Source organism: Varanus komodoensis, unplaced genomic scaffold, assembly GCF_004798865.1.
Source record: "Varanus komodoensis strain SLA01 unplaced genomic scaffold, ASM479886v1 scaffold34_1, whole genome shotgun sequence".
Taxonomy (NCBI): domain Eukaryota; kingdom Metazoa; phylum Chordata; class Lepidosauria; order Squamata; family Varanidae; genus Varanus; species Varanus komodoensis.
Genome location: NW_025335854.1, coordinates 5,975,296 through 6,035,047, shown reverse-complemented (window position 1 = coordinate 6,035,047; position 59,752 = coordinate 5,975,296). Strand labels below are relative to the sequence as shown.

At 48.2% G+C, this 59,752-nt stretch overlaps 4 protein-coding genes across 6 annotated transcripts in view; 1 reads left to right on the top strand and 3 right to left on the bottom strand.

Annotated features, from left to right (window-relative positions):
• The first annotated feature begins 1,784 nt into the window (after positions 1 to 1,784).
• RGSL1 (regulator of G protein signaling like 1) lies at positions 1,785 to 25,556 on the top strand. Its single transcript, XM_044439134.1, has 20 exons — positions 1,785 to 1,889; positions 2,511 to 2,585; positions 3,501 to 3,630; positions 5,015 to 5,119; positions 5,966 to 6,127; positions 6,262 to 7,244; positions 9,031 to 9,093; positions 11,253 to 11,478; positions 13,043 to 13,150; positions 13,463 to 13,571; positions 15,342 to 15,535; positions 16,180 to 16,297; positions 17,303 to 17,402; positions 18,528 to 18,657; positions 19,058 to 19,241; positions 19,860 to 19,998; positions 20,304 to 20,428; positions 21,715 to 21,830; positions 24,497 to 24,592; positions 25,486 to 25,556. The coding sequence occupies exons 1-20, from the start codon at positions 1,785 to 1,787 to the stop codon at positions 25,554 to 25,556; spliced, it is 3,339 nt and encodes a 1,112-aa protein (XP_044295069.1).
• On the bottom strand, positions 23,190 to 39,152 carry LOC123027845 (2-5A-dependent ribonuclease-like). Of its 2 annotated transcripts, XM_044439114.1 has the most exons (7): positions 39,029 to 39,152; positions 34,380 to 36,110; positions 33,588 to 33,685; positions 31,982 to 32,184; positions 30,948 to 31,083; positions 30,133 to 30,287; positions 23,190 to 28,418 (listed from the first exon to the last, which is right to left on the bottom strand). In XM_044439114.1, the coding sequence occupies exons 2-7, from the start codon at positions 35,833 to 35,835 to the stop codon at positions 28,280 to 28,282; spliced, it is 2,187 nt and encodes a 728-aa protein (XP_044295049.1). In that variant the 5' UTR covers positions 35,836 to 36,110; positions 39,029 to 39,152; the 3' UTR covers positions 23,190 to 28,279. The 2 variants fall into 2 exon arrangements, with proteins under 2 accessions (XP_044295049.1, XP_044295050.1); XM_044439115.1 differs by lacking the exon at positions 39,029 to 39,152 and having other exon boundaries at positions 34,380 to 36,235.
• A 2,066-nt stretch (positions 39,153 to 41,218) lies between these two features.
• RNASEL (ribonuclease L) lies at positions 41,219 to 51,513 on the bottom strand. Of its 2 annotated transcripts, XM_044439113.1 has the most exons (7): positions 51,439 to 51,512; positions 48,931 to 50,865; positions 48,239 to 48,330; positions 47,337 to 47,536; positions 44,465 to 44,594; positions 43,654 to 43,820; positions 41,219 to 42,010 (listed from the first exon to the last, which is right to left on the bottom strand). In XM_044439113.1, exons 2-7 carry the CDS (start codon positions 50,444 to 50,446, stop codon positions 41,890 to 41,892), a joined length of 2,226 nt encoding a protein of 741 aa, XP_044295048.1. In that variant the 5' UTR covers positions 50,447 to 50,865; positions 51,439 to 51,512; the 3' UTR covers positions 41,219 to 41,889. The 2 variants fall into 2 exon arrangements, 1 of the variants encoding a protein (XP_044295048.1); XR_006415578.1 differs by lacking the exons at positions 41,219 to 42,010; positions 43,654 to 43,820 and adding an exon at positions 46,778 to 46,860 and having other exon boundaries at positions 44,527 to 44,594; positions 51,439 to 51,513.
• Positions 51,514 to 58,378: 6,865 nt separating this feature from the next.
• Positions 58,379 to 59,752, bottom strand: part of RGS16 (regulator of G protein signaling 16) — a 5,178-nt gene continuing 3,804 nt past the window's right edge. The window contains exons 4-5 of the mRNA XM_044439116.1: positions 59,494 to 59,660; positions 58,379 to 58,719 (exon numbers count right to left, since the gene is read on the bottom strand). Coding sequence (XP_044295051.1) covers positions 58,519 to 58,719; positions 59,494 to 59,660 — 368 coding nt within the window. The 3' untranslated portion in view covers positions 58,379 to 58,518. The remainder of the gene's footprint in view (positions 58,720 to 59,493; positions 59,661 to 59,752) is intronic.

The window sequence follows — 59,752 nt, the reverse complement described above, 5'->3', positions numbered from 1 at the left end:
ATGCCTGGAGAGTGGGGAGGGGGGGTTGGGGGGAGAGCCTGCAAGCATGTGGTGCCCCTCTGCTGATGTTCAGCTTGAAGCCATCCCATTCAGGGAAAGCAGCGTTCCTTCACTCTGCTGCTCCCGGGAACCCCTTGGGAGAATTCCTAAGCCAGGTAGGAAGGGGGAAGTGTGCCTGGCAGGTCTATAGTATGCAAAACATGGCGGGGGCAGCAGCCTGCGCTTTCCAGAAGGCCCCGATTTGAGAAGGGCTGATTGGGTAGAATGTGGAACTCCGGCGCATCACAACAGGGCAGAGAACTCTGGGTAGAACTGTCATCTTGCCAAGGCTGCAATATTCGATACTGCCGAAAAGCAGGCTGGACATGAATAGAACCAGTGAGTAGACCCATTATTTGCCAATCATCGTTTGATCCTGCCCTTCTGCTAGGGTACAGGGCCCGCTTGTCCTTGTGATGATTCTGTGAGGTCCACAAGGTGACGGACCGCCATGGTATTCCCACAGCTGCATGGAGAAGGGACAGAGTTCAAACGTGGGTCTCCACTCCACTGCCCAGATGACACACACCTCTCAGCCACTGCCCTTCAGTTATGGGCCTTCTTCCTTGCCGGTTCCAAAAGACCTGCAGTGTCCATGCCCCAGTATTTTCAAAAGCAAACCCAAGACCTGCCTCTTTATGGCTTGCCTTTGGGACTCAGGGGACAAAGGGTCACGAGGTTATTCATATTGTGCTGTGCAAGGTAGAGATTTGCTTTTGGTTTCTGTCCCAAAAATTCAGAATTGCGGAAAGCTGTTTATCTAACTAAAGAAAGACGAGCTTACAGCATCTTATCCTTTGGGCTTATGTTCAACATCTTGTGAAGTGAAGGGGAGAATGATAAACTGAATCAGGAAAAACCTATGTATGTGTGTCGACCCTGCAAGCATTTCTGCCAGTATGGTGCAGAATCTGGAAACACTGTGCTCATTCCCCCAGAGAATTCTTGATGCCCATGATGGGCCTTAACCTTCCCACTTCAAAATAAACAAATATACGTATTTTCTTAGTGGCTGCTAGGATTGGGTTTTTGGTTGGTGTTGTCATTTCATGCACTGGGGATCTGATTCACCTTGTACTCAATCTTTTGGGCAGGTTCCATGTGTGTTGCCACAAATTCCATGGCAGCCATTTTGTAGTATAGCCCAGCACAGTTTCCCATGTTGTCAAATGTACCAGCAGCCCAAAACAGTTGCCTGCCCTCCATTTGGCCAAACTTGTGTTCATGGTGTTGTGTAAATTTATGTCATCGCTGTGGCATAGAAGACCTTCAATCCATGGAGGTCACCATGTTGATGGTGGCCACTCCTGGACAGAGAAGGCCTTGCTACAGTTCTCCATTTTCAGATAACTTCTAGGCCGCCATTGAAAATAGTTTAGAAATGACAGCTAGTCCAGAGAATGGTAACTAATGGACCAGATAAAGAGCTCATATCCATGAATTCTACACTGCTTCTACTGAGGTCAGGAGGTGATAGAACCAGACTTAAAGATGAGGATCTCTAGCAAGTCCAAGATGACAAGGAAGTCTTCTGCTGTGCCCACGTTCCAGTATGTAGCCGTCTCTGTCGGTCAAACGACAGCAGCAATACATTGAGTTGGGACTTTGCATGTGCTATACCTGGAAAGGAAGCAAATATGTATCACAATGCATCCAAATCGATAGGGGATGGGGCAGAGAAGGATAGAAGAGTGGACATCTTACACCAGAGCAGGACTTCCATTTTGAGCTTGATAACTGCAACTATGGTTTCCCTCTCCTCCGCAGAGTTGATGGCCAAAAAGCACTTAACGGTGCTCCTGCAAGATGAAATCTTTGCCGATTTCTTCAACACATTCCTGAATCTTCCTGTAAGTATCCCTCACCAGCCTAGCATCTCATGCTGCCTATAAGCCGCTTCTGATAATCTGTCATGCTTGTGACTAGGAAACAAACAAAGGACAAGCTTCCGCCGGCAATAGTTGATTTTATTGTTCATGGGTGGAAGTCAGGGGGAATGGGAGTCTACTCAGCCCCACTTGCTAGAGGACTGGTTATCTGGACTAGCTGTCATTTCCTCCAATTCGCCCAGGTATTCTCTCCCATTGGGCTCACAGATGGGGGACTACCAACCCTTGGGGTCCTCATCCAGTCTGCAGAGGTCATCTCCCAAGCCCCACCATGAAAGTGGAATATAGAAAGGAACTGTCCCCCCCCCCCACCCCGTTATCTGTGATTCCAGATAACAACAGGGGTCCCCTCGTGTGTTGCTAAAAACCTATGGAACTTGTTTGACCAGAGGTTGCAGTGGGATCAAAGAAATACACATGTTCCCCATCAGTAGTGAAACCTCACTTCCAGCTCTCTTAAACACAATAGCTTGTCTGAGCCATAATTGGTTCCTCTTGTGCGTTGTTGTTTAATGGCATCTCAGCAGAACTACGAATCCCAAATGCTCTCATCTCCACCCAGGCCTTTCTCTCTCTCTCTAGGTATTTGGCCAGACGCCCATTTTCATGGGAAACACCCGCAAGTGGTACCTTTGGCCAGAGCTACCCTGCAACCTGGTAAATGTCCAAATTTTCCAGAGCTAATAATCTTCAGCACAGGGTGAGGGAAGGCACCGAAAGTGCCAGGAGTTTGGCACAGCGAAATCCGCATGAAACCAGGCTTGCAATCTGGTGGCCTTCGCTAGGAGTAGATTGCTCCGCCATATGGCTAAAGGATCTAAGGACCTCAGCGATTCCCTTGCCTTCCCTGCTCGTGTCTCACAGTCAGCTCTTGGCTTCTCGGTCAGTTCTGGAACGTGGGCCGCCTTCTGGGGAAGCAGGGGACAGTCCTTGGTGAGCGCAATCATCGGCCAAGCGCACCATGGGATGATCCAAGGCCAACCTGCCCTGCATAACGTTTTCATTGGGCAGGTTGCCATGTCACATGATGCAACCAGTGGAAGGAAGCCAGTGGGTCACCCAGCTCTTTCACGGATCATTGCTAAGATCGCGCCTTACGTCTCCTCACCCTTCCGGGGACAATACAGGCAGGGATGCTGCTGGGGACTGAAAAGATTCACGATTCAGGCCCACAGGACCAAAATGCACAAATGCACATGCCTTCATTTATATACGCTCTAACGTCTGTGTGTGTGTGTGCGTGCGTGCATGGATCTTTAAAGAACCCCGTCTCTTAAGGACACCCCCAATTTGTAGAAACAAATGTATGGACAAGGGAGAGAAGGACATTTGATTTAAAAATAAAAAACCTGCAGGCACAAAGATTTGGGTGTGGGGAGCAGCAAAGGGCGAAATACCTGTGAGCAAAAAGCCAGGTAACGCAGGGTGATCGGAAGCATCTGGATCACCGGATCTTTCTTTCAGCAAATACCCTGGATCGTTAGGAAGTAACAAAACTGGCTTTTCAGAGATTCGGGGCACCACATGAAGGAATCAGGGCTTCAAGCTCACTAACCCTGACTCTGGATATAGGCATCAAAGCACAAGGGGCTGATGAACTGGATGGAAAAGCACCGCCTGCCTTTCTTCTACAAAACCAACCTGTGCCTTCATTATCTTCTCTGCGAGGAGCTCATCAGCTTCATCCGGTCTCCAGAGGCAGGTGAGAGATGACCAGAAACACCCAGGTGCAAAGCCATGGGCCTGACCTTTTCTTGACTGCTTTCCAAAAGGGGAGGCATGATTGGGATTCTGGAAATAATAATAGGACCCACGAAAACAGAGCACACGACAAGAAGCGAAGAATAAGCCTGTTGACTGAATGTGTGTTACTTCTGCCAAGGTTGCTGGCAAGCCACCTTTTGAGTGGCTGAGATCTTAAGTTGATATTTCATTACGGGAAGCAAATGATTTCCCGACTGCTGAGAAACCGTATTTGGAATGCGATCTCCTTCCAAGCAGGAGGTGTAGCTCCTCCAGAGACAGGCAGGGGGCAGCAGGAGACCAAAAAAGGCATTTTTGCAGTTTTAATTGCGGCAGAAAGAGTGAGGCAGAGAGAAAATGGAGTGTTTCTATAGCTGGTAGGTGGGGGACTCGCACCAGCTACTTCCATCAATGAACTATCAGTTTATTTCAAATACATCTGTGCTTATCTTTCTTAAGAACACAAATATTACAAAGATACTATTAAAAAGACACTTCCAAAGGGAACTAAATTTCTAATACCACACATGGCACCTATTTCTTAAGGCTCAGGTGAGAGAGAGAGAGAGAGAGAGAGAGAGAGAGAGAGAGAGAGAGAGAGTGAGTTGAGGGAGATGAAATATTGCTAGGAGACTAAAGGATGCTTGTGCCTTCTGTATCACCAGTTCAATAAGTTTACTGGGAAATAAGCAGACTATTGCAACATTACTTAGAAGTTTCCATTGGGCCTGCATAAATAAATCAATAAAAAGCTCCAAGTAAGAACAAAGCCAGTTCCTGCATTTAAGAACACTTGTGGTCCTTCTCACCACAAATAACACAGAAAGAAAAGCACATACTGGCAGAGGAGTATGGACATGCAATCAAGGCAGGGTGCACTGGCCACATGCCGAAAAAAGAAAATACATTTATTTAGAGTTAGTGTTTATACCCCATCCTGTTTGCCAAAAACACTTCAAGGACAGTGCACAGTGGTTAGAACAACGGAACCTGAGAACAATAAAAAGGAGATTGAAAAAAGGTAAAACTTGATAGCAGTCAAACAACTATATTTCTTGAAAGGCTTCATTTTGGCCAGGCCTGTGCACAGCCTTTCCACTGCCAAAGCTTCCACATGGTCTGAAGTGCCTGAACCTGCCTAGTTTTAGAAGCTCAGCAGGGTCGGGCCAGGTTAAAATCTGGATGGGGGACTTCCCAGAATGCTTCAGCTATGGGCTGTTTAGAAACATAATGTGAGGGGGAGGAGGAGGAGGAGGAGGAATCATTTCCAGGCACAGGGCAGATTCCCCAAGCCAGCCCCACATGCCTCCTCAAATGATGCCCTCTCCACTCATGCTTTACAGCGGAGATGCTGAGATGGAAGAAGGCGGACCAGTGGCTTCTCGAGAAATGCGTTGCCGGCACTCGGGGAATGTGGCGCTTCCGTTCCTTCCTGCAAGGAATGGCAGGTAACCAGAAGAGACCCAATGTGCGGAGCACAGACAACACCCTGCGGAAACAAATGGCCAGCTGGGGCCCCAGAGCTCATCCCCTCGACTGGTAGGGCCACCTGCAATGGATGGCGTCTGCACTTTGACCGTGGAAGGTGGCCGGTTCCGTCCCAGGTAAAGAGTCTCAGGTAACTCTGGAAAAGATGGCGTCCTGCAAGCTGGGAGGACCACTTCTAAGCAGGACAGGTAGTGCCAAGCGAGTCAACCCATTGCTTTGATTCAATAAAAGTGGATTTTTAGGTTTTATACCTTTATCTTCCCAACTTTCTTTCTTTCATTCATTATATTTATACCCTGCCTGTTTTCCTTCCAAGGAATGCAAGGCGACTTACATCATTCTCCCCCTCCTCTCAATCTTACCCTCACAACAACAACCCTGTGAGGTAGGTCTGGCTGAGAGTCTGTGACTGGCCCAAAGTCACCCAGCTGGCTCCATGGCTGAGCGGGGACTCGAACCCAGATCGCCTGAGTCCCAGTCCTGTGATCTCAACCATACACCACATGACTCTTCCTCTTAATAAACTGGATAAAAATGTTCTTTTTACTTGTTTTTACTCTAAAGGTGAAGAATAGAGACGCTTGTTTTAGGTGGCACAGCTGGTTTATACAGGGACTCATGGAATAAAAATAACAATGCATTTCAAACAAGAATCACAATCCCTACTATTTTACATCAATGCAGCAATTTAAGTTTAATCTTTAAAAAATGAGAGGAGATACTCCGGGGTCCTCAGGTTTTCTGGGGAATTACGCAGGCCGTATTCCCTGCGGTGAACTCCCCGCCCCCTTCTGTCCGATCTTCAGGAGAAGAACTGGCCAAGTTTTGGCTAGCGGTGGAGCGGATACTCAGCATCGATGAAACAGAGGAATCCGAGCGGGATCTCTACGTGTCGCTGATCCAGGTGCTGATGGCCACCCATCTGCAGGAGGGGTCCACCGTTGTCACCCTGTGCAACAACACCATCGGTAAGGTGCACGCCCGTCATTCCCAGCCACGTGCCGGGGGGCAGGGGGCTCCTGGGCGGCGGGAAGCCCGTCCTCCCGCTGTTGATCTCCGAGTCCCACGAGGCCGCTCCGTCTAATCTGCCCGATCTTTCCAGAGTCGCTCCTGAAAACCCCCACCTATCATCCTCCGCACTTCGGCACTCGGAGGGAGGTGCTCGGCGAGATGCAGAAAGTGGCCCTGTTCAAGATCGAGAGTTACTGGCTGCCCAACTTCTACATCCACTGCCGGCTGAGTGCAGAGCACGAGCCCAAGTGCCGGCACCTGCTGGAAGAGTACGAGGAGCGGCTGCGTCGGGCCGGCTTGCCCAAGACCTCCCCGTCTCCTCTGCCCCCAATGAGCATTCGGGCCAGCAGCCTTTCCTGCACCGCCTACTCCAGCCTGGAAAGCAAGAGGAAGGTCTGGGATCAGGTCCGGGGCCGAAGCCTTTCTCCCAGAGGGAAACGCAAAGGAGGGAGGAAGCGGAAGCCATGCAGGAGGAGTCCAGCGGACAAGGGACAGGGTCCGGCCGAAAGGCGCCCTCCGGGCCCAAGCCCCTGTCAAGCGGAAGACAACCCGGAAGCGAGCGCTAGGGGGCTTTCCGACGAGTCGCCGCCCCACCGGAGCAGCCCAAGCGAGTCGCTGCCCTCTCCCGTGGCAGACGAGGCGGTGGACAAGTGCAGCCTCAGCAAGCTGCGCTCCGCCACCCCGGTGGTCCAAGTCCCCTCCATGCTTGGCCTCAAGACCCTCGTGAAGTCCCCCTCGTGCTTGGATTTCCTTCCATGGGTGCTCACCGCCGACAAATGCGCCGGACGCCCCTTCCGGGAGTTCTTGCTGAGCAGGAGTTACTCCACGGAGGTGCATCTGCTTGACCTCTGGCACGACCTGGAGGACTTTTTGCGCATGATGCTCTGCTCCCTGGGCGAAGGGAACATCCTCCTGCGCCACGTGATGGGAGAACGGATCTGCGAGCTGTACCTGACCCAGAGCAGCAACTGGCACCTCCCGCTGAAGCTCAGCACTCTGAAGAGCTTGCAGAATCTCCTGCCTTCCGGGCACGTGATTCCCTGGGTGCTCAAGGCCCAGAAGGAAATCTGCAAGGTGGGGAATGATGCTTTCTCCATGAAATTATCCACAGGAAGCGCACTGTACGTGGCGCCCCGTGTGGCCCAGGCTCCCACGTCCAGGGCCTTCGGTCTGCTCCAGCAGGGCTGCGTTCACGTGCCGGATTCCATCCTTGTTCTGGGCCCCATAGCCTGCCTTTCCGGCAGCAGGGGGTGAGCACCAAAGCTGTCCCCCAGCCGTGTTGCTCCAGCCACTGTGGCGCACACAGACTGCGTGGAGGTGGGCCGCCAGTGCTCTCAAGTCTGTGCAGGAGCTAAACCTTTCGATGGCCACCAACCCAGGATGTTCAGTCAAGTGGGATGGCGAGACTTGGTGCAGCTTCCACTTGGTGTCCTGCAGCAGCAGGGGGGTGGATCCGGTGGCCTTCACGGCCCCTTCCAGCTCTACTATTCCATGGTTCGACCGGGTTTACCTGCAAATAAGACCAGATCTTTTTCAGTCCTGTCATCTTCTGGAACAACGTCATACCTCTCCAAACCCCGAATTGTGTTGCAACGGACGAACTAAACGCGTCCATCTGGCAGATGTTCTTAACTGGGGCTTATTTTTGGGGTAGGGCTTATTTTCGGGGAAACAGGCTATGATTCTATGATTCCATGATGCCATGCCTGCCACCCCTATTGCATAGCCTGCCGTGGGGGAAAGGAGAAATCCATGCTGTCCAACCTTTTTAATGGCATGGCAACATATTTCTTCCTATACGTTCTTCCCAAAGAACCGGGCATAGTTCTGCTGGCAGAGTTTTATAGAGCACGGCCATCACTTGCGGAGCAGCGGGTACACAAATCTTGTCCTCCTGAGGGCAGGATTCCGTCTGGGGGCGGCACTCAGTCTGGACTGGCCCCCAGGCAAATGTGGATTGGACTATGGGCAGAAATGGGTGGGGTTGAAAATACTCTATCCCCCTCCCATTTCATTCATGGCAATATGTATGTATGCATGTGTCTGTCTGTCTGTCTGTCTGTCTGTCTGTCTGTCTAAGCTTTTATATAACGTCCTTCACCAAAAGTCTCAGGATGGTAATACAATGAAATGAAGTATTTGTTTATCAATTTATTTATTAATTAAAAACTTTTCTATCCCGTCCCCTACAGAATGTCTCAGGATGGCTTACAATAAATAAGTAGAATAAAGCAAACGCCGCAGCATCTGACCAATAATATACTAAAACCCCAGTTAAAATCAAATAAACATTAAAATAACAGGAAAATAAAAAGGGTTTTGCCTGTCACCAAAAAAAATATAACGTCGGCACCAGGCGAACCTCTCTGGGGAGCGTATTGCATCAGGCAACAAATTACATCAGATTAAACCCTATCTTAAAACACGTTAACTCTTAACAAAAACCTGGAAAATAAAAAGGGCTTGGCCTGGTGCTGAAATGAAAAAAGTGTCATCGCCAGGCACACCTTTCTGGGGAGCGTGTTCCACAATGGGGGCGCCACTGCAAAGCCTGACTACTCAGAAGTAAGCATGGGCTGTGCGCAGAAGCTGGCAGGGCAACCCCGGGCTCAGATGGGAGGCCCCCAGGGTTGCATCTGCAGAGATGCAGAGCCATTCCCCCCCTGGCAGGGATGGTGGGCAGGGCAAGGGAGAAGGAACTTGCATGTAGCTTTATCAGGCCCCTGGGCAAGCTTGAGAACAAAAGATGCTTTTTTGTGTTAAAGCAGTGAATCAGGTTCAATGGCTTTTCTGGCTGGAAAGTCAGTTCCTCTTGCCTGAATTGGACAAAATCTCTTTGATGTTCTCCTGTTCTTTCCAGATACTCAGTTTCCTCTATGAGGAGTTCCTTCAGCAGGATGACAAGATGTTCCTATATTATGTGGTAAGGCAGAGTTACAGAAATATCCCTGAATTACTCAGAGCTTGACTAAGGGGCCGTGTCAGACCACCCTTCTGGGGCTTAGAAAAGCCTCTTCTCAGCTGACCATCCCTAGCCTAGAATTGGACGAAGGAGGAGATCTCCAAGATACCTGATTTCCCCACAAGTCAGAGTGTGGTTGGTGTTTCCCTTTTCAGGTGTTTTGGGCAGCAACTATGGTTGGCAACACCAGCATCCAGATTCTAAAAAGTCTTAAAGTCCAACACACACATTGTAAACGCAATAGCAGAAATGAACAGCACCAACCGATTAAACCCCCTTTCAGACCAGCTAATATCGCAAAGGCCTGCCTGAATAAAAGCAACTTTGCCTATTATTGTCCTGTGCTGTGGTTTTCCTGTGATTGCATAATTTACCCACCCATCCCAGGGCAAACATTAAGAGCGAGAATCAACATTTTATCGTCTGTTCATTTTCTGGACTGTAAGACGATGCTGCTTTTGTTTGTTTATTTAATAAGCCTCACCTTTTTGCTGGGTGGCACAGGTGCATTGTGACCTCAGTGGAATTCCTGCTTTTCTTGTTCTCCCTGCATTGATGCCATTTCTTCTGACCAAGGAGCTGAAAAGGCTTGCATGCTTGCTAGGGGAGTCGGATATTTAAAACCAGGAAGTGGCAAAATTGGAATTTGGTGTCCCAGAATGGCCTCTCCCCAGTGCTGCTTCAGAGTCCAGTTGCTCTTAAACTCAGCAGGTGGTCACTCCTAATGGTTTGTTGATATTTCTGGGTGAGGTCTAACCCAGTGGTAAAGCTGAAAGAATCCTGCCTAATCCTGGAAGCTAAGCAGGGTCAGGCCTGGTAGGCACGTCATGAGCGGAGCAGGCTGGAGCTGGGGGTCAGACTAGGTGGCCCGGGAGGCCCCTTCTGACTCGCTCTGTTTCTATGTTTCTAAAACTGGATGGGTGTTGTGAACTGCCCAGAGAGCTTCAGTTATGGGCGGCATAGAAATGTAATATATAACAACAACAACAACAACATAATTGACATGCCAATATAATTAGATTTTCCAAGTGATCTCTTAGGGTACAATTGGACAGACCAGTGTCTTCCAGAGACAGCTTCCATATCTTTGACCATTGCTCATGATGGCTGGGACTGATGGGCATTGTAGTCCAAAATGACCTGAGGGTACTAGGTAGCTCCTCCAGCCCCAGGGAGCCAGAGAGGGGAGCTCTCAGGGCAAGGTGAGAGGAAGCTGGGATCAGGGATTACACTTCTGCTATGCTTGTTGGGAGAAACCAATGGCATCTATATCAACTTGCCCACAGCACTGGTAGGATGGGATACAGGGTTCAGTTGTACGCTGGGAGCCCGGAGACTCTTGCCGCTCCTTGGCCTGGCTATTTTGCTTTGCAGGGATGGCCACATACGCACTGTCAAAAAGGATGCCTTCAAACAGAGGACTGTTCTCCGCAGGCTCTCCAGAACAGAGGACTGTCTTCTGTAAAATAGGTCACCCGGCCACAGTACTCTTTGCTTTTTTCATTCATTTATTTAAAACTTTTCTAGGCCATCCCTTAGCATGATCTCGGGACAGTTTAACAGCAAGACGATATAAAATAAAACACAGCGTCCTAATAAAATTTCCAGCCAACAATAAAACCCCAGTTAAAACAAATGAATCTTCACATAGTGGGAGAATGAAATGGTTTTAGCCTGGTGCCGAAGAGGATAAAGGATGGCACCAGGTGAACCTCTCTGGGGAGCAAATTCCACAACTGGGGCACCACCGCAGAGAAGGCCCTTCTCTGGGTAGCCACCTTCAGGGAGGGCTCCCGGAGAAGGGCCTCTGCCCCAGGTCTTAAGGGGCAGGGGGCACATGCGGAAGGAGACGCGCCTTCAGGTAACCAGGCAGGTGGGGCAGTTGGATGCAAAGGCCAGGAATGCAGGCTCCAAGGAGGAAACCAAGTCAAGGAAGCATGGCTTGGTCCCCAGGCTATGAACCGGTATCAGATCCTCACTGTCTAGCACCCATTCCTTTAAAGCTGCCATTCTGGCTGAGGGTGCTGGACACTGTAGTCCAGTGCATCTGCAGGGCTTGGGGAAAGCAGCTTCCAGTCTTCACATGGAGCCTACAGAGTTCACACTCCCTGTCCTTGCAGAGCGGTAAGGAGAAGAAACCGGAAGAAGACGAGCTGCTGAACGAACGGGAAGAGGTCTTCCGGCTGGTCCAAAGAATCATTGAATCTGTGCATCTGAGCCAGGCCTTGGCTGGAATGAAAGACTTCGATCCACTTACTGGAGAGCACTGGGAGATGCTGGGCACGCAGGACCTGCGTACGGGGGGCTCCATCTACATGGAGCTGAGACCTGTTACCTGGCGGCTGGGTAATTACAAGTGCTGCCCTCATGGTTTGGGGTGGAATTTCAGGCTTTGCAAGACTGGCTACTTAGAGTAAATGTATCCTACATCCTTACAGCACTTTTATAATCTAGCAGTCTTGTTTTCCATCCTAAAAGAATCCTGGGAGTTGTCATTAAACTCAAGAAAGTATTCCAGCTTTTCAGTTCTCCAGAATTCCTTGTACACAATGTAGGAAGTGGAGGGACAAAACAAGAAGGTCAGCTCACCAAGAAGCAATGGCTGAGCAGTATTGCTGAAAAAAGCAAATGCCACGTATAACTCAGATTAGTTTTGTACTGGGTGAAACACACAGAAAACAAAAAAAATATGACAATCATCAGATTAGAAATTACATTTTCAGCTGGAGCCAAATTGAGTGACGTATTAGCTAATGGCTGGAAGAAATAAAACTGTCAAATAACAAATAGACTCTTCCAGTGTTAGAAAATAAATTTTCAGTAGTGGCATATTCTTCCTGAATGGTTGAAGGCAGTGTTTTTCAGGGTGCTTAAAGGGTAAAGTTGGAAGCCCCCTGCCTGTGAGGGAGAAAGTCCCAGGTCCATAGTTAGACAATACCTTAATTAGGACCAACCAAAGTGTCACAAAAGAGTGTACAGACATCTAAATTTTTCAGAACTCTTCTCCAAAAGTTGTGGCCATAAACTTTGAAGATTAGACAGCTCAGTCTCAAGTTGTAGATTACGGACTAATGAACTTGTCACTGGTAATTCATACAGGTGTCCACATACACCTAGCATTCCAGGAGAAAGATAATTCTCTTACAGATTAGTTGCCCAAATTTATAAAATTAAGGGTCCTTTATAAAAGGAGAGCCAGTGTGGTGTAGTGGTTAAGAGCACGGGACTGGGACTCAGAGGATCCAGGTTCGAGTCCCCGCTCAGCCATGGAGCCAACTGGGTGACTTTGGGCCAGTCACAGACTCTCAGCCCAGCCTACCTCACAGGGTTGTTGTTGTGAGGATAAGATGGAGGAGGAGAGATGATGCAAGCTGCCTTGAGCCCTTTGTAGGAAAAAGGCAGGATATAAATCGCAATACAAATAAATAAAAATATAAAAAAGGAAAATACGTGGCTGTGAAAGCGAAGAAATCACAAAGTGCAAGAGAAGAGAGATATCAGGAGTGCTTCCAAATGAGAATTTATTGTACAATCCCCCATGATCATTCACAGAATTTTCCAGTATGCATGCATTGTCTTCCCTTCCTACCACTTATTCTGTATGTTTTTATCGCACCACATACGTTGAGGAGGGAACTCTGCCTGCCTCCAGAGTGTCTTTTGATGAGCTGCGTCATCTGGGAGAGCTCCTCATGGCGCATCTCTAGCTGCATGGCTGTTCTGGAGTTGCTCCAGATGTTGTCCCCTGGATGCTCCCAAGAGAGACTTGTCCTGTGAGCGGGACTGCAGCCTCCAGGGGTGTCCCACATGCATGTTTGTGCGAAGACTCGTGATGGTCAAGCGCTCCGACTTGGCCTCAAGGACCAACAGTGCTAGTAGCTTTCCTGCCGCTTCTCTCCCACGACAACAGATTACAGCAGCATGGCGTTCGAGGAGCTGGTCCAGCTGAACCCGAAGATGGCCGTGGAGCTTCTCAGTAAGAACTTCCGGACATACTGCAAGAAATGTCCATCAGGTGGTGAGTCCCTGCCGTGCTGGAATCAGGGCAACTGTCTCTGGAATGAAGAGGGAGCAGAAGGAAAGGTGGAGGTTGGAGTTCAGGAGAGGTTGCAGGTGGCAGCATGTTTTTGTAAGGTCCACTCGGCTCTGAGAAGGGACAAGGAAGTGGCTGAAGGAAGCAAATGTTCTGGAGTCAGCCTCAGTTCGTTGTCCTCAGAAATCAGTTCTTGAGAAATTTGTAAGGTTCTGCCAACTTTGTTGCTTGAGAACTTAATCTTGGGCTTCAACTCTCTTGCCAAGACACCTGTGGACGGCTGTATTTCTCCTGCAGGAGTGTTCTACCGACCGTTAGCACCCAGGAGAAGCCTCCACTGGACCCGATCGAGCCTGTCCTTCATGAGGAAGGGGGCCGCCTCAAAAAAGTCCCTGATGAAGCCCAGGTATTGCTCCACAGGATCGGTCCCACCCTTCACTTCCCAGGGGGAGGCTGAAATCAGCTGGGATGTGAATTTTGCAAATGCAGCTGACATGTACCTCTTTAAAGCCTGATTAGCCACAGCACAATGGAAAGGGTTCCTCACGTATTCAGGCAAGCCCTGGAGAAGAATCTGGTCTCTTCCTTCAAGGTGCAGCTTTTGTCCTGCAGGAGAAGTCACTCTGGAGACCATTGGGAGCCATTCCTTAAAATGGAGACAGCCACTTAAAAGAGGCCTGGTTGAGCTTTTTGTTAAGGCAGATGCTATTGACATAACAAAAATGTGCATGTTAATTACATTATAATTGATGTAATTATAATGTTAATTATGTGCCACTCAAACAATGGCATATCTAGTTTGGTCCTTGGTCATTGCCCACCCTATCTGATCAAGACCATCCTCCCAGGTGATCTTGTGTTCAGCATCAAAGAACTGAATGCCTCTCTCTCTCTCTCTCTCTCTCTCTCTCTCTCTCTCTCTCTCTCTCTCTCTGTGTGTGTGTGTGTGTGTGTGTGTGTGTGTGTGTTGGAGATGCACTTCAGGTATTGTTGCTCCTGGTCTTCACAATAATCTTCCTTCCTAGACATTTTAGTAACTGAATAGTATTTTTCACTTTTATATGCATCTATTGACGACTTTAGTTTACTATACCTGTTAATATTTAGTTGATCTATGTAGCTGTCTAAATTGGGCTATTTTTGTATTTTATCGGTTTTAATTGTTCTCCACCCAGAGAGTCCTATTTAGGATTTTTGGTGCAGTTTACAAATGCAAAATAAATAAACGATCCCCTACGTCCTGCATGAGAGCCAATACCCCTGAACCCAGTAGAATTTCCTCCATAGCAGACATGGAAAAGGATGGGTCTGTACAAGCTGAAGGAAGGCGCCCTGCCTCATGCGGTACCCAGACACACTGAAGCATCCTTCGACGCAGCCTGTGTCCGTCCTCCCCTTCCTCCAGGTGGCTCAGGGGAGGAAGGGGCCGTGGAACATGGAGACCCTCTCAGCCCTGCTGCAAGGCCAGCAAGGCTGAAGATTGGTCACCAACTCAAGCTCACCCAGCAAGCATCCCAGCTCACTGGGGATCTGCACATCACACACTCTGTGAACATCATTGCACTGTCTCTCATGAGACCTAGAAACTAGATTTTAAAAGGAACAGGAGCTTTTCAACACTGTGTGGAGAACATGGGTGATTCTTTGGATTTCCTGTCTTGGGATGGGATGGGATGGGATGGGAAAAGCCCCATTCTGTTGGTCTCTACATTCCACTGAGCATCATAATTTGCAACCTGGGACCTAGATTTACATGCATCACCACCACCACCACCTGAATGGAGGAGATGATGATGATGATGATGATGATGATGATGATGATTAGAACATTTCTATGCCGCCCCTTGCCGAAGCCTCGGGGCAGCTTACAAACACAATAAAATACAATAAAATACAAAAATAACAATATAAAATTAAAATTAACAATATAAAATAAATAAAAATATAAAATATAAAAGAAGTCGCCCTGGCCAGATAAATAAGCAAATATTGTTAACAATTAAAGTGACGTTTAAATAAAAAGGTCTTCACCTGGCGCCGAACGACGGCGCCAGGCGGACCTCTCTGGGGAGCGCATTCCATAGATTGGGCGCCACTGCAGAGAAAGCCCTCCTCCCACTGCAGCATGGAGGAGATGGTGCCCTCCGCTGCCCGGTCTCCCCTCCTTGCCTTCCAGAACTCTCTCGGAGGTGCTGCAGACTCCTCTGCACCTGGATTACTTCCGGCACTTCCTCAAGATGCACTACGCGGAGGCAGCGCTGCTCTTCTGGATGGCGGTGGAGGAACTGAAAAACGAGCCCAGCAGCAGGGTGCAGCGTGCGCAGATCAACGACTGCGTCAGAACCTTCTTCTTCAACGCCATCCCACCCGGTGTGCATGCCCGGCTCCAGGAGCCAAGCAGCCACAGTGCCCTGGGGCCCATGAGGCACGGCAGCCAGCCCCCGGCTCCGTTAGCCACGGGAGCTCCCACCTGCCCTGCGAGTCCGGATGGAAAGGCAGAGCTTCCTGGGCGTTCCCTGGACCCTTGGTGGGGATCCTTGAGTGCAGCGTCTTTTCCAGCCAGGGGTGGCCTCCAGATGTTTTGCAGTGTGGCTCTCAGGATGCCCCAGCCAGGTTCTGGCAGCTGTGGCCCAGCACATCTGGAAGGCACCAGGATGCAGCAGGCTGAAAGAGGAGGCGGAAAGGACAGCTCTGCTCTCCCAGGCCCAGAGAGATGCCTCCTCTCAGGAGGCCTGTTAGTTGCTCCTGACCTGGCCTGCTTAGACATCTCTCCGGGTCGGTCCTGGGAGTAGCTCGGATGGAGCCTGTGCTTGCGTGGACCCCCGTCTCCAAGGGAGAGGTTCTGCCTCTCCTCTCGCCCACCCATGCACCGTTTCGCTCCCTGCTCCCTTTCCGTCAAAGGCTGTTAATGGTCATCTGTCCACCCAGTGTTGCCCAGTCCTGCAGCATCACCCAGGGGCACAAATAAGCTAAGAAATACTGGAAAGGATGTTGTATTTTCCCCTCCAATCCAGAAAAGCTGCTGCAGTGCAATGCGGACATCATCAAAGAGATTCCAAGGGCATATCTCGTCACAGTTCCCATGCTGGTCACAGCCCAAATGGAAGTCATGAAGATCCTGGAAGAGAAATGGTGTGTACACTGAAAATGCAAAATATATCACAGGGTTTGTAAAGACCAGCAATACAATGATAAAATATAGATGTAAAATGTAAAGATGCAAAAGAAAGGTTACAGCCCCTTTATCTGTGATTAGATTGGTTCCCTGAATAGCCCAGGAGATGCATTGTGAGTTTCCAAAGTAGTTTGTGGTAGTAACATTTCAGTCCCTCTCTCCAGACTGAGACCAAATGAGAACTCCTCTTGCCACAGTTATAAAGTTCTTCTCTCCCCTGTTGCAAAAACTGCCAGTGCACACCTTTCCCGGGAAACAGGTTGTGGGGCAAAGTTGCTTTAGTAAGGCAAACCGTTTTTGTCTCACAGCAAAAGCAGCTCTTAACTGCAGAATCACTGGGGAAGGCAGCTCCAAGACAGTTATTTCGGGTGCCATTTCTAACAGCTGAAGTCCTTCAAGAAATCCTCTTGCTTTTGGACACTGAGAAAGTTCACTACACTCCCTGTTGAACTTCCATAACTTCCTCCCCACTCTTCCAAAGGAACTCATCCAATACAGCACTGGAGCATCTAATGAGTTGTTGTATTCCAAGATCCCAGAAGCAGAATGCTTCTAGTACAGAGTTTCAAGAGAATGTTAGTTTAAGTTCCTGTGGCCCAAGCGCCATCTTTTTCCAACACGCTTTCCTGTGAATTGCCATCTACCTTTATATGTTCCAGTTCTTAATTTACATTTATATCTTTGCAATTCCACAAAATTGAGTCTGATTTATATAAGACATGTAAATTACTAAATGTCGCAATACATTAAGCGGGAACAGGGGGAGAATTTATTTAAGGAGTACGGGATGATGTGCTCACCCAGTCCTGAGACAGACTGGGTGAGCACATCATATCCAAGTTTTCCATTGAGAAAGATCTGGGCAAGGGCAGGATGACTGAAAGAAGATGATGTCAAAATCGTGCAGATGACAAACTAATTTCTTCCTGTTATTCGCTGTCCTTTCTACTGGACTCTGGCAGGTTTAAAATGTATCAAGGCTTATATCCTGAGAACGATCTTACATTAGTTCCACCTGGTGGGGGAAGGTCAAGGAGGACTTCCATGATCAAAGAAAAGATGGTAAGTGGAAGAGGAATTTGCATTAATGACCTTCTGCTTTAGATTTATACTATATTTGAAATTAGAAAGGCCCATGACCTACTGACTTAGCTGCCCAGAAACTAATCCTCCAAGAGCATATAAGCTCATTAAGTTTCCAGGAAGTCAAAGATGCTGGGCATTCCATGAGGGAAGCAAAACCAGTTGTCTGCAATCATCAAAATAAGGATTATGCCGGAGACAGTGTTGGCTCAAAGTAGGTTCCTATCACTTCCAGCTCCAGGAACAGACTCATCCCAGTAAAATTAGGGAGGTGTGGGCTTTCCCACCCCGGAGGCATCCAAGAGGCAGCTTGGCAGCCCTCCGTTAGAGTTGCCTTAATTTGCAGCCCTCCGTTGAGCAGGGGCTTGGACACAAAGGTCTTCTTGGTCCCTTCCAGCTCTGATGTTCTATCATGCTATGATTCTGTGAACTGCTGGTTGGGAAGTTTGAGGACAAGATCCAGTCAGAGGTCACAAGGGAAGCACTCCACCCTGAAAGCAGTGATTCCTTGAATTTTACATGTATCTCATCATTTTTGCAGGTTGGGAAGGGCAGCACTAAGAGATACTCATTAGGCCTTATGAAGGCAGAGCTGTCCCATTTTTATAACCATGGTTAGGAGAATGAGAGCAGCCGAAAGGATTCCTTCCCCTCTTTTTCTACTCACTTGCACTTTCCCTTCCTTGGGAGAACTAACCATGATTCGATTCTATATCTGCACAAATTAAAGCTATCTATGGTTGGCTATGTGTGCATCCATGGTTAGAAGTAGATTTGCAAGCCATGGTTTGGGGTAACCATGGTTAGTTTTAACCCCACTGTAATCATAATGCTGCCTAGAGGTGGGGGTGGGAGAGAAAAGAAGAAAGTTCATGAGGGTTTCTATTCTCCATGGCTGAGAAATGGAGACGGTTACAACTCTACTGGGTTCTAGAGGGGAAACTGAGCTTAATATGAATAACCGGGAGCTTCGAATGTCAAAACCCTTCACATTTCAAGCTTTAACTCGAAGGCTTTCGCTGGGGGAAAAAGGTGTGGCTTCTTGTCTCATGGATGAGCCAGCTGCATGGGGTTGCGCACAGCTAACGAGGTGCTCTTCTCCAGAAAAGGTGCTGGTACGCTCTCGCCGCCTTCGTCAGGACTGTCTGCAGGTTCCGAAAGGCGATGAGTTACGTGACACATCGCAAGCTCTTTGAAGAATTCCTCCACCGGGAAATAAAAAATGACAAGGAAAGTGCGTCCACGGTTGCTTCCCTCCTCCCACATTGTACCCGGGAATGCCATAGCGGGCGTCTCCCTGGGTTTCCTTCCTGCTCTGTCTTATTTAAGCCCCCACGGCATGCCGGCCCCCTTTTCAGAAGTGCCCCGGTTAATTCTGCTCCCTAGTGAGATGATGCATCTCAAGCAAGCGCTACTTGGCATGACCGAGTGGGGTGTGCCGGGCGGAATTGCGCCACATTTTTCTCTCCAGATCGGCTTAGGCTTGCCCTCACGTTGCCGGAGCCCTCAAGCATCCGAGCACGTCCATCGTGCTGGATGTGTGCATCGCCTCGTTTCTGTACCGCCTCGATTGGCCAACAGCCAGAGGGGTAGGAAAGGGGCTAGGACGGGCGCATCTCCTTTTCACTTTCCAGACCTGCCAAGCCCAGGAACTCAGGCCCGCCTGAGCATCAGTGGACCTAGTGGGCGTCCCGGGTTATATTCCGGCATGTCCGAGGACGTTGAGGTCATGCAAGCAAAACGCAAGATTTTTGGGAGCCGCATCATCTCGGTGAACTTCCTGGTCAACGACCTCTATTTTTATCTGGAGATGGAGAAGTGAGTGGGTCAGAGTCTCGCCCTTGCTGCACTGGATGCACCCTTCTTCCCCAGCGTGGAGTCCCCGGAGGTGTTGGACTTCAGCTCCCGGCTCACCCCACCCAGGCTGCTTCCTCCTTGTAATGCGGAAGCAGGACCGACATCTGCCTGTCCCCAGCGCACCATCATGACCCTCGGACGTCGCGATCTGCGCTGGTGCTGCAGATGACAGAAGTCCACCTCACACAAATGCCACTTGGGATCGGAGACTCCGTTAAATAGGGCTTTTTTCTTGCCTTACATAGGCACCTCCTAGGGCTTAACAACAGCAACCTGGAGAAGCTTCTCCCCGGAATGCTTTCCCAGCAGGCCATACAAGCTAGGAACCCAAACGGGGCCAGTGCTGAGTTTATATGGCTATTGCCCTATACTGGAGTGGAAGGAACCCAGAGGAAGATGCTGCTTGTGGCCCCCAAACTGGCGGAGGCTCCCTGGCCCAATCTGAGGCTAGTCCGGTTTGCAGCCAGTGGCTGTGAGCTGGGCCTTCATCCTTCCTGGGTTGCAGAGAGGGCTGCTGCTCTGTTGCTCGCTTACCTCCCACCTTCTGTTCCTACCTTGGCATGCCCGCTCTTTCCACAGGTTTTTCCATCTGGCTGACTCAGTGGTCGTGCTGGCCTCTCTCGGACTGTACACCGAAAAAGACATCGCCTTCCTGAAGAGCAAAGTGGCCACCATCAACAAACTCTTCTTGAATTCAGATATTCCACCTAAACTAAGGGTGAGACACCTGGAAGCACGCTTTCCAAAGCAGCGAGACTACTTCTCCTCCATCGGCCCACAAAGGGGAGACACTGGGGCTTCTGAGAAATGACAAAAAGCCATGCCGGATCAGGCCAGGAGCCCATCTCCCCTGGCGTTCTGCCCGCACGGTGGACTTGAGTGCAGTCTCAAAAGAGCTGCGGCGGGGGCACCTCAGCGGCTGGGGAGAGGCCACCCCGCTGTCCTGCGAAAGGTTCCTCCTCTCTACCTGAGGATCGTTGCGCTTGCCGCCTGCTTTCTGACGTGGCCTCTCCTCTGTGGCAGGTCAACCTCACAGATGCCCAGTGTGTCCAGATCCGGGCTTTAATTGCTGAAGGGGTGCTGAACAGAACGCTTTATCATGGTGCTATCGTCTCCATATTCCCAGTTTTGTTGTATTTCTGGAAGAGGTAGGTGTCTCCTCCTTGGGTTTATGGATGCATCTATCCTGCTGTGGTTACAGATGAAGCCAGTGTGCCTGAATCAGGATTATAAGTGGATTCAAAAATCCCAGCCCAAAGTTGTGCTTGGAGCACAGAGGCAGAATCATAACCTGATCAAGAAGGGACTGGTTTCTAGGGGCATGGGATTAAAATAATGGCTGTGGCTGACCGTGGCTAAACTCGTCCTGGCCCTTTGGCAAACACTTAAATCGCTATTTGATTTTCGGCGCCAGGCCAAGACCTTTTTCTTTAAAACTTATTTTAATTGTTAACTTATTATGGTATTTATAGGATTTTAAATGTTTAAGCCAAGGTGCAACCAGGCATTTTAGTCTCTAATTGTATTCATTGTTATTTATATGTTTTAATTATGCTGTGAGCCGCCCCGAGGCTTTGTTGCGATGGGGGCGGCATAGAAATGTTTTAAATAAATAAAATAAATCATGCGATCAATCAACATGCTGGAAGAAGAGCTGCCCAAGCAAAGGGACAAGAGAGAAGCTGCGTGAATCCGTGCGGCGTCGGTTCAGGCCTGTCCGTGCCACTGTGGTAACTCTCCGAACCAAGCGCAGTCCACCGGCCAGGTGGGGCACCGGGGCAGGTTGGCCTGGGCAGCTTGTGGGGCGATTCTCCCCTCCTTTGGCTTTCTCCCAGTCAGCGATGGAGGTCTGTCCCGCATGCTCCACGAGAGACGTGTGGGGATTTCATTTCGGGTTGCACATCAAAGGTGTCCTATGCACAATCTCCAATGCAGGAATGAGCAGGCATGCATGTAATCCCTCAGCAAGAAGTGTTTACAAATTCCCAAATTTATGATCCCACTCAGAAAATGAGCAAGGTTCTTTTCCTTTTCTTGGAATGTGCACTTTGGAATGTGCGTTTAAAAAAATGTGCACTTTTTCGCCTCAGCTAATGGGGCACGCCTGGACCCATCTGCGCAGCGGTATCGCCATCTGCGTGGGATGGGGTAACGTGGTGTCCTGCAACAGCAGGGCTGGGACTTGATGGCCTTCATGGCCCCTTCCAGTTCTGTGATTCCACGAAATGCCAACTTTCCCATCTGAAATGCAATTTCTCTCTGTTTGAATGAACTGGAACACAAAGGCAGAACAAAACTGAGAGCGAGCCGAAATGAGCCTCGAAGTGCTTCTTGGAGAAGTGGTGCGAGCCGCAAAACCATGGGTCCCCCCGCCACCCCAGGCAAGCTATAGTTGTGCCAAGAAAAGGTGCCCCTGCCAATGTTTTCCTTGCAGGTATTGCCACTGGAAGGTAATGAAGGGCTTCAAAAAAGCGAAGGTAGAGAAAGCCGTCCTTTCTCCTCCAGTGCCTCCTGCGAGACTCGCTCGGAAGATCAGTTGCTTCAGTGGAGGTAAGCGAAGCACCGGGCTCCCCTCTTGCATCCGCTGGGAGTTACGAGATCTGCGCTAGACCAGCCTCTGGCCAGGTGGGGCAGGTGGCAAGGAACGTCCTCAGGTTGGGACGTCATCACAGGGCAGAAGAAATCGTGTCTCTTCTGCAAGGAAACACTTTAAATGTAAAGGAACTCCAGTCCGACGAGGGTAGAAGTTGCAATCCAAGCAGACTTTTGTTAATGCTACTGTTTGCTTAGTTTTTTAGAAGCCGGCCAAAGACTTTTAGTATTGAACATCTTTAAATAATAAATAAATACTGTAGGGAGGGGTCCTTGAGCGGATCATCGCCCGAGTTCCCACGCGGTTAGCAAACACCGCTTTTATGGGTCACATTTATTTATTAGATTTTTATCCCAGATTTTTTAGCAGTTTAGACCATTGTTCTACTTCTGTTCTCAGATTCACCTGGCACAGTCTTTATTTCCTTTCAGTGCCAGGCAAAGACATACCTCTTTAGGAAATTTTTTTAACAGCCTGAACAGCTGTGGCCGTTTTTATATTGCTTTCAAAGATGTTTTAATTCGTTGTGTTTTAATTGGTTTTATTTTGTTAATGTGTTTGATGTATTGTAAGCTGCTTAGGAAGACCTCAGCAATTATAGGCGGCCTATAAATACACGCATAAATTAAATAAATAAATCTCATCCCAACAACCCCATTGGTAGGTTGGCTTGAGAGTCTGTGCCTGGCCCAGAGTCACCCAGTTGGCTCCATGGCTGAGTGGGGACTCGAACCCGGGTCGCCTGAGCCCAGGACCCGTGCTCTCAACCCCCATGTCACGCTGGCTCTCTATACTATGCATGTCACCTCCGGTCTCTTATGGGAATGCAAACAAAACAGGAAAGAAGAAAGTTGATATCACACACCGTTATCATGTGGCGATTTTTACTCTGCATATAACTGGGGATTTCAAAATGCCAACTGTAACAGCAAGAAAAATTAACAATAATCCCCAGAACTTAATCTTTAGCGTTCATCGAGAGATCCTCATCCTTGGTTATATTTTGTTTCTTGTTTCTTTAAGCTAATTTCCTTCTGCACTTTTAACCTTTTATATCCAGTGAAGTTGCATTATAGTGCACCTGGAAACACCTGTGTTTTGAACCTGTGCAGCTCTGTAAAGGATGCCAATACATGGGGGTCAAAGAACCATTCTGGTGAGACAGAGGGCTGGCTCAGTCGGATTGCAGGCCACACTCTTAAGCGGGTGGATTCCCTGCTGATTTCTTCTCCCCAATTCATGCAAGCACACACTCAGCCCATTGCAGGCATACGCAAACACCCTCCCCTCCCCTCTTTTGAAAAATAAAAGAAATATTTGCTATTTTATTTTAATTTATTATGATCATTGTATGCCCCTGCATAACCTAGAGCTTACAAGGAATATGAAGCCATTAAAATATCAAATATAGCATATAAAACCAAGATAGTGTAAAATACAGCAAGAAAAATAAAACTGGAAACAACCCCAGGCTTAAAACACCAATTTTCCAGCTGAATACACACGTGATTTTAAAAGCAAACAGGAACAAGAAGGCTGCTGAGGCTGAAAAGGCCCTGAGGATGGTGCCAAGGAAACCTCTCTGGCAGGGGCAGCCAGCCGTTGGGGAGCCACTACCAAAGATGCCCTGCTTGTGTCGCTCATTCAGGTCTCCTCATCTGGTGTGGCCCTTTGAGCAGAAATCCTGAAGAAGATTTTAAGGTTTGGAAATCTTGAGACATAAAGAAACGTTTGGGCTTCTTTTCCCTTGAGCTTCTTGTTTCTAGTTCTTAGTAATATATTTTCGGATTCTCTGCCCCAGTACAATTATGAAGGCTGGATTATTTTTTTTTAAGAAGGCTTGGATTCTAAAGGGTGTGAAATATATTATTTGTTGTATTTTAATTGTATTTTAATTTAATTAATATATTATTTGTTGTATTTTATATTGTTATTTGTTGTATTTTAATTTTATGTTGTGAGCCGCCCCGAGGCTTCGGCGAATGGGGCAGCATAGAAATGTTTTAATAAATAAATAATAAATACCAGCTTTTTCCCTAGGAAGTATCCTGAAAAATAATCGTGTCTTGCTGTTATCCAGATATACATTCATTATAATTAATAGCCTTCTTAACATAGTGACCATGTATTCTAAATCTTACCCCTTTTCATGTCCTTGGTGCCTTTTCTGAGTAGGCAACTTTTTAAAAATGCAAATATATACACGGATAAAGTTTTGTTACACTCAGTGGAACTCCTTTTGCCTTCCATGCAGTGTCTTGGATATTTTTCCAGAGCAGAAACCTTCAGCCTTGTGGTGGCAACACATGATGACTGCAACATATGCAGAAACTTCACTGAAAACACTGACTTTTGAAGAAGTGGCCTTTGCCTGCCTAATTCTGGGCTGGTCTGCATGGTTGCCAAACAAGTCTAGCCATCTTTAGACTGGAATAAATCAGAACAGTCTCTAGTTGGGCATTACGCTTGCTTTAAAACTGCTTTTATTCATGCCAGGATGTTTGGACAATATTCTGTGTGTTGGGATAACTGGATTTGATACTCCAAAGAATGCTGAATCGTGCAGTGATGAAGAGTGCTAAGTTATATTTTGCTCTGTCTCTCTCTTCATTTTTTTAAACAGAAGATCATCCAATCATCAGGTATACAATTCTCAAAGGAATCCAGCTCTTTCTGCCTCAGCCTAAAGAAGAGGTGGATGAATTGCCTGGAGAGAAATGTGAGTTATCATGCTGCGGGGACACAGCAACCCTGAGCTGGGTTGGTCCTAGTTGTCTGAATGCCCCCACCAGAGATCTGAGGACCTGCCACTCTTTTCCAAAGTCATTGGCATCACCGTCCTCATACTCCACCTACAGCCATTCATGGGGAATTAGGGTGAGAACTTCCAGAATGTATTTCCCCTAATTTGATCCGGAATTGGCTGGGTAGCAGTCTAGAGAATGCTGGGAACCAGAGCTCTGCTGGCTTGGTTCAGTCTCTGCCCATGGTGGGCAACCAGATCGTTGGGTCAAGGAAGACAAGGAAGGAAAGAAGGAAGGGTGGTGAGAAGGGAGATCCAGATAGACCAGAGCATTCTGGGAAACGACACCAGTCCCATGGCCGGGGAGGCCGAGACTTCTGGAGCAACACCTGTTTGGCTTTCCCAAGGGATTGGCAAAATCCTCCCTGAACTTCACCTGGACTGCAAGCAATAGGTCAGGTAGACACACAGAGCAGCCACCTTCCGACCCGTTTCCTTCCGTTGTGTCACACTGTGGCTCCTACGATTCCTAACTAGCACATCCATCATGCTGACTGGGAATGATAGGACTTGCAGTCCCACATATCTGGAGGACACCAGTTTGGGGAGGTCTGCACTGAAGCAAACACGGCTCGAAAGATCCAGCCAAGGCACTTGATTCTGACCCTGGGACTGGTTTATCCTTCCATCAACCAGTAAACTCTTGAGCAAGGTATCCAGCAGACCAAGCAGCTGTGGCCCAAACCCCTGGAGGCAGCATCCTAGCCGGAGATGAAGACGGAAATGAATGTAGAGATTAAAGTTGTGTCAACTGCCTAATCTGGAGAGTGCTTTGGATTTACTATGTTGCCTCTTCTTTCCCTTCTCAGCTTCTGTTGGAAGCTTAGGCCACTACAACAGGAAGTCCTCAACTGGGCTCTGTGCACCCCAGAAACGGTAAGTGTCCTTGAGTTCTCACACCTCCTTTCCAAACATGATCGGAAAGTCCCAGAGAGTGGAGCACAAAAGGGGGTGCACTGTACGAGCAAATCCAACTTCTCCAGTGACGGACGATCGCCCATCTAGGCAGAGTGGAAGAATGTGAGGCAATCCCTCAATAGGTGCAATGCAGAAGAAACATGGAATTTCCCCTTTCTTTAATGGTACTCTCCAAATTAAGTGGCGCAATCTCAAAGCAGACTGAGAAACCGTGGACCGGTTTCATGCCTCTTTACCTATCATGCTTCCAAGCAGAGGAAGGAACCTTTGAAACTCTGGATCTATGAGGAGCTGGAGTCATCTAGCAAAGGATACTTGGGACTCTCAAAAAGCTAGTTTTAGGAGTCTTCAGAGGACAGCCAAGCAGGTTTAAATGTACAGCTTAGATGTCCATTCTGCAAATTAGCTCACCTTCTTCCAGAGTAACTGTTTTGCCTTAGAAATGCACAGTCTCTTACATCAACGGCGGCCAATTCCTCCAGTCTATGGGTAGATATTACGACTTCCAGGCCATGGTGAGGCCCCAGAGTGTGATGAAGTTGAAGCAGTCCTCATCATATGCAGTGATAATCAGGCAAGGCATCAACACTGGAAATGTTGCACTCCCTGACGAATATTTTCATCCACTTTTCCTCCAGTGACCCCAGAGCAGTATACAAATCCCCCAAGCTTTATCCTCACAGCAGTTCTGCAGCTAGGGCTAACCCCCATCCCCACTCATTAGGTAACTTTGGGCCAGTCGCAACCTCTCAGAGTGGGCTACATCACAGGGTTGTTGTTGCAAGGATCCCTTAGGTTCCCCACAAGAGCAAAAGGCCACTTATAAATGCAATGTAAATAATAAGGAAGAGGCTGCTGCTTCCTTTTGAATTTTGAGAAGCAAAAGTCTGAACTCTCCAGATTCCAGAATGGATTTTGTGTTGGTTGCAATGTCCATGTGTTTGTGCCTAGGATGTGTTCATGTATTTGTGTACAACCACTATGACTCCGTGCCTTTGTCATGCACAAGCCACAGTCCTTTAGCACTGGTGGTCCAGCAGTTTTCTTATCCAGTTGCATACATAATGCTGCAACAAGTTTAGAAAGAGTTGCACATCCCCGTGTGGAATTGCTAGTGATCCTTTTCGTTTTTCATGCACAGGGCATCATTTCTAGACAGTCCAAAAAAGGCGTCATAGCTGGCTGCTTGCTGGGCCTTCTTGGGGCACAATGAAGAGGATGGTGTTGGCTCTTTCACCCTGGATGGCAAAACTCTGCAGCGGGTCCGTACTGGTGCTCTTGGATACGAGAATAGCAAGCCACGGGGCTCCCAGGGTCAGACGGGAAAGGTTCTTTGTGCTGGCAGATGAAAGTATCTTATCTCCTGTAATGTTTGGTAATCTGTGACACAAACTCATGAAGGCAGAAACAGGGAAACCCTTCAGTGTGACAAAATCCGGGCTCCCAATGAAGGGGCAAGGATTTCAGGGTGTGCATGTACAAAACCCACAATAAGGCCCAAAGGTTCACTCATTGTGTAACTAAGACTGAATTGCAAGCTAGATGATGCATTTGGGGGACGTTTGGTCTTCAAAACCACTATCCAGAGTAGCTACCAATAGCGAGGTTATCAACAGTGATGCTTAACCATTCGCACACCATTTATAGTATAATTCAGTGTGGGGATTCAGAAGGTTGGACCCAAACAGTGCCCTTGGGAAGTAGCAATTCCTGAAGTTGTCCCCATTCAGCAGCATTTTCTTCCTTCTGCTAGTCCTTTACTCAGAGGAGTAGCCACAATGGTCCCGTGTGTATACTGAAGCACGTCTGGGCTCATTCATTCCTGAACGATCATTCCCGTCCAATGACACCATTGCACAGGTTCATCTGAGTGGTTCTTCCCAAACATTTTACAACAGGAAGGAAAGGCTGGCTTTTCAAAGCATCTCCCAAGACCCCGGCCACACCTAGAGAAGATCCTGGGATTTAGTTCACAGGTTAGGGGCTGAAAGCTCCTGCTTCTTCCCCTTGATCAATCTGTAAAGCATTTGGGACCATGAGGGTTGGCTTTCTGCAACAGGCTACACGGATCCATTCTGTAAATGAAGCAGGGCGATTACCCAACAAAAGAGTTCTCTAGAAGCATCATTCCTTAGTCACTCAGCCAACGTGTACAAATACATTCTCACCAACTTTACTGTTGGTTGTACCAAAAAACGATACAAAGTCAATCAACTGCTCAGAAATCCATTAGAAAGACGAAACAGCAAAGAATACAAAGATTGCCTCCAAGAAGTAACAAACCAGAACTTTGACCAAAACGCAGCAGCCCATATCCAACTATTATGTCAATGTTACCTGTGTCGATTTCCCCTCCTCTTACTTACCATTCATCAAATTTGCACATATTGGAATGTATTTGTTTTCTCTCTCCAGAACATCAAATGCAGAGATTACCTTAACAGCACCATCGCTTTGGTTTGTGGCTGGTGAGAGAAGGCATCCATGGCAAGCTAGCCGAGGTCCTTAACTCTCCCCAAACCTGCAGATCCAACAGCAAAAGCATAGAAAATAAAAGCTTGTTTCTGTGAGACGAAGGGTTTTTTCTATCCCTTTGTATTGTGCCTGCTGAAATGCTATTTTATTTCAGCTTGTTTCTCAATATGATGGAGAAAAACTAAAGCAATCGGCTTTTGCCGATTGCCTTCAAAAGTGAGAATAGTTCTCTGTGTGAGGAAAATGTTTACTATACTGTGTATCATACAAATTTCGATAGACATAAATGGTTAAATTTGGAAAGTGATCCAGGAAGTAGTCTGCAGGGTCTTTGATGATTTCTTTCACCCTGAAAAGAAGGAAAAGATGGACTGTTAAATTGCAACTCTTGGAGGGCTAGTCAGCTCTTTGCATGATGCACGAAGGATTCTGTGCCCAGGTCAACACAGTCACTCCTCAGCTTCCTCAGCTGGGTTTTTCTTTTCTTTTCTTTTTATGCTTAGGGTCAATGATTCTAACAATCGATTTCAGGATATAAAGCAAAGATGCTTTGCTTTCTGTTCTGTTTTTCTGTTCATCAGACATCATCCTTATATAAATTGTTGCATAAATCGTGGGAGCAGATTCCCCTGATCTCTACTTCTTGCTTCCAAAGCGGTGTGTCTCAGGCCAGCATGAAATGTTATGGAGGACACGGAAGTAATGCTGAAAATCCCAGTCTCAGGTCTGGCTCTCCCATGAGGAAGCCTTCTGGGGGTACAATGCCCCTAAGCTGGGAGTTGCTCCTCCTTGCCAGCCAATGAGGACTGAAAGGGAACTTCTTGCAAGACACACGGATTGCGGAAGATGTGAGAGGGGAAAGGCGAGAAGTAAGGCTAGCCTGGCGTCTCCAAGGCCAGCCCGGCACCAGTTTTTAATTCATGGGCCATCCTTGCTGCTGGTGCACTGGAAGGTTTCCTCCAGGCACGAATGTGAAGTGAGTCCTCAAGCTTTGTGCACTGAGGCATCACGGTGGACTCAATCTCACTTTCTTGCGATGGTTTCAGGTTTCTGTTTGACCAGGAAATATCCCGGGTGGTTCTGGGCCCCTCACAATCTTTCAGCTTAACCTGTCTTAACACACTTGCTCAGGATGTGCTTGGACATGGCTGAGACGTGCTTTTATGTACACAGAAGAAGCCCTTCAGCAACGCAGATCTCTTGGGCGAATCAGCCTGGAGCTAGGTTTGAGAGGCTGGCTTTATTCACCAGGAAGTGGCTGATGTCCACATATTTAGAAAAGGTTCTGGAGCACAGTGTGTGTAACTTTAGCCTGCATACCAGACTCCTGTTTAAGGAAGGGGAACAGAGACAAGACCAAAGCTTTTCCCGAAAAAAAGATGCCTTGATTAACAGGCAGCCTTGTCCCTTTAATCATAAACCTGTCAGGGTTTCCCTCCTGTTTGGCCACTTCCTGAAGTTGTATCTGCTTAGGATGAACTCCAAACCTGAGGGAGTGGTGGGAGGAAACTAGGAATCTCCTACCACAAATTCCAGGGAATACTGCCCGGGGGGAAGGGGGAATTGCGGAGGCACCCAAAACAGGTTTCAAGCTTCTTGGAAGTCACTTTTACGGCCTCGGACAGGACAAAAGGGACCATGCCAGGGATGGAGGCAGGCGGCAACTGGGCTGACTGCTCATGCCAAGCCCCATCTACCCCCCACGGCCTTCCTCCCTCTCCCTGGTGCATCCCCTGGATGCCCAACAGCAGCGGCCTGGATGAGACACGCGAGGGGCCGAGGTGGCCGGGGATGCTGCTGCAGACGTGTCGGAGGCCCCAGAAGGTCCCGGCCCAGAGGCGGGATGAGTACCAAGGGTGTGCGGCACGGGAGAGAGCCCTCAGTGGCCCAGTCTGCAAAAGGGGGACGGGACGCAGCAGCCCGCTTTGGGGCAGGATCCACACATTTGCGTGTCCGCTGCTGGGGAAGGCTGCACCGGGAACGCGAGAAGAGGGAACCTCGTGGCAGGCCTCTGTCACGCGGGCCGGGAAGCCGTGCAGCCGGAGTCGCTGGGCACCACTTACTCGTCCCCCTTTTCTTTGAAGTGCTCGCCAATGTGCCTGATCAGCTTCAGCAAATCCGTCACACAGTTTTCATAATTTTTCTTGGGTCTATTTTTCTTTTTCTTGTCCCGCTCACTAAAAGGGTCAGCCATGCATTCCAGAACTTCTTTATGTATCTGAAAGAGATCCAAATCCCAAATTATTTGGGGTCTGGAAATGCACTCTTTCTGTGTAACTTGGACATTTTCTGCCCTAAAAGCTTATAGGTAGAATGGTAGTAACACCGATACTTCAACTTTGAACAATGAATTAAAACATTTCTGTTTGTGCCTCTCGTAAACACAACCTCATTCCCAAAGCTCACGTGCCACATCTGGCTCTCCCCGGCACTCCTGCCACCGAGTACAGTGTCCACAGGCAGTGTAACGTGTAGCTCCCCCAGTTATGCCTCTGTGAACAAGGAATGAACCGGGCTTCTTTCAGCCCCCGGGATCCCCACAGGTTGCAACGTAACGGATGCTGCAAGGAAGCACCCTGCCACGGACAGTTCTGGGCCGGATGAGTTCGCTGCCCAACGGCTCTGTGGTGGGCCCTTCCTCTATCAGAGCAGCAAAGCTGGCTGGTCTCATTACTTGCTCCACTTCCCCCAGCGCCCTGACATGCGCCTCACTGGGGACCTTCTGTGGGAAGTCGAGACGGTGCCCACGAGCCGCTCAGCACGCAAGGATGGCAGCGTCGCTCCGCTGCAAAGGGGTGTGTCGGCGAGGGCTCTGCCAGGGGACCAGGTCCTGGCAGACCACTAGTGCCGAGACTGTGGCACCCACGCGAGAGCTCACCTTTTCAGTCCAGTCCTTGAATGGATCGTCCTCCCGGTTCAAGGCCTTCAAAAGTTCACTCTGATCATTGTGGTGCTTAGTGCCCCGTGTCTTAATATCACTCTCATTCCCAACATCTCTTAGGAACTTGTACTTCCTGAAAATGGGAGGCAAGCTGGTGATGCTCCTAGCACTGTGTTGTTATTCTGAGAATGTACTGCCATCCTGTATTAAATTATGGGTGTGGAGATGCTCTGCTTATAACATTTGTTGTTCTGTTATTAATTATGCATTTATGTATTCTTTGTGAGCCGCTTTGAGGCTTTGTTGCGATGGGGGCGGCATAGAAGTGTTTGAAAGAAAGAAAGGAAGGAAAGAAGGAAGGAAGAAAGGAGGGAAGGAAAGAAGGCAGGCAGGCAGGCAGGCTGTATCCAAATGGTATGTTCAGAAAGGTTAGATCAGGGACAGGAAACAAGGCAGTTCTCCAGATACACTTGAGGCAAGGCTTCCATCATCACTGGTTACTGCCTAGCCTGGCTGGGGCTGATGGGAACTGCAGTTCTACAATGGAAGCAGGAGACTCCAGTGTCACCAAGGTTCTTCATCTACTCCAGATTTCATGGTATCCGTGGCGATAACTCTGGCCCATAACTAGGCTGACCACCGTGGACAACTCCCGTGAAGGTCAAAGGGCAGGCAAAAAGCCACCTGCCTCCACTGCCAACACCTGCATAGCCACAGGTAGGCCCGGGGCGTGAGGGTGTGCGCTCTGACCATTCAGAAAAGTAGTTGCAAGGCCTTCCTCCCACACCAACGGATCTTCCCCTCTGCTCTCCAGCAAACGCAAAATTCAGAGTCTCCCTTTGCCATCTGGCGATTTTTGGTATTCCCCGCATTGCTATCTAATCTATACTGCCAGCTAAGAGCTATCACGTCCGGAGGGATGAAATGCTGGATGCTGCATGTGTGAGCCCATCCAAAGTCAGAGAGGAGTGTGACAAGCGAAGGAGGGCTTCGTGGCGGAGGAAGGCCTCCTGGATTTCTGCGATACTCACGTCTGCTTGCTCCAAAAATAAGGATGGGAGAGCAGGAATCGCAGGTGTTTGCTGACCGGGATCCTTTCGTCAAGGTTGCTCAGACTTGCTCTCAGGTCTTCTATTTCCAGCTGATCCTCAACATCAGCCGGGCACTGTGAGGGTAAGTCTTCAAAAGAGACCCTGCCCCTCATCGCCACATACACAATCAGCTTTTCGAGAGCCTGCACAAGAGAGCTAATGGTCAGCCGCATTCAGCCCTGGCCTAAGGTCGTCGTCCTTACTTGTCGCTGCCTCATCTCTGCTCCATGGCCACTTTCCCTCTCCTCTGCCGAGCGAGCTTGGCTTGGTTCCCCTCTGCCTTCCCCGTGTAACAAGAACGAGGAGTCTGCATGCAGGGGGAGGCTCCCTGGGAGGTCAAACAGATTCAGGTAGATCCCAGGATCCACAGGAAAGAACATTTCTTAGGCTAAGAGATCACTGATGAGGGAGGAATCAGAAGGTAGCCCAAAAGGAAATGAAACAGATGGCTTTCCACATAACCTGCACTAGGTACCAGTTTCTGGCTGAACATCCGGAAGAATTTCCTGACTGTTCAAGCAGGACACCAAGGAAACCAGTGACCCAAGGAGACCATGGGCTCCCCCGCACTGGAGGCACCCAAGATGCAGCTGGACAGCCATCTGTGATGGATACTTTACCTGAGAGGCCTGCACGGAGCGGGGCCTCGGACCTGATGGCCCAGATGTCCCTTCCAACTCAACTATTCCATGATTCTACAACCATCGTAAAGAGGGATTTGAGAAGGGACATGCGTAGAATCAATAGGAAAAGGAAACTCCTTCCACTGGGTCAAGACAAATGGGCTTGAGATTCCAGGATGCAGTCAAGGCACACCTGGGGAAAAGGGCATTAATGCTTTACAACACCCCAGAAAGTTGCTTGTGAGAGATTTACACTAGATGTGCTTGGGAGGCTATCCTAGACTCTGCTGCTTGTGGTGGGGGGTTTCCTCTGCCTTTTTAAAGCTTCCATGGCTATTTCTGAATAGACATGCGTGGCTTTGCATTATTGACACACCAGTGTTGTAATCAAACTTGCACAGATCTTGGACAGATTTTTTTCATTTTAGTTATATGCTCTCTTATTTATTTAAAGTTTTTCTATGTCGTCCCATAGCTAGAAGTCTCCGGATGGCTTACGAAGAACAAAATCCAAAGAACAAAGAAACCACAACAAGAACACACAAAGATCAAAGATTGTCCTAGTTATTTGCTTTGTTGTGTTCCAGTGCAGATACAGGGGCTTTAATGCAATAAAATGAGCAAGAAGTTGGAATGCAAGTCTAATGCAATGACTCCAATATTGGATTTGACTATGTGGTCTTTGTATCAAGTCTCTGCTGAGCAAAGATGCTACTGGGGTCTCTCTCCCTCTCAACCTCACGTGGATTGCTGGCATGGCTAGAAACAAAGGAAAAAAAGATGCCTCCATATGCCATGCCCTGGGCTTCTCCACCATCGGGCCCCTTTCCCTTGCAGAATTATGAGAGACAATACACCCGCAATCCAAATGCCTGCATAAGAAGAAATCATTATTTCAGCTACGTAATTTAAAAGAAACATACCTTCAGGTCTTCTTTGATTATCGCGTCTTTCTCATCATTGTTGCCACCTAACTTGGTGCTTTTATCAAAGTCTGCCAGGAAAACTTTGCCAGCAATATCTATCAGGATAAATCAAGTTAAAAAAAACCACACACACAACAGAACAGCTGAGCTTTACGTATAAAGCTTGAGAACCATGGTCTTTTTCATCATGTGGCCAAGGGATCCTGGGGTACACCGATGCTAATGGAGGAAGGGCATTAGCAAGCACTTGGTGGATTCATGGAATCACAGGGAGAAAATGAGCCCCTGTAGCTTATTTTCCCTCCCTGTAAGTGCCCAGTATGAGCCGCCTAATTAGCGTAAACTGTTTTGAGAGCATTATGCTAATCACATGGCATAGAAATGTGTCAAATAAATAAATAAAGGCCCATACTGGGCATCCCGACCCACTGTGGGTTATACGCCATGCCAGTTAAGCATGGTATCCAAACTCAGGGTGGTGTATTAGACACCTTGGCATGGTGAATCAACCAAGCTTGTCCCTTCGAATCGTAAGTCTTGTGTCCCTATGGCATGCTATCTGCGTAGTGTTAATTATAAAACCAAGGGGGGAAGTGCTTGGAAGGCGAGAAGAACGGAGGGGTAGCCTCCAGAATGCTCTTTCAGGATTTTTTTGGGGGACCCTAGTGCCTTTGTGTTATTCACTTTTGGAAAAGTAGGGGCAGCCCAGGGTCACATGAGGATTCTGCCAGATATTCTCTACCATGGATCTATGTAGTTCACTGGGATTACACAGGAGTAAATACAAACCTATCAAAATGTTACTTGGGTGCAGATCCTGATGGCCAAACCCAAATCCATGAAGTTCCTCCACTGCTTGGAATATTGTTTTAAGAATCTCTTGGCTCTTCAGGGGTCCTTTCTCCTCCGTCTCAAAATATTCCTCAAGGTTCATCTCGCACAGAGCAAGGCACAAATAGAGACAGGCCTTCCATTCTTCCCACCCATAAAGCTTCACCAAATGGTTGCTGGTTCGACACTTCTCAAAGCAGGCTTTCTCTTGCTTAGCATTTTCTGCATCGATTGGGAACACCTTCACAGCCACCTCAGTCTCATCATAGATTCCCAGGTAGACCCCTCCCCTTTCCGAAGTTCCTCGGATCTTGTAAGAGGCTTCCAAGCAGAACTTGGAAAGTTTTCCAAGCGGCATACCTCTCCATCTGCAGAGATCCTGCAGCTTGCATCCCCACCGCTTACTGACGGAGGCATATGTCTTCTGGGGAGGGCTGAGACAAGGCGTGGCACCAAACTGCCGAAGCAGGGCCATCATTCCATCAAAGAAGTGCTTCTGCGCAATCTCCAGGTTGTTTTCAATGGCTGCGCCATTCTCGCAAAGCAGTCTGGCTATCTCACGGTTGTTCCGCAGCACGGCTGCCTTCAGTGCGGTTTTCTGCCGGTTGTCTTTGGCGTTGATGTCAACATCGCCTTTTTCCAGGATGGCCCGCACCAGGACTGGGCTCCGCCTTTCCACTGCGAGGATTAGGGTGGTCTTCCCATATTCATTTTTGCCTGTCACATCTGCCCCTCTGTTTAAAAGGAAAAGGGCTAGTTTCTCCTTCTCTTCCCCCCAAGGCCAATCCTTGCGATCCATGAAAACATGGACGAAGGCATTCCTGCCTCGGTTGTCACAGATGTTCAAGGCAGCACCCATCTCATCAAGCAGGGCTTTGACCATCGTGTCATCTCCATTCCTAGCCGCGTACATCAGGGCTGTCTGGCCTCCTTTGCCAAATTTCCTTTTCTCCTCATTGACTACTCTGCAGAAGTTCACATCGGCCCCTTTCTCGTGCAAAAATCTCACAGCAGGCAGATTCCTGTACCAAGCAGCCTCTAGGAAGGCAGTGAAGCCATTTGAATCGTGCTCATTTACGTCAGACCCTTTATCAAGAAGAAGTTGGAGAAGGTTCACGTTCCCCCGCTCCCCTGCTATAACAAAAGGGGTGGTCCCATTCAACAGCCTAGCATGTGGATCGGCTCCTCTATCAAGTAGAAGTCGGACAATGTCCTCCCGGTTTCTCTTCACAGCGCTATGGAGGGCTGTCCAGCCAGAATTCACCTTTGAATTGATATCTGTCCCTTCATCCAGCAGCTGCCGGATGGTCTCGATCGAGCCGTTCCGCGCAGCCTCATTCAGCATTTCTGCTGCTGTATTACTTACGAAGGGTTGCGACTGTTCCGCATCATGGTAGCTGGAGTGGCCTTCCATCACATCCAACTATATTTCAAGTCGGAGTGCAAATATTGGAATGGCTACGGTGACTTCAGAAGTCTCAATTAACAGAAGAACGTTTTACACATGGAGTTATACTGCCATGAGACCGGGTGCAATCCACTGTGATTTCAGATGTCTGAGAATGAAGGTTTAAAAATTGATGGTGCTACCGAAGGGAGACTTTGATATATTTGTCACAATGAGAGAACATAGTTCTGTGCCAAAGGGCATACAAATTTCATTCTTCATATAAATCTGTAGCCATTCACCTGTTTGAGGATGCAGAATATCCTAGTAAGTTGATTTTAAGTGTGTATAGCTATGCTTCGTATTTTCACAATGAAAGCTAATAATATTTATTTATTCATTTATTTAAAACATTTGTATGCTGCCCAGTTGTGCCACAGCACCTCTGGGTGGCTCACGATCACAAGATAAAAGCATAATAAAAACAAATTACAACGTATTAAAAATAGAATAACAATAAAATATGGGCAGAAATACAAAACAAAGGTCAAATGGCATTGATTATTAAAATATTTTTTAAAAAGGAAGGTCTTTGCCTGGCGCAAAAAAGAATGTAAGAAAGGCGCCAGGCACATCTCCTTGGGGAGAGCATTCCTGAGATGGGGAGCAGCTGCAGAAAAGGCCCTGCTCCAGCAGCCACCCCTCTCACCTCTGTAAGGGATGGCCATCATCATCATCATCATCATCTTCTATGCCTCATATTTCATAGTTGGAAGTTGAAGGGGGCTGCTATCAAAAACAGTTTCTCAGTTCATAGAATATTCAGGGAAATCAATCAACATGACATGCAAGAGCCTGAAAATGCTTTATCTGTGAACAGAGAGGCAGCATGATCTTACAGCTGCTAAAGAACATCAAGATGGCTGTCGGAAACCTTGGAATCTGCCCTGATGTTGAAGCTGGGACTCTGGGTTGGGGGGGGGGGGGGGTCCCCTAACCTTGCAGTTGGTATAGGACCAATAATTCCAGCAGCTTTTCCAAGCGGAAACAGGATGTCAGAGAAGGGGGTGAGCAGTGCTTTTTTTGTCATAGAGCACACCGGAACAGAGTTCCAGCACCTTTTTTCAACAGATTTTACAAGTTTTAAAAGTAACTTTTGAAAAGTTGATGTTTGGTCCACGTGGATTTGAATCGCCCTGTCGAGCGTAGCAGGTCGGCGGCAAAATCATTAAAACAGTGCATGCGGGCTGCCTGTGTGTCGAATCCGATGCGTGCGCACTTCGTCCGCGCTGGTTGTGAGGGCGCTGCTCGGCTTGTGGCACTGCTCGGCTTGTGACTGGTCGTGTGGTCGCGCACCGAATGCTTACTGCGGGCGGCAACTGTTATGTTTTGTTACACAACTGACATGTGTGGGTGTGTGTACAGTGACTACATGCGAAAGGTAAATAATTTCATGAGTTCCGGCACCATTTCTCTTACAAAAAAACCACTGGTGGTGAGGGAGTGTTCTGGTGGAGATGGTCCCCCTGCCCCTGCTAAAACCACCCTTTCCTCCCATTTTGAGGTCAAGCCCTTGGGCAGCCTGAACGTGCACCTAAGAGTTTCATGGGGGCGCCCCTTCCCTCCTACACAGCAGGCGGGTGTTCTGGGGGCTCAGCTCACGGTGCCTGTGAAGAACCAATCAGAAGCAATTCCCCTGACTGGGTTTATCTTCTCTCCCAGCAATGCTGTCTTCCACCCAGATAGTCTGCTGTACGTACCACGCCCAGCAGGTTCGGCCTTTGCAAGCTCAGCCCTGGATCCCGTACCAGTCCCAGCAGGCTGCATGGGCGCTTGGCCACACCCCTCCCCTGAACCATCTTGCAGAATCGAAAGTTAAAGGGGCTGATGGGGAGGGGCAGGAAACACACAGAGACACACACTGCCTCTCTCCCACAGCTGTCAAACGCGGCCCGCTGCCAAGCCTCATCGTCCGGCAGGGGATTCATTCAACCGCCTTCCCAGGGATGCCGCTTCCCTGTGGGAAAGCGCAGAGCCGCCAGTGGCCCAGCTGTGCTCAGGCTTTGGCTGAAGGCAACACGCGTCCCTAAGAAGACCACGCAAAGGGCCCTGCAGTCCGCGGTTTGACAAAAAGCACAAAATTAGCCAAGCTGGTCCATTAAGTTTAGATGGAAAAATACTACCTTTATTAAGCCTGCTTTTTTAAAAAATCACCTCTCGTTGTGCAAGCTTTGGAGTGGGCCAGGATGACTCTCTTGCCAAGAATGAATGCAAAGCAACCCCAAGCAAACAGGGCAGGGCGGAACAGAGGGAACTTGGGAAGCGCACCGGGCAAGTGCGCTACGCAATTCGTATTCGTTTTCAGAGATCAAACCCTAGAAGCAAAAACGACAAAGCAGAGGCTGCCATACTTTGGACACAGTATAAGAAGGCAAACCTCCCTGGAGAAGATCATGCTAAGGAAAGTTGAAGGCAAATGAAGAAAAGGAAGACTAAATATGAGATGGATTGACTCCAACAAGGAAGCCACAGCCTTGAATATGCAAGAGCTGAGCAGGGCTGTCATGAATAGCTGGAGCCGGAGGTCAGACTAGATGGCCCGGGAGACCCCTTCTGACTTGCTCTGTTTCTATGTCTTTGCAGAGCTTGTTACATTAGATCGTGCTTTTGCAGCTATCTCGGCTTGCAGAAAGCTTGCGGGAACAAGGAAGCAACTGCTGCTCTGCCTTTAAAATATAAAAGCCCAGAAGCCACTTGAATCCGTCTGACACACTGTTGGCATTTCTGCAGATTGGGGACCAAAATGTAGCCACTCAAACCTACGGCTTCCCACGAATCCTCTTTTCTCTTACCACTCACACTCCTATTGTTCACTCTAAAAAGGTTTGTTTTTTCTATTCTGGAAAAACATTTCCACGTGAAGGTCAACAGAGAACTAAAACGGCTTTTGCCCACGTCTGCACTCTGATCTGCCCAAATCGACAACAGGAGGAGAAACAGAGGCAGAAAACGCCCTTTCCCAACGCCGCCATTTCACAAATATGTGAACGACTGCGCTGGAGAGGCGATACCGAATTCCACAAGCTGCACCCTGATTTTAACCAAAACTTTCCAAACCAAGCAAGCAAGCAAAGCATCAGTAGGCCACGATAAAATGCAAAACCCGAGGCTCTTTCTCCTCCACCCCTATCCCAGGCTTCAAACACCGCATTTTACGTACTTCCAAGCGGGCAGCCTCCGCGCCCGCTCCGCCTGCGAGCAGCCCCGGGAGGTCAGCGGAACAAAGCGCTGGGACGCCAGGCGAAGAGCGAAGCAAGGGCGCTTCCCCCTTTGCGCGCACGGCGCTTTCGTTTTCGTCGCGCACGGGCGGAAATCTGGCAGATTCTGAAAAGCCACAATGCGCCAGCCAGGCCTCGTTATGCAATGCGTGAAAGAGTTGCGACATGCCGGCCCGAGGCAGTGATGCAGCCCTGTGGAAACCTCGAGGGACAACGACTCGGCCCAGCCCGGAGCAGGAGAGGGTGGGCTTTTCCCGATAGGTCCTCTTTGCGGGCAGGGGATGTTGCCCCCGCCTCCCCTCTCTTTGGCCAGCTCACCCAGGGCCATCGCCCCCCACCCCAGTCCTTTTTGCTTCCTCTGGGCACCTACTTGTGTGTTTGTTTCACTTGTATACCACCCAATAGCCAAGGCAGGTTCAGGGAAGTTAAGAACGCTTTACAACACACACACAGACACACGTGACAAAATGAAATTATCTCAGAACAAAGTTGCATTGACAATTGTGTCAGCAGAGAAGCAAAGCAGTGGTACAGACTACGAAGTAATATTGAAAAATAAACTGTTAAAATGCTGGGGGAAGAAAAAGTAGGCACCAGGTGTACTTCTTCAGGGAGCAAATTATTCCACAACTGGGGTGCCACAATGAAAAAGGCCCTTCTTCTGGTAGCCGCCCACCTCACTTCCTTTGGGGAAGGACCCCAAGGATGACCTCAGGATCTGAGTAGGGGATGGGGCACTTCAGTCCAGCAAGAAGGAGAAGGGGTCCTCCAGCTGCTTTGAGCCAGGCATCTCCCTCTTGTGCCATTCTGCGGAGAGACATGGAAGACCATGGTCTCTTCACAGCTCTCCGAGATCCAGTTTTGGGAACAGTGGATAGTCTGTTTCTTATGCACTTAGGCTGAGGTACACAAAAATTAGCAATGTGCACACAAATAGGTTTGAAGAGCTTCTCCAGTCATGTGCAGAGTGCTTTTTCTTCCCAAGCTATTCATAGAAAAGGTCAAGAACCCTACTGCCGGAAAAAATGCCATTTTTACACGAACCTGAAAAGGGTGCTCCCCCGCTTTTTTTGTAGATTTACACCCTCATCCATTTTCCACACAATGTCTTATTCATTTTATTTTATTACTTATTTTTATACAATTATTGGGATTGCAGGTGGTGCAGTGGTTTAAAGCGCTGTGCTGCTGGGCTGGTTGATCGAAAGGTCGCCTGTTCGAAACTGCATAACGGGGTGAGTTCCCGTTGCTCCGTCCCAGCTCCTGCCAACCTTGCAGTTCGAAAGCATGCAAATGCAAGGAGATAAACAGGTACCACTTCGGTGGGCAGGTAACAGCGTTCCTGCACCTCGGTGTTTAGTCATGCCGGCCACATGACCACGGAGACCGTCTGCGGACAAGCGCTGGCTCCTTCGGCTAGGAAACAGAGATGAGCACCACCCCCTAGAGTCAGGCATGACTGGACTTAATGCCAAGGGGAAACCTTTACCTTTACCTTTTATTTTAGGACAGAAAATCTGTGTCATGCTTGGGACAAGTGGGTGTCATAAATCCAATAAATTCCCATGTGATACCCCACAAAATCCATGTTAAACTAAAACCAGAATTTTGCACTCCACTGAGAGTTCATCTATAAAGAACCTAATGAGACCTGCTGGATCAGACCATGAAGTCCAAAAGCTCTGCACCGAGGGCCAGTCGGTCCAACAACGTGGTATCCTTGTTCCATAATATATGAGGGATCGAATCAGTGATTGATTAGTGAGCCCAAAACGAGGCTCAGAACAAAAGGGCATGACACCCCTCAAGCATCAAACTGTTTTGGGAACACAATCATTCTAGTCTTAATGTCCCCCCTCCCCGTTTTTATTTCTCAGCAAGATGCATTTTGGATTTCCCCCTTACCAGCAGGAGCTCCTCACGGGCTTAAATAAAACATTCTATTTGTCATCTTAGGTGTAAAAAGAGAGCAATAGTATGAGAGAACACCTGTTTCCATCAGCAAATGGCCGGCTCCTTACCAATATTGGACTCTAAGAATGTTGTGGCTGTATGTTGTTAGGTATGTGTGTAATTGTGAATGGCACCCAGTATGGCCTAGGGGTGAGAACGTTGGACCAGTGACCCAGAAGGTAATTTAGTAATTTTTGAATACTGACAGTGAATATGTGTATCAGTTTTTCATTATATTGCATTCTCAACCAGAACCAGAATGCACAAACTGGTGTCAGGCACATGGGAATAAACTTCCGTTCTGCCCATTTTTGAAAGTTCATAACCGTGAACTTTCACATAACATTCAACCTGAGAAACACTCTAAAAGTTTTTACACTGCCGTACACAGTAGAAGTAGGAACCAAAGTAAAACCCATCAGCAATGCGAAGATTAACATTCACAACAGAACTGGAAAGACTAAAATAGGAAAGCCTTTCCCTGGCACTGGGAAGAGCACAAGGAAGGTGCCAGGCAAGCTTCTCTGGGGAGCTCATTCCACAATTGGGTGCCGCCTCAAAGAAGACCCTCTTCCACCCACTTTCTTTGGCGGGGTCCTGAAGAAGCATCGTCGGGTCTGGGCAGCCATATATGGGATGGGATGGTCCTTCAGGGAACCAGGCCCCGAGCTTGTTTCAGAACTGGGCCCCAGAGAGAAAGCTGTGGTGCCGATGACCCAGATCTAAGAAGCTGGACCTCTTTGATCTTCTTTGCCAGTTCTGCATAATTTGCTTAGTGCGATTGAGACAGCCAGCTGCACGTCCATTTCGAACGGATGCCCACCGGTCTTCACTGCAGCTGAGAATGATTCTAGGCCGTTGGGAAAAATGAATCAGGTAGTATATTATACAAACGCCGGTAGACATAAATGGTTAAACCTGGAAAGAGGTTCAGAAAATAGCTTGCAGGCTCCTTGATTATGGCTTTCACCCTGCAATGGAAAACAGGAATCCTTTTATTACAAGCATGTAAACGAGCGCTGGTTTGTTTTGACTTAAGAAATGCGCAAGGTATAAAATCTGCTATAATGTTAATGCCGGTTTCCCAAGATGACCTTTGCCCCTGTGAGCCATTCTTCTAAGGCCAGAGTTCAGAAAGCAAGGCAGCGCATAGCAAGAAATGTGAGGAAAAGACAACAACCAGAACACCACACAAATACCCCCCTCCCCACTGTGTGTTTCTCAAATTCCAATTTGTATAAAGATGAAGCAATTCTTTTGGCTATCAAGTGAAAAAAAAGGCAGAGCTTCCCACCAGGAAACAACTAATTAGCAGGAGAATAACCTTTAGAAATAGAAGCTACTTTAAAAACAAAAGGGGCTTTAAGAAAAGATATTAACCTCAAGTGAGGACTTTTGCTGAGTCCAAAGCACTTCATGTCCCACTGAACCAAACAGGGCTTGCATCCAAGTAGCACATTTAAAATGTCACTTGTAGATTTGGCGTTGCCACATTTTTATGGGGAAGATTGTAGCTACTGCTTGGAATTGCTGTTTATTCCCAGGTAACTGCAGAAAAGCAAAACTCTGGAAGCTGTCGAGGTCCTAGGAATTGTGGTCTGGAAGCAGCTACAACTCATCAACAAGCTGGATGATTGTGTCCATGACTCAGGACAGCCAAAAGGATGCATTTTCCCCATATTACACATAATTAGCACATACAGTGTGTTGTCATTAATTGTGATCACAGCCACTTGTTGAGTTCAAAATAAAGATTTAAACAAATTAATTAATTAATAGGTCTACAGAGGGTTAATAGGTCTCTCAAGAACAGTCAGTGACAACTGCTAAATGGAGCCATCATTTTCAGAGGCTGTACTTCTCTTGGTAATAGTTTCTGGATGAAAAATATAAAAAATTTGCTTTGGCATTGAAGGAATGAGTTGGTGCATTTTTCCTAAGCCAGGCAAGTTCTGTCTGGCTTTTAGAAGGAAAGTTAAATTCTGTGCATTTAAGTATTACTAAAGTTACTAAAATCTATTCCAGTTTGGTATTCCAGAATACCAAAATCTATTCTGCTTTTAGTAATATTTAAGCCATGCCAACGAAGTCCAGTGGTCCAGGGCCATTTTTGTTCCCCTTCTTTTGCTCCCGATGTGGGTTGCATGGCCCTACAATGTGTGCATGTCAAAAAACCTCATCCTAAGCTTGATCCCTTTCAGTGTCCTGAGCAGCTACAGGGCACTAAAAGGGACCAAAGTTAAGTTAAATTTGACCTTTTGGGAGCTCTGTAGAACTAGAGGCACCAGATTTTATTTATTTTTTTAACTTTAAAAGACAAAACGTGGGAGCGCAGCCGTGGGCAGTACGGTCCAGCCCAAGGGAAGTGCTGCAACTGAGTCAGAGTTAGGTCTAGGGTGCCTTTCTCCGTGTCATCTTCCCCTTTGCCCTGAAACCTGCAGAAGATGCTGCGGGGCACATACCCCGCAGTGGGACATGGGCAAGGGAGCCCCGTCCAAGCGGCTTGTTATTTCGGGGTTTCCATGTTAGCTGCAGAAGGTCAAGATCAGAAACAGCCGTCAGAGGGTCCTGTGCACAAGGCCAGGCAGCTACAGATCTGAAGAAAGCAACTTACTCTGTACTTTTCTCGTTGAAGTGCTCACCCATGTTTCTGATTAGCTTCAGTAAATCCGCCGCACCGTCTTTGTAAAGCGTCGTCCGTGGGGTTGGGTTCTTCTTCATCTTCTTTTGCCCCACATCATTAGAGAAATCAGCCATGCAGTCTAGTACTTTTTGGTGAATCTGAAAAAAAGACTCCAATCCTTATTCTTTCTTTGGGTTCCTAAGTGCCCCACTTCCCAAGATGGTGCTTTCTGGCCAAGTGGCCAAGCCTCAGTGGCATATATTAATCAAAAGGGCACCTTTTGTGAATAGAGAATATCACAGTGTATGTGAGACAGACATAGGAGAATGTGACCTCTTGCGATCCATCCATGAGAAGATCATGTTATATATGACCTGTTGTGTATGTTAAAGAATGAAATATTTTTGATATATTGTTTGGTAGATTTAGCAATATTCGAAATCTGACAGTACAGCAAATCCTTTCAGGTACGGAAGAGCACAACAGATTAGGGAGCGGAAGAGAGGATGGACAGCCGAGACCGGCCTGGAGCGTGGGCAGCAGGGGTGGCAGCTGCAGAAAGACAATTAGGAAGAGGAGACGGTAGTTAGGGAGAGACTGGGAAAAGAGAACCGCAGACGTGAGGGGCTGGAGCTCACAAATTCAGTCAGGGGCTACGACCGGAGATGAGCTGAGAATGAGAAGAGGGCAGGAGACACTCCTGACACAGAGCTGTAGCAACTGGCTTTTAGAGCCGTTATTATCACCATATTCATCAGTTATTGCTTGTTCTGAACAATTTGCGGTTAGATAAACAACTTACCTTTTCCTTCCAGTCCTTGAAAGGATCGTCGCAGTTCAAGACCTTCTGAATGTCGGTGGCATCCTTCCGGTCCTTACTCTTTGCCAATACGCGGATCTCATTCCCAATCTTACTTAAGTACTGGTACTTCCTGCCAAAGAGAAGGCGACCGTAAGAACGAAACCCCGCTGTGCCCAGGACGAAAGCAGTGCTGATGACGCGGCAGGCCAGGACCGCCTCTGCTTCTCCCGGCAGGGTGGCTTCAGGGCCAAGGAAGGACCACAGCGCAATGCTGCACCGGTTCATACTCTGCGCGCAGAGGGGGGTCCCAGCCTCGGTCCCTGCCATCCCATTTAAAGGGAGGAGGGAGCAGGGATGGAAAAGACGGAGGAGACAGTGATGGACCAGAAGTGGAAACAGTCAGACCCGGAATAATGTCGCCTCCTGTGCGCTTAGGGGGATCAGTCTGCTGCTAACTCCCACCATACGCAAGCACGGGCATCCCTGTTGGTTTTCCACCTTGTGCTCTTAGGGGGATCAGTCTGCTGCTAACTCCCACCATACGCAAGCACGGGCATCCTTGTTGGTTTTCCACCTGCCTTCTGTCACAAGCTTTCGTTATTTGTTTTCGCCTCAAACGGCATCACCACACAGGATGTTTCTTTCCACTGGCGTTCTGCCAGCCCCCCCAGAGTCTTGTTGCCTGGTATTTTCCAGCGTAATGCTCCAAAGACCAGGTCAGCTGTCCTTCCAACAACCTGGCCACTGAGCAGCTTGTAGACTCCCAGTTTCATGCTTTCTGTGAGCAAGACATTTATTCTATCACTCATGGTTGTGGGAAAACATGTGTGTCATTTGCCCAGCATTCTGGCAGCACTCGGCTTTTCAGCATCTGTCCTGGGACCCATGTTTTCCAAGCCACAAGCTACCTGGCTACCACACTTCTCCTCTGGGGCCTTTCTCCACGTGCCAATTCCACAGAAGGCTTGGAGGGTGGCAGCAAGGGGAGGGTCTTCTCTGTGGTGCCCCCTATTTTTGAATAGTTTCCCTGCTGTGGCCCACCTGGCACCAAACTTGCCTTCTTTCCCGTGCAAGGTTAAGACAACCCTTTATGAGACGCCTTTAAAGATTTCCTTGGTTATCCAGGAGCTTGAGCAGATTATCCAATAGGATTCTTCTTCTTTATTGGGTCTTTTTAACTCTATTTTTAAATGTATATTTTAAACTATTTGAAATAGATTTTAACATTTTATGACATTTCTACCATATTTTATTGCTTTGTTTTATATACTGGTCTACACTGCCCAGACAGCTTTGGCTATAGGGTGGTATAGAAATGACGTGACGTGACGTGACAGCGGCTACCAACGTCGCTTCGATGCAACCAGTTCACTGGCCCAGTTTGCACAACGTGTGGGGGCTCCCTGTGAATTATTTTACCCTACAACAAGCTGAAGGTCACATTAGGGTTGCTTACCTAACCCAACCCTGCAGTAGTGAGGTTCACACAACAAACAGCCCCCAAAATAGTGCTTAGCATGCAAAGAGGATCACTGTGAATTAAAGGACCCTCTGAAATGTGTGCCCAGTTTATTTACCCAAAGAGGCACTCTTTGAGAAGTTGCTGCTATTATACAAGGGACAGAAAGAGGATTTCTGGAACTGGAAGCTTGGGAAAAGCTACTTGAACTTTTATATTTATTTATTTATTAGATTAATATCCCACTTTTCTTCAAAGAGCTAGGTAAAGTGGCTTACATAATTTTCCTCCTCTCAATCTTATCCCCACAACAACAACCCTGTGAGGTAGGTTGGGCTGAGAGTCTGTGACTGGCCCAAAGTCTCCCAGGTGGCTCCATGGCTGAGCGGGGACTAGAACCCAGATCGCCTGAGTCCCAGTCCCGTGCTCTAACCACTACACCACACTGGCTCTCTTTTATTGGCACAACCTTCCTTGCATGGACCCATGAAGGATTTTTTAAGCTCTGCAAGATACTTTTTTACAAGATACAAGGATAGATTTTGTCATTCTAGTAGCATTTGGCTATGCATGTTTCATTTAACACTATTTCTAAATCACTTTCCCCCCTCAAAAGAACTTTCAGTATGGAAATGTCTCCATATGCAAGATTCCTGCCTCAACATTGTGCTGAGGGGAGGTAAAGAAAAAATAATCCAGTAAACCAAAAGGACTGTGGGGGGATTCCAACCAAGGTTCCATAATAAGCAGATAAGTAGGAATTAAATTAGGGTTTACCTAAGGGCTATGGAGATCAACTAATGCAATTAAAATACGATTCACTTTTCTCAATTCACATAAATGTAAGTGCTTACCTTTCAGATAAGCATAGTTTCAGCTTCTTTTGGTTGGTCTGCATTTTCTCCCAGTCTTTGGAGGTCGGGAACTGACCTACTTTCTATACCAATAAATGGAACGAAAGATGGGATGGAAACCTTGTGCCTTCTCTTGTGCCAAAGGCAGTACCCCCCAGAGTTAGAAATGAGAGAGTTCAGCCTAAGTTTTTGCCATCCTTAGTGCATAAGAATAGGATCGATCTGATACTGTACATTGTCTCATGTAAACATTTATTGCATGGTTTTACAAAACATTTTAGTGAAGCAAACGGATGAATACTGCAATGTTGCTGAACCGTAAAAGAAATGACAGCCCATAAAGACTAAAGTATTCCAGCACAATCAACTTCTGCGGTTCAAAGAAAAACTCTGATTTCAAAAACATCAGAGCTGGCTAGACTGCAACACTGACCAAAATGTCGTTCTAGTTCTACTTGCAAAATTCTTCTTGGATCACTACTGTGTTAACCAGGCAATCAAGCCGAGGAAGATGGAGTAATAAAAACAGAGAGCTACTGAAGCGCCTGTGTTTACTGACCTTTGCATACTCCAAAAATAGGGATGGTCCATCAGGTTTTTCAGCTGTTCACTCACTGGGAAGTTTTTATCAGTTTTCAGACATGTTCTGAGGTCTTCAATTTCCGCACATCCATCTTTATCCTCTGGACACTGGGCCGGCAGGTCTTCAAAGTGGATTTTGCCCCTCATCGCAACGTACAGGACAAGATTTGCAAGAGCCTGATGAGGGAGAAATAGCCTTAGCATACCAAAAAATAGAGGACTCACCTATTTACCCTGACAGTGAGATAATAAACACGAGGACCAATATGGACCTATTTTTGACCCATGGGCCCTTTGGCGTGGCAGAGTTATTTTCGTCTAAGAAAATGGCACTGGAGAAGCAGCATCCAGTGCTATCTCTCTGGTGGGATTAGAGCCACTCAGGGATAGCATTTTGCCACAGGGATTGGTATAATGTTATAACTGGGAAAGGAAGTCTAATTTTTAATGTCGTGTCTAATTTGACCCTCAGAAGCATAGAACTGACCTGGTTCTTATCTAATCTACCTTGGTTATTCAGGAAATTAAGGCATCATAAAATGAATGAGGCTGTTGTAAGCAAAAATTATTATCAATCTCATTTCTATATGGTCCTGTATCTGAAGCTATCTGGGCAGCTGGCAACAAAAAAGGACCAAAGCAAGTCATGTTCTTCTTTGAAATGCTCATTATGCTTGTGCTTGATTAAATGTGTGTGTGTGTGTGTGTGTACTGTCTGTACTTGGAGATACTTTGCCTTAATGTTTGTTTGTTTGTTTGTTTGTTTGTTAAAAGCTGTTACATACCATCTACTACAAATGCTTCTAATGTTTAGACTTCAGGGATAATTGTTCTGTAGATGTAGAATGCCAGACAGGCAACAGAAGAGGAAAGATTTACCTGAAGGTCTTCTGAAATTATCTGATCTTTATCACCATCAGTTATTCTTCGGCTCTTATCAAAATCTGCCAGGAAAACATTGCCAGCCACGTCTAGGCAAAAAAAGAAAATAAAAAAGGCAGATGATGTAAAAGTTTTTTCTTTCACGTGAAATAGTGCTTTGGATTCTATTTCAATTCTATCTGTTTTTGTATTGTATCCCCTTTGTTGCATTTTAAAGAAATTGTTTAAGCTCTGTGCTGGTCATCTGCTCACTTCAGATCTGAGTGTCTGACACGTATGGATAAATGGTCAAAGTTGCACACTAGGCTAAGTTACAAATAACATGCTAAGTTATAAATAACATGGCATTCACACACTTAGTACGTGGCTAGGCTACTGACCATACAATGCGAGTCCTTATGATGACAGCACTAACTTGGACAGAATCATGATGTGACTATGCCAAGGGGAGATTCAGAGAGGAGTGGGAACAGAAGTGCAAAGTTGGAAGTAAGTTTGGTTTATGACCTACAGCTGAGAAGTGAAGCCAGTCATGCCTGGACTTCCTTATCTAAGCAACACCGACCCTTCATGACACAGAATTGGAAAGGCTGAAGCAAGCAATCTGCTATTCCACCTTGATCCCACGAAACTGAACTGGATTATACCAAAATAAATAGATGGGACTCCATCAGACAGAGAATACAAACCTATTAAAACGTTGCTCGGGTGCAGATCCTGATGGCCAAATCCAAAATCATGAAGCTCCTTCACTGCTTGGAATATTGTTTTAAGAATCTCTTGGCTCTCCATGGCTGCATTCTCCTCCATCTCAAAATATTCCTCAAGGTTCTTCTCAAACAGTGTAAGGCACAGGTAGATGCAGGTGTCTTTTTCCCACCCACAAAATGTCACCAGATGCTTGCTGGGTTGGCATTTCTCAAGACAGGCTTTCTCTCGCTTGGTATTTTCTCCATTGGTGGGGAGTAACTTCACAGCCACCTCTTTTCCATCATATAATCCAAGAAAAACTCCTCCTCCCTGAGAGGTTTTTCCAATCCTGTAATCTTCATGCCTGAAAAACTTGAGCTTTCCAATCATAGGGCGATGTGTCTCCCAGAGGCAGCGGAGCCTGGATTCCCACCGTTTGCTGGAGAAAGTTGCTGGCTTTGGCTGGCTCGGTCTACACGAGGCACCATATCTGGAAAGCAGCGCTATCATCTTGTCATTGTTGTAAGCAACGTTGGCAACCTGAATGAGGTTTCCAATGTCTGTTCTAGCTCCCTTTTCACACAGTAGCTTTACTATTTCATAGTTTGTCTTCTCCACTGCAACTCTCAGTGCTGTTTTGTTGTCTTTGCCCACAGCATCAATATCAATGCCATCCATTTCCAGAAGAGCTTTCACCAAATTTTGGCTTCCTCTTTCAACAGCAAGTATGAGAGCTGTTTCCCCATTTTCGTTTCTTTTGTCCACATCAATCCTGTATTTCAAGAGGAACTCGGCAACTGCCTCTTTCTCTCGCTTCCACTCGTCCCCTTCCTTCACCGAGAGTGCATAGATTAGTGCGTTTCTCCCCTGATTGTCGCAAATATTCACATCAGCCTCCATTTCTGTGACCAGGGCTTCGACGATGGCGAGGTAGCTATGCCGAGCTGCATCCATCAGGGCTGTAGCACCTCCTTTATTCACAGCCTTCTTCTCCTCATCAACCACTCGGCGCATATTTACATCCGCTCCTTTCTCATACAAAAATCTCAGGGCCTCCTCCTTCCCATACCAAGCTGCCTCCATGAACGCCGTGAAGCCATTGCTATCATGTTCGTTGATTCCTGAGCCCTTCTCAAGCAAGAGATCCAAAAGTTTCACATTGCCAGTTATCCCCGCAATAATAAAAGGGGTAGCCCCATTATCCTTCCTAGCGTGTAGATCAGCCCCTTTGTTGAGTAGGAGGCGGACAACGTCCTCCCTGTCGGCCTTCACAGCACTATGCAGAGCTGTCCAGCCGCTCTCCACCTTGGCATTGACCTCGGCGCCTTTTTCCAACAACTGCTGGACCGTCTCAATGGAGCCAAACCGCACAGCCTCATTTAGCTCAAAGCTCCAATTCAGGTGGCCCAGTCCAGACCTCTGCCCTTCCCCAGGTGGCTTCGCTCCGGGGCCCCAGCCCTCTTCCTCCAACAACTGATCGTTTTGCGGTTCAGTGGCAGTGGAGTTTTCCTCCATCCTAAAAGCCTGCAAGGCTTTCCTTATGTCTTAGGAACTTTAGCTTGCCAGCGAGAACTTTGACCTAAAGGATGCAGTGCTTTTCGTGTTGCCCGCACCTCATTTGCCTTCAGCAACATACGCCCCTGGATCGCAGCTGGAGTGCGTCTCCAAAGTGGAATTCCGTCCTCACGCTGAGCCCAGCTCAACACCCGTCTTTGTGGAAGGGCTTTTGATGCTGCTAGTTTTTCCTGCAGGATTCGGAAAGCTTCAGACAAGTGGTGATTATCTTGGCTCTGCATATATTTCTAATATGTGTCAGATGTGTTAATAGCAGAGTGACACCAACAGCTTGGAACAGTTTGAAGGTTCGGATGAGGAGGTGCTGAACAGGTAACGTTCGCTGTCTTTTGCAGGGATGTGCATGGTCTTCTTTCCATCTGTTTCTCAAAGAAAGCATGGCGTTTGTTACCATGAAGAATCAATAAACCCAATGTAGCAGATTAGAAGTTTAATAATAAAGAAGTAAGTCTTTCGGTAGTGAATGGACCCGCCGGGTTGAGAAGGTCAGATGTGTCCCCCCAGCGACGCGCGAGGGAACTGCCATGCACGCACTATAAAGACACTTGCCAACAAAGACAGGCGGGTTCGGGCGAAGGGCGGGCCAAGAGGAGCCGGGCCGGCGTGCCTCGCAACGGAAACCAGGCCCACGCCCGGCTGAAGGGGGAACGGGCACAAGCCCGGTGCTTCCTCGGGCGGCCGACGCGCGCCCCGTCCCGCGGGGCGATGCAGCGCCTCCCCTGCGCCGGCGCCCCCCCGGCCGCGCAAGAGCCCCGCGCCCTCCCCGCCGCGCCGCGCCGCCGCTGCGCCCGTCCAGGCGGCCTCCCGCGCCTGGACTGCAACACCCAGAATCCCCGGCCGTGGCCCTGCTGGCTGCGAGGCCTGGGGGCTGCGGCCCAAGCGCCTCTGCCGGCCGCCGCGCTGGGGAGCCTCGCCCGCCCGCCCTCGCTTACCTGCCCGTCCGCTCGCCCTGGCGCTGCACCTGCCGCAGGAGCAGCGGCAGCGGTCCAGGCTGCCCGGAAGCGCTGGGGAAGCGCGCTACCGCGCTTTCGGTTTCGATTGCCCGGCTGCCCCGGAGCGGCTGCGGAGACGCCCGAGTTCGCTTTGTCATCCGGGGTGGAGCGCCCGAACCGCTCGGAAGACGCCGCGCCGACCCAAGGGATGCCTGCGGCGGCTCGGGCGCGGATTTTGTGGGGCGGGGGGCGGAGACAGCAATGCAGGCGCGCTTCCCCCGCCGCGCTCCCTTTATCTCTTCTCTGACCAGGAAAAGCTCTGGTAAGAGACGTGCAACGGTGCAATGTTACGCAGGAACCGAGCGAGTCAGGAGGGGCCTCCCGGGCCATCCAGTGCGACCCCCGGCTCCAGCCGGCCCCGCTCATGGCATGCCTGCCATGTGCATGTCCAGCCTAACCTCAAACAGAAATGTTGAGGCAGGAAGGAAGCGTACACCTCTCATGTGTTCCCCGCCGTGCGGTTGAACCTGGCGTTTCCCCTCCGGTAAGGATGCGTCTGGTCTGCTTTCCCCTGGTGCAGAACTTGGCGTTTGTCCCTACGGAATGTCATTGTGTTCTTCTCAGCCCAGCCTATCAAGGTCACCCAGAATCTCCCTTCTGCTTTCCCCAGTATTTTTCTGTCATCTGCAAATCTGGTCATTATTCCCTGCACGTCCTCATGCAAGTCATTAAGGAAAACGGTGAGGAGAACTGGGCCAGGGCTGAACCCTGCGGTACCCCACTTCTTCCCTCCCCCCAGTTTGAAAAGGTGCCATTGATGAGCACCCTTTGAGTCCGATGCTGTAGCCGACTGCGGATCCGCCTGATCGTTGTTCCATCTGGCCCACTTTTGTGAAGTGCTAATGTGAAGATGCAGGTGAAGGAGGAGAGTGCAAGAGTTGGCTTGAAACTCAACATTAAGAAAACTAAGATCATGGCATCCGGTCCTCTCACTTCCTGGCAAATAGATGGGGAAGAAATGGAGGTAGTGACAGATTTTATTTACCTGGGCTCCAAGATCACCACAGATGGAGACTGCAGCCAAGAAATTAAAAGACACTCCTGGGGAGGAAAGCTATGGCAAATCTAGACAGCATACTAAAAAGCAGAGACATCACCCTGCCAACAAAAGTGCATATAGTCAAGGCTATGGTTTTCCCAGTTGCAATGTATGGCTGTGAAAGCTGGACCATAAGGAAGGCTGAGCACCAAAGGACTGAGGCCTTTGAATTGTGGTGCTGGAGGAGACTCCTGCGAGTCCCTTGGACTGCAAGGCGATCAAACCAGTCAGTCCTAGAGGAGATCAACCCTGACTGCTCTTTAGAAGGCCAGATCTCGAAGATGAAACTCAAATACTTTGGCCACCTAATGAGGAGAAGAGCCTAATTCTGGGAACAATAGATGGGAAAAGAAGAAGGGGATGGCAGAGGATGAGGTGGCTGGATGGGGTCACTGAGGCAGTCGGTGTGAGCTTAAGTGGACTCCGAGGATGGTGGAGGACAGGAAGGCCTGGAGGATCCATGGGGTCGCAATGGGTCGGACACGACTTTGCAACTAACAGCAACAACAATGTGAAGATGATTATGTCCACGTAGATTATGTCTGCAGCATTCCCACTGTCCATCAGGGAGGTTACCCAGTCAAAAAATAAAATCAGATTAGTCTGGCAGGATTTATTCTTGACAAATTATGTTGGCTTCAGATAATCACTGCATTGCTTTGAAATGGTTTGCAGTCTGAGTGGCATCTCCAAGGGCAATGTGGACACTGGCAAGAAGCAGGAAGGCTTTCTCTGTGGTGGCCCCTTGGCTCCCCACGGCAGTCCAGCCGGTGCCTCGTTTGATCCTTTGTACATCCCCCCCTCCCAGTCTTTTTCCCCTCTGCCTTTTTATATATACACAGGGTTTTATGTCAGCTTTCAAGGAAGAATGAGACTTTTGTCAGGAAAAAAATAGAATGTGTTAATGCTTCCAAGAATGGGACAAACCCAGGACAAGGAGGGTGTTTTCGAAGTACTCACAACATGCCTCATGTCGCTTTTACTCCATGGAGTAACATTTAGCGTGTGATCATGATTTGTTATCCATGCTGATTTATGGACTTCCTGAGATTATTCTAAATTTTGCCTCTGTTTCTTCAGAACACTTCCTTGGTTTGTTTGTTTGTGTTGCTTAGAACTATGGAAGTGGGCAGGAGACAACAGGATGTCGCTCAATGTGGATAAGTGCAAGGTCTTGCACTTGGGGCACAGGAATGGGTCTCATAAGTACAGGTTAGTGGCTGGAGAGCAGCACTTGTGAAAGGGACCTCGGGGTGCTGGTTGACTGCAGGCTGAACATGAGTCAGCAGTGTGATGCGGTGGTCAAGAGGGCAAACGCCACCCTGGGATGCATAGCCAGAAGTGTGGCTTCTAGATTGAGAGAGGTATTGCTGCCACTCTACATGACTCTGGTGCGCCCGCAACTGGAGTATTGTGTTCAGTTTTGGGCCCCTCGTTACAGGAAGGATATAGCCAGGTAAAAGTCAGTGCAGCGCAGGGCCACAAGGTTGGTGGCCGGTTTGCAGGGGATGCCGTATGAGGCGAAGTGGGTCTTTTCAGCCTGGAGAAGAGGAGACTCAGAGGGGATATGTTGGCGACATACAGGTATGTGAGGGGATGTCACACGGAGATGGATAGAGACCTGTTCTCCCCTGCAGAGGAAGGCAGGACGCGCTCCAACGGAGCAAAGCTCAGGGAGCCAAGGTTCAATTTGGATGCCAGGAAGCACTTCCTGACAGTCAGGACCCCGAGGGTGTGGAATGGGCTTCCATGGGAGGTCGCTGAGGCTCCATCGGTGCGGGTGTTCAAGGATAGGCTGGACATGCACAAGGTGGGCATGTCATGAGTGGAGCTGGCTGGAGCTGGGGGTCAGACTAGATGGCCCGGGAGGCCCCTTCTGACTCACTCTGTTCCTATGTTTCTAAATCAGGCATTATTTTAGAATGTGGAAAATGCTGCTGTTTCTTTTTGTGTATTTTGAGCTATGGTACAGCTCCATCTAGAGGTCATGGGATAGAAAGGCAGGAAAGAGAAAAGCTCCTTGCAGAGTTTGATCTGCTGTTACATTGAAAGTAGATGCAGCAAGAACAACCTGTAGAAAAGCTTTGCAAGGTTTTCAGTCTCTGTTTTACACTGCCAAGGGCTGGAGAGCTCCCATCTTCTTCTCCACCCTTCCAACCACAATTATGGAGCAATTAACAAGCAGAACAAGGAACCAAATCAAAGGATAAATGTGCTCATTTAGCACTTAAAAACCACACACAGAGAAAGTCCAACTGTGGAAGAAAAGAAGCCAAAACAAAATAAAAACACTTCTTGGGAGGCCGAGGAGAGATCAAAGCCACCACCAATGAATTTTGTCCACACACATCTGCAGAACCCGCAGAAAATGGGTTCGTTGTGTAAATAGGAATGACAGTGCACAGGTGTGTCTTCCCCTCACCTGGGGCCTTCCAGATGTTTTTGACTACAAATCCCAGTTGGCTCTGTCTGATGGCATTTGAAATTCAAAACGTTTTGAGGGAGTGGTCTTTATGTATACCCAGAGAACACCTCTGAGTTGAGAGTCTGTCTATCCTCTGCAACCTCATTTGGACATTTTCCAGGCATTCGGCGGGCATTTATAGGCATTTAACATTTTGTAGATATTCAACAGGCTGCCAGGTCTTTGTTAATAGCTTTTTCTCTCCCAGTCTGAAGCTCGGAGAGAGAAGGCATGCATTCTGCCTTTACCCCATTACTTTCCATTACAAAGAGATTTCGATTGCAATGATTTCAGTATTGTTTTATTTTCCCCCAGATAATATTATCATACCAGTAGTATAACATTCAACACACCATCTCAATTGTTCACACCAAAGGGACCAAAATACAGAACTGTGTTTTATTTAAATAAATATAAATAAATAAATATGAAAGCAGGCCTGGCCCATACAGGCATCTGGCTAGGCTAACTGCAGGAAGGTTGGAAAATCCACTCCTGAGGCCTTAAACTGGGCTGCACTGGCATTGTGACTCCCTGGCTGGTTTACAGGTGGAACTACCTGCCACTGGAAGGGCCCTGAATGTTGTCTCGGTTGCATTTCTGCATTAAATCCTATTTCCGTGTGTTAAATTGGAAGCAATGCTGTTCTGAGGAACATCTCGAGGAAGCCAGCAAAACAGGGACAGCAGAGCAACACAGAGGAAAAGAATCGGGAAGGGTGCATTTTAAATATCCTGCATCCGCCATACTTCCGCATTGTGGAAGTCCACAGGATGACCATAATATTTAATTCTGGCATGCAGTCAAACCACAAGAGAACTGTGAATGCAGCCCCAACAGCATTACAGATGTCCCCTAATATTTGGCTCAAAAACAGAATTTAGGTTATTTAACTTCAGATGTTGATTCTTCCCCGGTGAAGTCCATAGGGGGAGGTTTGAACCATAGACTTCAGAATGGAAACCGAATCACATCCTGTCTCCTTTTCCAGACACCTCTTTGTGGAAGTCCAACAGGAGGTTGTCTGAAGAAGGGTTAATCGGAATCGAAGTAAAACCCTCGAGGTATGGTCTCAGTCAAATGACCTGCAGCATGCAAAGTGGAATTTGCGGTCAGCTCGGGGTACAACCATTCTGGGAAAAAGTGGTGGGGGAAGATCTATCCCACCCCCAACCATTTCCTGAGAAAGGTTTACACTGAGCTGCACTGCCACTTGAAAAGTTTTGCTGGCACCAGTTTCAGCCCTGCTGAAAAACAGGTACAGGGTCTTGGAGTCAAGGGTGGCTGGGGTTGGCTCAGAATTCTACATCGGAAATGTATGCATGGCCACTGCATTTCACGCTTATGGATATCTTGACTATGGATACTAGAAAATCGAAGGGCCGGATGACCCAGGTACCCACAGCTCTTGCCGTACGCACTTGGCTTGACTGCCCAGCAGTTCTGGGCCAGGTGTCTGCACTGGCGTCTGCTTTATTGGAATTGACATCTGACGACATAAACACGGCTCTTTGCAGTGAGGAATCTAGGATGGCCCTTTCGGACATCACGTGAGCAGCAAAGATACATTCACAGACCAGTCCAAAGGCTGGAACGGCTCCGTGCATTGCTCGATAATTGTGCGTTTACAGCCCCCGCTCCCCACCCCAGGCAGCTTCCAGCATTAAAATCGTACAAATAGCAATCAATAGAGTTATGCTGTGAAAAGGGGTCAACTGCTTTGCAACCTGTCCAATCGAAGGAGGCTGTCTCTCGCCACTGATCCAAGCAAACTACCTGGAGAGTCGAGCCTTACGAGAGGTTTGGCACTTTTTCACAACCAGGGTTCCCTTCAGACAATCCCTGGGTGGTTTCTATTACAGGCTGTGTAAAAGCACAAATGGGCAGGGCTTGCACAGGGAAAGCTGTGCACCTTTCCCCCTTTCCGCTCACAACTCGGGATTCTGTTCATTGCACAAGTGGGCAAGGTTGTGTTAGGCGCAATGTTGCCTTGACCGGCCCTGCATCTGAAGAGGGCAGCAACTATTTCCAGACCATAATAATAGATTGCCTGCTGGCATGCAAGGTGTGCTGCTGCGTGTTCCTTTTCACCTGGAAATGTTGCACGCTCTGGCACACCCTTGCTGGAATTGCAGCATTTCCACAAGGACACGCACAGCAGCCAACAATGTCAGATGGGTTTGCACTGCAGTTGCTCCCCCAGTGACGCCAGAAAGCAATTGTGCTTAATTCCTAAAACAATTCCAGTTGTTTATCTTTTTAGACTAGTCCTCAATAAGTGATTTATGGATTGTTGCCAAGAATTAAGGCTGTATTTCACTCTCGGGCCCTTTCCTTTTGTTAGACTGTCTGGGATTGTCAACAAAAAGCCATTCACCAGGTCACATGTGACGAATCAATTCCCAAGGCAAAGAAGTCTCTGCTCATTGAAACGTTGGTTTTTCTTTTTGCCCCCTTTCCATCTATTGACTGTCACACAGGACCCTATGAATACGTGGAACAATAGACAGTTTTGTGAGCTAATCATTTAATGGACACATATTTTCACAGCTGACCGAATCTTTTCTTCTATCTTTGCATAAGCTGCCTGTGAGAGCAATAGAGTCAGGGATGCAAAATCAGTTCCCAGACCAGTTTTGGTGGTGGGCTTTTTGCTGCCGTGACTTGTCTGCATGACCTGCTTCTAAAGTGCTATCAAATGCCCTACCTGAATAAATAACAAAACAATAGTGATAATTAATAAAAATAAGAATAAATAAATATTTAAAAAGGGGGCTGTTCGCCCAAGGTTGCATATCCCCTTTGGAGAGGCACACACTGCAAGTCCATGTGCTGCTTCAGGTGTCCCTGGAAGGATGCCTGCCCAGCATGGCAAAAGAGAGATCTATGCACGTAGGTGACAGGAAGCCGGCGCTGCCCTTCTGTCGGGGCCCACATACAGAGGGAGGCCTGTGCTGTTAGGATGCTAAGCCCTGGAACACCAGCCGGTTGGCGCGGGAGCATGCAGAGGGCTGTGGCTGCTGGACCTGGCATGCAGCAGGTGGAGATGGCAAACCATGTGCTATGTACATTTGGCCTGTGTTCGTAGGCGCAGAGACTGCCTTCTGAGAGCGGAGCGAGGCGTTCACTGTGCAGGTAGACGGGCGCACCGACGCTCAACGCCGAGCACCGACCGAGCAGCTTCAAGCTTCCCAGTCACTTGTCACTCAGTCGGCCTTTTCCTTCTGCTTTCCTCCTCTTCCGCTGGAGAGCCCGTTCCTCCTCGCACGATGGTCTCCAGCACTTCTCACGCAACCTCCTGTTTCCTTCTGGGGCACAAGGGAGGGTTGTTTTTCAGTAGAGCTTCTGGGCGCATGGAAGAGCTGGAAGGCCCAGGCACCCTGGGCAGAACAAAGCCTCAGCCCAGCCACTGCCATGCCGCAGCTCTTAGCACCTCCCTCCCGAGCTCCCGTCTCTCCCGTGCCTTCCTGCGTCTCTGGTCCCCCAACACAGTTCCAAGCGATGCCGGCAGGCAGCCTCAGGTGTGCGTGGGCTTGGCTACTCTGTCGCTCGACGCTTGCTCGGCCAGGTCTCTGTAGTAGGCAGATTTCAGAAATCGGGGATAAGAGTCCTTCTCCATCAGGGTGTGGGTTTTGGCCTGGGCTTCTTTGAAGCAAGCAGAAGTCGCAGCCGTGAGGTTCCTCCGAGTCGCTTCTCTGGTTTCGTGGTCGAGATTCACCTGCGAGGAAGGAACTTGGTCAGTATTCACTTTATACCAGTGTATTTCCAAAAGGCAGAAGGTGTTAAAAAAAACACAAAACTTTCCATTTATTTATTTAGAGGTTTTGTATGGCATCCCCTCGCTTAACGCCTTGGGATGGCTTACATAAATAAACATAGAACAAAAGATACACTTTATACAAATTAAAACCCAATTCATTCTGGCTGCAAATTAAAATCTATAGATGATATTAAATGATGTTAAAATATTGTTTAAATAAAAAGGTTCTAGTTCTGTATTTGAGAGTGGCATAGTCTTTTCGGTAAGTATCATTAAAAGGCTTGCCACTTTTGAGTCAAGATGGCAGAATCCCCCATTCTTTTTAGAAAAGGTCAGATACCTATGCAGCAGTCAGAACTCCATGCAAAATATATCACAAGTGCAACCAACAAGCCATTGCAGATCCATGGACAATTGGCCTTCTGTAGGTTTTCTACAACCAGGGAGGGATGATGGATGTACCATCTAGTATGTACCAGTTACCTAGGCACTAGTTTGTAAAAGAGCATCAGTAAGATGCTACAGCTCTTAGTATCCCCAGCCAGGCAGCTATGAGTTAAAGGCTGGCTCACTGGGGGGGCATCCACCTCTGCACGGAAGAGGGGCATTTTCTGTCCCGAATCCCAACTCAGCCAAGTGGGCAAGCAGCTTTCTGGCAAGACCTCCCAGCTAGCCAAGGAAGGTGGCCTTTGGGTCACCAACACGGAATCGATACTTGGGATTTGGACTCACCTCTCTGGGTGCCTCGGTTTGAACAAAGTCCTCAAAGATTCTGTTGGCTTTGGCTGCCAGCTTTGCTCTTGAGCGGGTTTTCTTATACTCCTCACAGGCCAGCCAAAACTCCAGGTTCTCTTCGCTGAATTCTGTTTTAAGGAACCCGTGGAACGCTGCCACGCCACCTGCGAACAAGGACCGGGGAAGGCCAGTTCAGATGTGGTGGGAAGGGAAGCGAAGGGAGGGCAGTTTCTTACAGAGGAAAACAGAAAGTCTG

Coding starts and splice junctions, on each gene's coding strand:
- LOC123027845 (XM_044439114.1), bottom strand. CDS start 35,835: ATGGAAGGCCACTCCAGCTACCATGATGCGGAACAGTCGCAACCCTTC. Junction 33,686..34,379: donor CCCAAGTAACATTTTGATAG/GTTTGTATTTAC, acceptor TTATCCTGATAG/ATATTGCTGGCAAAGTTTTC. Junction 32,185..33,587: donor TAATCAAAGAAGACCTGAAG/GTATGTTTCTTT, acceptor TCTCTTGTGCAG/GCTCTCGAAAAGCTGATTGT.
- RNASEL (XM_044439113.1), bottom strand. CDS start 50,446: ATGGAGGAAAACTCCACTGCCACTGAACCGCAAAACGATCAGTTGTTG. Junction 43,821..44,464: donor TCAAGGACTGGAAGGAAAAG/GTAAGTTGTTTA, acceptor TCTTTTTTTCAG/ATTCACCAAAAAGTACTAGA. Junction 42,011..43,653: donor TTCAACGAGAAAAGTACAGA/GTAAGTTGCTTT, acceptor TTTCCATTGCAG/GGTGAAAGCCATAATCAAGG.
- RGSL1 (XM_044439134.1), top strand. CDS start 1,785: ATGGTTTCCCTCTCCTCCGCAGAGTTGATGGCCAAAAAGCACTTAACG. Junction 1,890..2,510: donor ACACATTCCTGAATCTTCCT/GTAAGTATCCCT, acceptor CTCTCTCTCTAG/GTATTTGGCCAGACGCCCAT. Junction 13,151..13,462: donor CAAGAAATGTCCATCAGGTG/GTGAGTCCCTGC, acceptor TTTCTCCTGCAG/GAGTGTTCTACCGACCGTTA.